The sequence below is a fragment of the Alnus glutinosa genome, chromosome 9 (assembly GCF_958979055.1).
Source record: "Alnus glutinosa chromosome 9, dhAlnGlut1.1, whole genome shotgun sequence".
Lineage (NCBI taxonomy): Eukaryota > Viridiplantae > Streptophyta > Magnoliopsida > Fagales > Betulaceae > Alnus > Alnus glutinosa.
Window position 1 is genome coordinate 28,382,443 of NC_084894.1, and position 60,948 is coordinate 28,443,390.

General features: G+C 36.5%; 6 protein-coding genes and 1 long non-coding RNA gene across 12 annotated transcripts; 4 read left to right on the forward strand and 3 right to left on the reverse strand.

Moving 5' to 3' along the window:
- Positions 1-7,771: 7,771 nt before the first annotated feature.
- On the forward strand, positions 7,772-14,206 carry LOC133876958 (uncharacterized). Its single transcript, XM_062315178.1, has 5 exons — positions 7,772-8,022; positions 8,116-8,271; positions 9,873-10,023; positions 12,824-13,266; positions 13,390-14,206. The coding sequence occupies exons 1-5, from the start codon at positions 7,772-7,774 to the stop codon at positions 14,204-14,206; spliced, it is 1,818 nt and encodes a 605-aa protein (XP_062171162.1).
- Positions 14,207-15,689: 1,483 nt separating this feature from the next.
- On the forward strand, positions 15,690-18,780 carry LOC133878674 (uncharacterized). 2 transcript variants are annotated; one of them, XR_009901951.1, is made up of 4 exons: positions 15,690-16,014; positions 16,127-16,195; positions 18,345-18,487; positions 18,657-18,780. It is a non-coding gene; the product is annotated as an uncharacterized LOC133878674 (long non-coding RNA). The 2 variants fall into 2 exon arrangements; XR_009901950.1 differs by having other exon boundaries at positions 18,348-18,487.
- A 1,786-nt stretch (positions 18,781-20,566) lies between these two features.
- Positions 20,567-23,729, reverse strand: LOC133878253 (EPIDERMAL PATTERNING FACTOR-like protein 6). The gene is made up of 3 exons (XM_062316783.1): positions 23,048-23,729; positions 22,788-22,831; positions 20,567-20,969 (listed from the first exon to the last, which is right to left on the reverse strand). The coding sequence occupies exons 1-3, from the start codon at positions 23,178-23,180 to the stop codon at positions 20,724-20,726; spliced, it is 423 nt and encodes a 140-aa protein (XP_062172767.1). The 5' UTR covers positions 23,181-23,729; the 3' UTR covers positions 20,567-20,723.
- A 9,835-nt stretch (positions 23,730-33,564) lies between these two features.
- On the forward strand, positions 33,565-36,655 carry LOC133878460 (protein GRAVITROPIC IN THE LIGHT 1). Of its 2 annotated transcripts, none has more exons than XM_062317018.1 (2): positions 33,565-36,000; positions 36,577-36,655. In XM_062317018.1, the coding sequence occupies exon 1, from the start codon at positions 34,610-34,612 to the stop codon at positions 35,963-35,965; it is 1,356 nt and encodes a 451-aa protein (XP_062173002.1). In that variant the 5' UTR covers positions 33,565-34,609; the 3' UTR covers positions 35,966-36,000; positions 36,577-36,655. The 2 variants fall into 2 exon arrangements, with proteins under 2 accessions (XP_062173002.1, XP_062173001.1); XM_062317017.1 differs by lacking the exon at positions 36,577-36,655 and having other exon boundaries at positions 33,565-34,047; positions 34,591-36,218.
- LOC133878461 (transcription repressor OFP17) lies at positions 36,523-37,261 on the reverse strand. The gene has a single exon (XM_062317019.1). The coding sequence runs from the start codon at positions 37,259-37,261 to the stop codon at positions 36,692-36,694; it is 570 nt and encodes a 189-aa protein (XP_062173003.1). The 3' UTR covers positions 36,523-36,691.
- A 7,572-nt stretch (positions 37,262-44,833) lies between these two features.
- Positions 44,834-46,040, forward strand: LOC133878206 (transcription repressor OFP4-like). Its single transcript, XM_062316732.1, has one exon. The coding sequence runs from the start codon at positions 44,931-44,933 to the stop codon at positions 45,984-45,986; it is 1,056 nt and encodes a 351-aa protein (XP_062172716.1). The 5' UTR covers positions 44,834-44,930; the 3' UTR covers positions 45,987-46,040.
- Positions 46,041-52,958: 6,918 nt separating this feature from the next.
- Positions 52,959-58,902, reverse strand: LOC133878087 (probable serine/threonine-protein kinase WNK4). 4 transcript variants are annotated; one of them, XM_062316580.1, is made up of 8 exons: positions 58,285-58,902; positions 58,006-58,143; positions 56,059-56,324; positions 55,347-55,570; positions 55,103-55,260; positions 54,719-55,025; positions 54,161-54,490; positions 52,959-53,764 (listed from the first exon to the last, which is right to left on the reverse strand). In XM_062316580.1, the coding sequence occupies exons 2-8, from the start codon at positions 58,129-58,131 to the stop codon at positions 53,235-53,237; spliced, it is 1,941 nt and encodes a 646-aa protein (XP_062172564.1). In that variant the 5' UTR covers positions 58,132-58,143; positions 58,285-58,902; the 3' UTR covers positions 52,959-53,234. The 4 variants fall into 4 exon arrangements, with proteins under 4 accessions (XP_062172564.1, XP_062172566.1, XP_062172565.1 ...); XM_062316582.1 differs by having other exon boundaries at positions 52,959-53,701; positions 58,006-58,902; XM_062316581.1 differs by having other exon boundaries at positions 52,959-53,746; positions 58,006-58,902.
- Positions 58,903-60,948: the final 2,046 nt, after the last annotated feature.

The following is a 60,948-nucleotide window of genomic DNA, read 5'->3' on the forward strand; positions in this document are numbered from 1 at the left end:
TAATGACTTGAAAATCTACAAATTTTTAATAAAGATTTTTTTTAATAAGAAAATATTCTTCATTATAATATGAGACTCAAAGGGCTAAAAGTTGTAATTACATAACTAAATCCTAACTTGGAGGGCAGCACCTTAGTAAAAGAGCACAGAAAAACACATATCTTTTACAATAAATTTCACTATAAGAAGATAAGAGAGTAATATATGATTTAAAAACTAGATTTAAAGTCTACCATATCAGACTTCAGAGATTAAATAACATAACACAATCTAAATAAGCCAAAAGCATAAACTAAATAACATTAGCCGGCATAGAGTGTAGAGAGTCGCCGGTAGATATGTATAAGGCTTATTCTAAACGGGGGGAAAAAAAAAAAAAAAAAACTTGCTTTGAAATAAGTTTATCCACGTACTGGAATAAAACCCCACCAATACCTATTCAAGAATAAGCCTATTCCAATGTTGAAATAGAAGTAACCCAATTGTATACCCAAACGTCAATCTTCTTCTTCATCAAAATGCTGCCCACGCACTGGAAAATAAATACCCCAGGTTGTGCAACCCATCATCATTCCTTCCTCCTCAAACGTTGCCGACGACCCCTGAAACGGTACAGAAATGTGTAGATCCAAGAGAGAAAACCTCTCTACATCCTCTACACTCCCTGCACCAGTCCAAGCCTTGCCAAAAACAGAAAACCAATATTTCCTCCTAACTTTGAACATTCCAACCGTAGAGTGAAACCCACCAACTCCAAATCCTCAAAAGGATTAGAGGAAAAACATCTTCACTTCTTAGGTTTGCAAAGAGCCATCTAGAGGGGAAAAAAACCCAACAGCCTGCGGCTCAGTATCGGGCCAAAAACAAAACTATAAACAGAAAGCAAGTAAGCAATGCGAAAAAAACAAAGAGTACAAGGTCGGGGGAACCAAGATTTGAAGAGAAACCCGGCAGCTAGGGTTTTCTATTTAGAGAGCAAAGATTTTGTTTAGTACAAACTTTTTAAAAAGTTAAACAACTCCAATCCACCTAAATATTTCAATCTTTCAAGTTTCAACATTACATTTTATTTTTACATTAAAAAAAGAAGTGGAAATCAATTATATATTTTGTAAATAAAATTATAAAAGGTTTTGAGAAGTGCAAAATATTCCTTTTCATATTGAACAAATATTTAGAAAAGAAATACTTATATGTAAATGTTCCTTGCAATTTTTTTTTTGATAAATCCGTTTTATAATACTTGTGCTCCAAAGTAAAACACATGCCTAAAGCATCTTTTCTTCTCATATCAACTCATTGCCAAAAAAAAAAAAAAAAAAAAAAAAGGGAAGGAAAAAGAACTTTGAGATCTGATCAAACTTCCCAATCAAAGTTAACTACAATTTTTATTTTTTAATTTTACAAAATAAAAATTGCTTATGGAACTTGTCTATTCGAGTAGTGGCGGGTTATCTGAAATCAGCTTAGACATGTAGATCACATATAAGCTCTTTTATATTTATTGCTTAAATTGCTAACAATATAAGAACGTTTCCGGCAAGAACAGCCAAAATAATTACTGAAAAGTACAAATTTCTATTTTAACTACTCATTTTTCTATACACACTCGAACAGATTCTTTATTCTACACTAGTACTCTTTATTTTTTTAAAATATTATTTTGTGTGATAAATAATGTGAAAGAAAGAGGGAAAGAGCGTGTTTGGAAGATGGAAAATGAGAAAGAGAAAAATAGTAAAAAACTAAATATAAAACTTTTTCGCCACGTCAGCATCCCCTGTTGGTGAACTAGCGCGGGAAAACTTGGATTTGCTTCTTATCGGCGCGTGTGGGCGCGTGTGGGCGGGAGAGTTGATCGGATTTGTGACTGGAGTTCGGGAAGGATGTCTACCCAGGTTTTTTCTCATCTGAATTCTCTTTTTGATTGAATTTGGTTGCTTCTTGTTTTGGTAGGGGGTGGGTGTGGGTATGGCGAAGAAAGCTTATCGGGGAAGAGGTAGAGGGAAGGGTAGTTTGGTTGTGACTCTGGGTAAAGGGAGTCCTCTGGGTAGTTCGGGACCAGGACATACTGTGAACCCAGAGGTCTTTTCTGATGTACCTTCTGTTCAAGGGGTTGTTTCGGGTGTGTATGATATTGGAGATGGTTCGGTTCCTGTACCTAATTTACAATCGATGGATTCTGTTCTAGCGATTGTACATTCGGTGGACGTTGTTCCGGCGATTGTGGATGAGGTTCAATCGGTGAACTCTATTCCGGTGATTGTGGATGCCAGCGTTGATGAGGTACAATCGGTGGATTCTTTTCCAGTGACTATGGGTGAAATTGCCGATGAGGATCATTTTGATGAATTGATGATACATGAGGATGATGTCTGTTAGAGCGAATCCTCTGATATTGGTCTAGTAAACATCGATGATCCAATTCTTGGGTCAGTTCCTCAGGAACCTATTCAGGAGGGTAAGAAAACATACTCCTAGCTCAAGAGCTAGTTTGTGATTATCATAAGAAGAAAGGCAACCCTAGGAGTACTTTGAAGGTGGATTTGATGAAGGCTTATGACTCGATAAGCTAGGATTTTATCTTGCACTGCCTTTCCTGTTTTGGTGCCCCTTTTCAATATGTGAATTGGATAAGGGAGTGTATTTCGAGCCCTTCCTATTCCATTTCTCTAAATGGATCTCTTGTTGGCTATTTCCATGGTAAAAAAGGTCTTAGGCAAGGAGACCCCATCTCTCCTTACTTATTTGTTTTAGCAATGGAAATTTTGTCTCTTCTTTTGGAGGAAAATACTTATGGGAATCCTAATTTTGATTTCCATCCGAAATGTGCTAATCTTAAGCTCAACCACCTTTGTTTTGCTGATGACCTTTTGATCTTTTTAGCTGCTACTAAGGCTGTAAGCGAGCCAATTGGGCTCGAGGTCCCGCTCGGTACCCGTCCGGTTTAACCCGATCCGAGCTCGAGCTCGGCACTGTTGAAACCCGCTCAATTAATTAGTGATACCTACCCGACTCACCCGACATAACTCGACGGGGGCTCATGAGCTTGACCCGTTCAGAGACCGAACCGCCCGGCTCGTATGAGGCCTCGAGAGCTCGGCTCGTTTAAGACCCGATCGGATCGACTCGCCTGCCCGACTCGTTTATGGCTTGAAATTTTCGACTTGAGTATCGCTTGACCCGACCCGACCCGCTTGCCAGACTCGTTTAGGGCTCGAAATTTCAAAAATTCGAATCAACAATTTAGATATAAAAATTTATTAATTATATGATATATCTTATATAGATCATATCCTTTTATTATTATTAGATTCATATGAATACAACTATAAGTTTATAATTATATAACTATATAGGCATATGATCCGTTCAACATAATTATATACATATTATCATTAGATATGTTACACATTATTACTAGATAAATTTATGTAATTCCAATTTAAGTTAATAGTATAAATGTATAATAGACTTAATAGTATTATAAATAACAATGTGTAATGTGTTTGTTTATAATTACAAATTAAATAATATCATAGATTCATAATTAAATTAACTTATATACTAATCCATTAATACTATTATACTAAGTTACTAACATTAGGTAATAGCCAATAGGTAATAACTACATTTACATTAAAACCCTAATCCTATAGATTTTAGTATTTAATTAACAAGGAATAAGTAAAAAGTAATAACTATACGGTCTATATGGTCTATACCAAAAAAAAACAAACTACATCATAGATTTAAATAAATGTACAATTGTATAAATGTATAATGTAGATAATATGGTATATCGATATTTAAAAAAATTAGTTAACAAAAAAAATACACGTATAACTCATCAATTATAACTTATCATATGAAAATGAATTTTTTTTTTTTTTTTAATATTATTAACTCATTAGACTAGCCTTTGTTAAGCACTTAAGTTGTTTCTTCTTTTGTTTTTACTTTTATTAATTTTAATAAAAAATAATTTATTAGACATTTAGACAATATATATATATTTTTAAAGTAACATTTAGAGTCTTAGACAAATTAGACTAGTCTCCTTAAAATAACTTATATATTAATACTACATCATATGTAGACTTGTACGTAGTAATGTACATAACATGGTATTTTAACAAAATTTATTAACAAAAAAAATACACTTATAAGTTATAACTTATCTTATGAAAATGAATATTTTTTTTAATATTATTAATTTATTAGAAATTTAGACTAGTCTTTTTTAAGTTTTTTTTTTTTTAAAAAAAATTAATTTTGGAAGACTTAGTTAAAAAAACGAAGAGAATTGTTTTTTTTTTTTTTAAAAAAAAAAAAAAAAAAGAGGAGAGGAAGAGTCTAGAACCCAAAAAAATGGAGAGGGAAATTTTTTTTTCCCCCAAAATCGAGTCGGCCAGCATGTTTCTCGAGAATTCAAAATGCAACGCCCGTAGCCGTCCGATTAAAAGTGGAATAAATTATAATCATTGGATTTGAAGATGGATGACAGCTAGTGCGTATGACTGAGGTGGTCCTAATTCGGTGTTTCGCATGTCCACATGAGTTGGGTTCTTAACTGACCATATTTGAGATTCAAAAAAATAATAATCGTAATCAACGGTCATAATGATTTTCGATGAAGAGATGACACCGGTTCTAGCCATACCACACCGTTGCGCACGCAGGGGATCATTTTTTTTTAACCTAGGGTTCGTCTCTGAAAAGCCTCTTGCTGACAGCCCCATTAAATTTTCTGCTCAATTTAGATCACCAAGGCTTGATCTAAGCCGTTCAAATGAATTGGTTTTACCCAAAAATAATCCAACGGTGAAAAATGGAGAAAACACCTTAAATGGGTATAAAAAAACCCTACCGTCACTCGATTCAATCGGCAAGCATTAATGGCAGATCAGAAGAAAATTGAATGCTCTCATTCAATTTTCTCAATGACCCTTTCATTATGTTTCTCTATTCGCCGTTGATGAACGATCAAGGAGAAAATCCAATGGCAAATCTGTCGTTCCAGTTTTCCATTTCGTTCCATTTCATTTTTGTTCTTCAATATCCTCGGGTTCAAACTAGAAAAGGGTACAAGGCGATGGTCCATCTGCCTTCCCATCCCATCCTCTCGATCCCGATCACTCCAAAGGCTAACAAGCCTCACCTCTCGCAGCCAGAATCCCTAATTGATCTTATGGATGTGCTACCACTACTAGACTCTCTGCCTTTGTGTGTTTTATATTATTTTTTGTTGTTTTTTATTTCTCTAATCCATCCATTTGATATATCTGCTTTTTGTGTCTTCATTTGGTTGTTCCTTCTTGCACCCTGGGTTTGCGTTTTGAGTTTGGACTCTTTCGAGTACTTGGAGGCTGAATCCGACTACATCTACGTCTACAAGTATATATCTTGGCCCTCTTGGCCTCTTGGGTATGTAATCCTGGTTTCAATGGAGTTTCTTTTTTACATTTTATTTTTTAGTTTTATTTACTTATCAAAACATTAGTTAATGTTTGGATTTGTTTCACATATCTTTGGCTTGTTTACTGTTGTGTTTTGTAGCCGTGTTAGGGTTTGTTTTTGTAGGCTTGTTATAGTCGTGCCATGTTTAGTTGTTAGTTAACAAAACATAATCTGCCATGTTCTTTCTTTTATCTATTATGCTTTGCTTTGTTGTATTATATAATCTTCATTGCCGTTTGAGGTTAGACTAGTTAGTTAACAGCCCTAGAATCTGCAATTCTCTTTGATAGTCCACATTCTATAATTTGTAATCTGTTATGCTGGCCTTTGTTTGAGTAACTGAGTTGTTTTAAAAATTATGCTCTGTAATCTGTTATGCTCTGCTTTGTTAGAAATCTATAATCTATTATGCTGGATTGTTCGGATTTGTATAACTGAGTTGTTTAAAACAATATGCTTTGCTTTGTTAGAAATCTGTAATCTGTAAAACAATATGCTATGCTTTGCTCTGTTATAACCTTAAAACATTAAATACTTAAACCATAGAACTCTCATACTTCATAATCTTAAACACTATACCCTAAATCACAAGCATAAGATGATTATCTCTAAAACTTAATCCCTAAAACTCTGAAACCCTAAATCCATAATCTCTAAAACTTAATCCCTAAAACTCTGAAACCCTAAATCCATAATCTCTAAAACTTAATCCCTAAAACTCTGAAACGATAAATCTCTAATCCTTAAAACTCTAAAACCATAATCCCTAATCCCTAAAACTCTAAAACCATAAATCCCTAATCCCTAGAACTCTAAAACCCTAAATGGCTAAATCCCTAAAACTTTAAAACCCTAAATCTGTAATCTATGTTAGAAATCTGAAATAACCTTTAGTTAACAGCCATAGTTTTGTTTTAAAACAGCACATGGAGGACAGAAGGCAGCCTATGGAAGTCAATGAAGTTGTATTAGTCAATGAAGTAAACTTAGGTGATGATACAACTACTCATTCTATTACCACTGGAGTTGGTGAAAGTGGAAATGCACCAGACCAACCAGTAACTGTTGATACTCCTCAATTGGATCCCCAAACTATATGTATTCCTGGTCCTACTGATTCTCAGCCTATGGGTAGTGCTCCTACTCCTGTTGAGATTAGTACCGGTACTAGTAGTAGTGCAAATGAGTGGAAACAGAGGCTAAAGACTTCTAAAGTTTGGGATGACTTCTCCCAAATTGAAGTGTTAGGTGTAAAAAAATCTCAGTGTAATTGGTGCAAGAGGTTGTTTGTTGTTTCCAAATCTAGTTCTACCTCAACACTTGGTAGGCATTTGGTAGTATGTGTGAAGTATGTGGCGTCCAACAGTAAGCAAAAGATTCTGACCTATGATCACAGTCAGCTAGGTGGGGGGCTACGTTGACAAATTTTTCTTGGAGTGAGAAGAAAGTTAGGGAACTTGCATCCCACATGGTGCTGTTCCACGAGTACCCTTTTAACATGATGGAACATGATCTTTTTAACAAGTTTATGAAGGCATGCACGCCCCATTGGAAAAAGATTAGTCGTGCAACTGTGAAAAGTGATTGCATGTCTACATACCTTAGTGAGAAGAAAAAGATTAAAGCAATGCTTGGTGGGGTTGAGAAGGTAAACATAACAACTGATATGTGGACATCTTCGCAAAGGGTGTCATATATGGTTGTTACTTGCCATTATGTAGATTCGGATTGGTTCCTCCAAAAGAGAATTTTAAACTTTTTTAACGTACCTCCTCCTCATAGTGGTGTTGTCATTGCTGATGCCCTTAGGAAGTGTTTTATAGAATGTGGCATTGAAGATAAGGTATTAACAATAACAGTTGATAATGCAAGAGCAAATGATTCTGCCATCAGAATCATTAAAGATGATTTTGAGTTGAGGAATGAGTTGGCTGTTGGGGGTCGGTTATTCCATGTGCGATGTTGTGCACATGTGACAAATTTGTTGGTACAAGCAAGGCTTTCTGAAATTGGAGACATTGTTAATTCTGTTAGGCAGAGAATAAAGTATGTGGTTGCTTCGGAGGGAAGGTTGAAAGAGTTTAGTGGAATAGCTCAACGTTTGCATTTGCCATCTAAGAAACTGGTTTTAGACGTACCCACACGTTGGAACAACACCTACTTGATGCTGGCCACTGCAGTAGGGTTCAAAGAAGTGTTCCCAAGATATCACCAAGTTGATCAAGCATTTCAGTGGGTTTTGAGTTCGGAATAGTGGGAGAAGGTGGAGAATGTAAACCAGGTTTTGTCGGTTTTTAATGAAGTTACAAACATGGTATCGGGAAGTGATTATCCTACCTCAAATCTGTTTCTACTTGAGGTATGGAGAATGAAGGAAATTCTGCAGTTGAACTGTGTTGATAGGCATGACTACATTAGATCAATGGCAGGAAAAATGACTCAGAAATTTGAGAAGTATTGGGGGGAATGCAATTTGTTGAAGTCCATAGCTGCTGTCTTGGATCCGAGATACAAGATGAAGTTGATCAATTTCTGTTTTCCTTTTATTTACCCTGATTTTGAGTATCCCCAACATATATAGAATGTGCTGGTCGTTCTGCATGAGTTGTTTGAAGTGTACGTCACTGCCCATAATTTTGCTATTTTGAAACACAGTGCTGCTGAGCAGGCTGCAGTTGTTTCACAAAGTGTTTCTACACCATGTGTCAGTAGAGTTTCCACAGCTCGATCAATGTATCAGGATCATGTTAGAACTATTGATGTCATTCGGCCTCTTAAATCAGATTTAGATATCTATCTTGAAGAGGATGTGTACGTAGGCAATAAGAATGACAGTTGATAAGCGCTGAATGTGCCCTTAACTTGCATATGTTAATTCCTTAGCATTGTTATTTGTTTGATTTTGTGTTGTTTTAATGTTTTCAGGTTTTAAATAAAGATGCAATTAATTCCATTAATTTTGGGCTTAAAGCACACTTTGAGAAGACCTAGAAGATATGTTTAAGCTTAACCAATCATAATAGAATACCTATATGATGTGGTTAAGTTTAATCAAATCAAGTGAATGATTAAATCGGAATTTCTCCACTAAGAGTCAAAATCGGATTGGATTCAAATTTGGATTCTGCATATGTCTCAGTGTTTAGATTATAACTTTTGCATCAGATATTGGATTGCAATGAAATTGGTGGCGTTGGAAAGCTAATAAAATATTCAACAAATATGTCAGAAATAGCTTTTCTCTAATTCGAACGTTTACTATACTAAAATTTCCTTGCAATAAAAGACCGCAATTCTTGCCGAATTTGGAATCCTTTTCCTACTTGGATTGAAGTTTCAATCTTCTACTTGGACAAGAAGACTCAATAGACGATTTTTTTAGAATTCCAAGGGCTTGTAGGACTTGTGTGCTCCCTATAAATAGACCCCTAAGCTTCAAGAGAAGGTGTGCTTGTGCTTGGGCTTGTACTTAAATTTAGACAGAAAATTCTTCTTGAAGGCCTAACAAGTTGAAGAAGAGAAGAACATGGCAGGAGGCCATCCCAACACTACGATGAGCTGCTAAATTCCTAATAGGGTGTTGATGTAGCCCTTTCCAAGTAACAATGGTTTAATTGTATTTTAGTTTGAGATTTTCTCTATGCATGATGGTTGTATAACTGTGAGATTTGATTTTAATGTTTATATTCAATCATTATGAATTTCTTATCTTGTCTTAGAAAGTCTTTTATATTGATTGAACTCAATCCTTCATATTTCTGTGATTATGTGACTGATTGTTATACAACGGTTTTAATTGATATATGATCAAGAGGATTAGATAGACCATGCTTAGGGAAGACGGATTGTACTACACCCTAGTTTAGTGTAATTTAGGTAGACAGTTCATGCCAACCGAAGATGGGTTATACTATTCCATTGATTATGTATATATCCTAGTAAAGACGTAGCTAGTCCATGCCTAGAGAAGACGAGTCGTACCGCATCTTAATGGTTAGGTGGACGGTCCGTACCAACCGAAGATGGATTATACTTATTCTTTAGAGGTAATTTCTTAACTACTCGAGTGAGACGAGCCCTATATCTTGCATAATATGAATTTTCATTTTTAATTTACGATTGATCATTGTTATACGGTGAGTGGTGAAATCAATTCCCTATTCTTTATCTCATCCCTACTATCTTTAAATTTATGTCTTTTACTTTTATGCATTTATTTTTAGAAAACAAAATCAAATCAAACATATTTTAAATTAAGTTATATTTAATCTTGAAAAGCTTGATAGCAATTCCTACGCAGTCTTTGAGGTTCGACACCCTCAATATAGCCCTATCCAACAAGGATTCGTACTATTGTGAGTGGTAATTTTATTATTGATATATTTTGGTAAACAAAACGACCACATCAACAGTGGTGAAGATATTGATAACGAATTCGATGCTTTTGGATGGTGGAAGCTCAATGCCTTGAAGTACCGAATTTTGTCTAAGATGGTAAAGGACATTCTAGCCATACCCATCACCACAGTTGCTTCTGAATCTTCATTCAGTGCAGGTGGTAGGGTAATTGATCCACAATGAGTATCCTTGAAAACTGAAACCGTTCAAATGCTATTGTGTGGATCCGATTGGGTGAGAGCACTCCATGGTCTCAAGAAAAAAACTTCTGAAACTGTAAGTGGCATTTTAAGCACATAAATTGCATGAAATTACATGTGTTTATCACTGATTATTGTTTAGGTATGAACTAACTTTATTACCTGTCTTTGTGCTTCTTTTTGTAGAAACTGATTGAAGTTGAATTGCCACCTTCTTCTTGGATTTGATTCAGATATTCGGAGGTTATTAACTTTATATATGTTTATTTTTTGTTAAGTAGGTAATATGAATTGTTGGCCATATATCTGTTTAAACTTGAACTGTTGGAAACTTGAACTACTTCCAGTTGGATAATCTGTTTAACCTGAGCTAATATACCCTTTGTCCCTTTTTGCTGGAAAAGTTGGCATGACTCAAGTCATGAGGTATGTCTTAACTCTTAATTGATATAATGATATGTATAGTCTGTCTAGACAAATCTTAAATGATAAATCTCCCTTTACATGTTTATCAAGGTAAACAAAACTTTGGTTAAATATGCAAGGGAGTAAAAATTGTTAACAATTCTTTTTGTCTTAGTGCAGTGTGGTCTTGTAAGCAGTGGCATTTGGCAAGTCACACGTGGCATTGTGAATTTGATCTCTTTGTATTTTGGCCATTTAGGAGAAGTGGTGAACATCACTCTTTGTTTGAGTAACTGAGTTATTTAAAAAATTATGATATGCTTTTCTTTGGTTTTTAATTAAGCTTTTCTTTGGTTTCTAAAGTTTTCTTTCATCTGTCATATCCCATATTCTGCCATATTTATTTTTGAGTTAATAGAACACAATCTGTCATATTATTTGTTATGCTTTGCTTAATTAGAAATCTGTAACTATGATGCTCCATATTCTGCTATGTTTATTTTTTAGTTAATAGAACAATCTGCCATGTTATTTGTGATGCTTTGCTTAGTTAGAAATCTGTAATCTATGATGCTCCATATTCTGCCATGTTTATTTTTTAGTTAATAGAACAATCTGCCATGTTCTTTGTGATGCTTAGCTTAGTTAGAAATCTGTAATCTATAATGCTCCATATTCTGCCATGTTTATTTTTTAGTTAATAAAACACAATCTGCCATGTTCTTTGTTATACTTTGCTTAGTTAAAAATCTGTAATCTATGATGCTTTGCTTGAGGTTAGATTGTTTAGTTAACAACCCTAGAATCTAGAATTCTCTTTAATAGTTGTAGTCCAAATTCTATGAATCTATAATCTTAATTCTTAAACACTAACCCTAATAGATTCTCATTTTCCTATAATCTTGAACTGTTACTTATAATTCTAAAGCCCTAAAACCTTAAAAACCTAAATACTTGAGCCATAGACCTTTGGTGATGGGATTTGTATGCCAAGAGATTCCCATTTGCCTCTTATGCGCGTAATTCAAGAGAATCACAAGCATAGGAGGCAAGTGGGAATCTTTTGTATGCAAGTCACATTACCAAGTGTCCTAAGATATGCACTAATAATAAGATTGAAATGTGGGAATCTGAAATCTGTTATGCAATTTATTTTATCCCAATAATGTCTTAGTGCAGTGTGGTTTTGTGGCATTTGGCAGTGGCAATTCAGATTATTTTTAACTTTTCATTTTTAAATTGTTAATATGTCTTAATTTAAGTTGTCTTTTAGTCTTTCACTCGAATGAGAATTACTCATCTTTCATGTAAACCTGATCTCTTTGTATTTGATACCCTTTATGTTGGAGAAGTTGCAGTTAGTATGTATAGTCTGTCTAGACAAATCTTAAATGATAAATCTCCCTTGACATGTTTATCAAGGTAAACAAAACTTTGATTAAATATGCAAGGGAGTAAAAATAGTTTAACAATTTTTTTTTTTTTTTTTTTTTTTTGTCTTAGTTCAGTGTGATCCTGTGACATTTGGCAAGTGGCAACTCAGATTGGTTTCAACATTTTGCAGGCTGCAGTTGTGCTGTAATTTCAGTTGTCTTGCAGAGTTGTAGACTTGTAATCTTTTTAATTTTAATCTCTTCGTATTTGGGTAAAATTTGATATCTTTCAGAGTCTCAGACTATGTAAATCTAATCTTTTTGTAGTTTGTATGTTGTAATTTGTAAACTTGTACTTTAAGTTGCAGGTAGATACAACTTGTTTCATTTTTTGATTTATAGCTTATTAACTTTAGCCTTTAGATGAATCTTTATTCAAGTTTGTAAATTGCAGACTTCAAATTTCAATTTTTTTTTCTCCAATTATTATTGATCTAAACGAGCCCTAATTGGGCCGAGCTACCCAATTAGGGCTCGACAGGCCGAGCCCTGAACCCGAAGCTCGGGCTCGGGCTCGGATCGAACCTAGAAAAACTTTTTGGGTTTGATCCGAGCTCGAGTCGAGTCGAGCGAGTCGAGCACTCGAATCGACTCGTGAGGACTGCCTTAATAGTCCCGAGCTCAGTCCCGAGTTAAGGTCTTACCCCAACGAGTCGATCCCAAACAAAGGTCCTTAAGCCCGGCTCGAGCTTGGGATCGACTCGTTTAAATTTTCCTTAAAACGATTCGGTTCGGGATTGCCAAAGCTCGACTCGGACCGGCTCATTTACAACCCTAGCTGCTACCCTTAATTCTGTTAGGGTTATTAAGGATGTATTGATTGAGTTTGAAAGCCTTTTGGGTCTAAGGGCTAATCCGGCTAAGAGTAATATTTTCTGTGCTAGAATTACTGATGCAGAAAAGGGGAAGTTGATGAATTTTCTGTAGATTAGTGAAGGTCATCTCCCGGTTAGATACTTGGGGGTTCCCCTCATCTTTAAGAGATTGTCTGCAGCTGACTGTGAAGTGATTGTTTCCAGAATTTCTGCTCGCATTGATTCATGGTTATCCAAGCATCTTACATTTGCAGGAAGACTTAAGCTTATCTCTTCTGTTCTTTGTAGCTTGCAGGTGTTCTGGACCCGGGTTTTTGTGCTGCCTAAAAAGATTATTCATCTTTTAGAGCAGAAGCTTAATAGATTTCTTTGGTGTGGCTCGGATGTTAAGGCTAAAGCAAAGGTTTCTTGGGATAAAATCTGTGTCCCTAAGAAGGAAGGGGGGCTGGGCATCAAGAGGCTTGAGGTTTGGAACAAAGCTTCTGTGATGATTCATATCTGGAATTTATTTGCTAGGGCTGGCTCTCTTTGGGTTGCTTGGGTGGAAGAAGTGTGGTTGAAAGGGAGAAGTTTTTGGCAGATTCCTATTCCCCACACTTGCTATTGGAGTTGGAAGAAGATATTGAATCTTAGGGGTGATGCTTAAGACTTTCTTAGTTTCAAAGTTGGGGATGGCAGGGAAATTTTCCTATGGTTTGATTCTTGGCATCCAGCAGGGTATCTTCTTGATCGGTATGGTTTCCGAACTGTTTATGATGCTGGTAGAGATATTGGTCCTAAGCTATCTTCCATTATTAGGAATGGTGAATGGTATTGGCCAAGTGCTCGTTCGGACAACCTTGTAGAGATTCAAAGCAGGCTGTCGGAGGTTGTTATTGGTGGAGATGATCTTCCTGTTTGGAAAAGCAGCAAAGGAGTCTACTCTTGTGCAGAAACTTGGGATCAACTTAGGGTAAAACTTCCTTCTATGGAGTGGCACAAAGTGGTGTGGTTTTCCCAAGCTATTCCTAGGCATGCTTTTATCCTATGGTTGGCTCTAAGGGATGCTCTAGTTATAAAGGAGAAGATGTGTTCTTGGGGTTTCTTTGGTCCTAGTGTGTGTATGTTTTGCTATGGCTGCAACGAAAGCTGGGGACATCTCTTCTTTGATTGTAATTTTAGTAGACAGATTTGGCGGGCATTGATGTCTATTTGTCTAATTCCAAACCCTTCTGTAGATTGGGAAGAGGTGATTCGGTGGTTTGTCAAAGATTTGCAAGGTACAAGCTTAAAAGCTACTGCTTGCAGGCTAAGCCTTGCAGCAGTTGTATATCACCTATGGTGGCAGAGAAATGCCCTTCTGCATGGCAACACTCCTAGAACAGAGGAAGATATAGTGAGCCAAGTCAAAAGGCAAGTTGGGTCTAGGCTCCTGGCAAAGGGATCAAAGCAAAGTGTTACAAAGAATCTTGCTCTTGCTTATAATTGGAATCTACAGGGACTCTTAGATTATTAGTTTTCTTGGGGTTGTTTCTTTGTTTGGTACAACAATTTGTCTTGCTGTTTTGCTGTTGTTTGAGGGGTTTTGTCCTTGATTTTGTGTGTTTTGTTGGTCTTAGTTAGGAGGTATGTTCCTAACTAGTTGACTTTTTCTTCCATAATTTTTTGGAGTGTACTTTTGGTGTGTTTGGTTTATAAATGTTTAGTTCATTAAAAAAAAAAAAAATAGTAAAAAACTATTTGAAATGTAAATAGTGAATAGACAGAAAAACTAATTTACTATTCACACTACAGTGCAAAATTATATTCTACATATTCTACTAGAGAATGAAAATTGCTCATAATAGTCAAATTCTTTGCCTTTTCTTTTATCATTTATCAGTTCTATCTAACTCGTAAAAAAGTAATATATGATAACCTCATTCAATCTGCAATTGCTCTTGCAGATCAGGTCAAAAGATTATCTCTTGAACACTTGAATGTTGTTAGAAACTGTAATAAACATGCCAGAATATTATAACATAATCAAAACAATAATTTCAGAGTTCAAGAATACCCCTATAGAAGCCATTGGGTGTATTGTAAAATAATCAAACAATCTAATTAAGCAGAAATAACATATATATATATATATATATATATATATATATATATATATATATATATATATATATATATATATATAAGTCCATGTGCATGGTGAATTGAGACCAATACTGCAATGATGATATCAAAATATACAACAATAGACAAGTCATCTTTTGGTAAATTTAGTACGGCAATCAACCATTAGAGGGGAGATTAATGGGTTATCAAAAAGATCATCGTTCTTTACTTCTTTTCCTCTTCAGGGGCCCAAAACATTTACACACATTTCAACCACCGCTGACCATCTCACAAGCGCATTCAAAAGCCCAATAAGGCCTACTTGGGTTTGGTTCCTTTTTTAAAACAGTAAGTCAATTTTTGTCCATTAATTTAATCGAATCTGTTTGATTGTTTCGTAAGATTCAATAAAAATACGAGACGTGTCGATTTTAATAAAAAAAAATATATAAATATATAAAACTTAAAAAATAGAAAAAAAGATTGGGGCCACCCCATCATCTTATTATTATTATTATTATTATTATAGTTTTATATATTGGAATTTTTATTATATTTAGTTTTTTTTATTATTAAAGATTAACATGTATTGCTCTTTTATTGAGTCTGTTAAGTTAGTAGACGAAAATTGACTTCAGGGAGTAAATTGTTATTTTCGCTTACGACAGAGATCTTTGAATTAATTTTTATATCATATGGAGCGATTTGTAAATTAAATTAACCACACGAACAAATTTTATATTTTTTCTTTATTTTTAGGATAAAGTACTTATACCCTTCAAATTACCATCCGATTATCTATGTGTTCTAAAATTACTAATTGTGTCGATGGTATTCTTAAAAGGAAAAAGAAAAAGTAAAACCCCCACCTCTCTATTTTCGGGCATCACTTGCCATTTTGTTTCGGAGAAAAACATGTATTTGGGACCATGTTCATGTATTTGCTAGTGCTGCACACGCATAACAAACACTGGGACGAGTCTATGAATTGTTTATATGGGATGTTAATAATAGTATGAATGTGAGAATAGGTACTTGTTGAGATGGTGAAGTTGGCCCAGAAACATGGAGTGAAGGGTACGAAAGGAGACTGGAAGGAGTTTTTGAATGTTCACGACAAAAAGCTCGGAGCTTGCTTGAGTGACCCAACAAGGAGGTCGATCAAATCATGCGTTGGCTGCTTTTCTCAAGACATTTGCTAAAGAGGATGATTTGAAGGTAATTCCACTGTTTGCGGAGAGTTTTCATTGGGGATATATATATTTTCTTTACCACTTGGGGACTTTTATATGTTTTTCCTTGTTCTCAGTTTTTTGCTAAAATGATGCAGTGCCATGTTAAGCGGGACATGGTGGAGCAATTTACAAAGAATTCCCCAGATGATGAAATCCCCGAGCAGGTATGGTTTGGGTATCACTTGAAGCATTTGCTGGGTTGGGGTTTTAGTTGCAATAGAGCACTTTGTCTGGTTCATATTATCATTAGTTTCTTCTTCAGTTATTTGTGTCTGACTACTCGTGTTTTGCTTATGGCTTGAGGGTTAGCTTTTCGCTTGATTTTGTCAACCAACCCTTAATTCAGTGTAATTTTATGATTCTGATACTGAATAAAATGGTTGTAACTATTATCTCCATTTCAAAGCATATTGAAAGTCGTTCCCTACTTAAACATAATAGTATCGGCATATTATCTGCTTGACTTGTGCCCTTGTGACTATTAACTAAGTTCTGTTGGTTTTAAGTTTGCTATTATGCCCTCATTATGTTGTTGACAGTGCGCTCTCGAATTTATTGAGTGTTAAGGCTTAATTTTTCATCAAATTGCTGGAATGCTAATTATTTCTTGCATTCTTTTCGTTTTGTTTTTTTCTTTGTATATATAAAAACCATATTTTTATATTCTGTATGGTATATCTTTATAACTTGTGACAATGGCATTGCAGAGGCTATTTCTATATGTACTTCTTGCTTGTTGCGTTGATTTAGCACATGTTCACTTTTCACAATGTTCAATATTTTTCAAGCTTATTGTAGGTTCATTAAATGATTGTTCAATCTAACACAACATAAGTCCTATTTTGTCATCTTTCTCTTTATAGATTTGTATATTTTGATGAACCGCCAAATCTTTTCCTAGTCTCAACACATTGAATCACATTATTATGACCTTTCTCTTATTGTCACACCTTTAAATTGAACTGAGCCACTCCTAGCTACTGTTGGTCAGTTTTGCTTTTAGACATCTTCCTCTCATCCTATCCTCACTTGGAAATACCTCATAGATTTCATTTTGTTTCTTGATTTTGCCCCAGAGTATACCCAACAGAATGGTTTGTAACATTTTTGTAGTTTAAGGTATTTATTTATATTTTATAGATATTCTTTGGCTAGACAACTCTCACAACCTAAGAAGTGTATCTGTGGGCTTTCTCTAGACATTGATTGTCATAACCTAAAGAAAGTGTTATGCATTTGCATAGGGGGCGGAACTAGCATTTGGGATTTGGGGGGGCAAAACTAAAAAAATAAAAAATTTAAGGGTAAATTTTTAATTTTTAATTTTTTTCTTAGGGAAAACATGGCCCCCCCTCCCCAAGCCACCATATAGCTCCGTCTCTGTGCGATATACTTCTAAAGAATTAGTCAAGTTACAATTGGAACTCCCTAGAATCATTTATAAAGTGCAATCTCACCTAATAAGAAATCAATTTGGGATTTGACACTCATGTACCATCATCACAATCCATCCACCCAATGTGAAACTTAACTTTTCAGGGTGTCACAATCTCCCCAATTCAAATCCCTGACATCTTCATTAAGGCCCACATCACACAGTAGTGCCCAAACACCATATGATGTTACAAGGTTTTTAATACAATTTGTTACAACTCAAAGAAAACGTTGTTCACATTTGCATTATTACTCTAAAAGGGCAAATCAAGTTACAATTGGAGCTTCTTCAAACCATTTATAAAGCCCAGACTCACCTAGTAAGGAACTAATGTGGGACTCGACACCCATGAAGCACCATCACAATCCACCTATCCAATGTGAAACTTAACTTTTCGGGGGTCTCACATCGATATTTGACTATTACCTTGTTTACATTGTCTCAGTTGCTAAATCTACTACTGGTACATTCCTTTTTGCTAAATGTAGGCAGCTTATTGTTTATTAGCTTAGGGAGCAAGTATGAACTAAATGATTGCTAATGTTTGTGCACTCTAGTGTAGAGTTAGCTATTGTGGTAATTGATTGTCAAGAAAAGGTAGTGTAAGCTCATATGACCAAAAGCCCCTTGTAGCATTTCTATTGAGTCCCTCAGAAGAGCTTTTGGTGTTTGACCCCTTGTGGCTGTATTAAATTTGGATTTGGTGGTAGTAATTAAATAAGGTGTTAGGTCTACCTCATTTGGATGAATACACAAACAAAATAAATTGTAACCCTTGGTGCTCATTTATATTAATAATTTCATGCGACGGGGGAAGAATGTTGCTGCCAATTTCATCTGTAAGCTTGGATTCCTGAACTTGGTGGGAAATGTTGAAGCAGGAATGGGTGGTTACAAAGCTCAGTAGAAAATCCAAGGTTATGAGCTCAAATGTGGCGCTTGCTGTGATAATGAGATGGTTCTCTGTGAAGATGGCACTGAAGCTTTGGTGAGAGTTTGTGTTTTGGATTGCAATTTACAGGTATTAATTAATTTGGTTTGTGTTTAATCTCTTTTTGCAATAGTAATCCCATGTGTACCTGTCTTTTTCCATGGAAAAAAAAGAAAAAGAGAAAGAAACTATTCTCTGTGTACCTTTTAAATTATCTATAGGTACCTGAATCTGAAATGGCAAAGCTACTTCTCCACAGAATACCAAACAATGTACCTACTGAAGAATTACATGAAGTCCTTCCTGGGATTTTACAATTGAACTAAAGGTTGAGTATATCCTGTTGGTGTCTTTTCTTTCTTTTATAAGATCTATATTGAGCTTATGATTCCAGGGAGATGTGTGTTTTATGTGTATGTTCGGAGGCATTATATGATAGATCCTGATGGAGATGGGATTACCTATTACCTACGTGTGAGCATGTTTGAGGCCATGGGATTACCTATTACCATCCATTTGAATTCTTTTGGCGTACTCACAAAAATCTATTTGATATTCCAAGCCATTGAACCATGCTGCTGGTTGGGATGTTAATGGATTGTTTAGCCTCAAATCAGTTGATCATGTTGTTTATGAATGATGGATGGGGACATGCTAATCTAAACACAAGCTGCTTAATCATATATTTTGTCAGTAGATTATGTAGAAAGCTGCCTCCATTTGATGGAATGACAAAAAAAGAAGAAAAATTCCACTGAGATTTGATGACCTGTTCCTGGCAAACGTGGAACTCTCTGGTTGCCATTTAGATTCAACCTGATTTACGTGCTTCTGCCAAATACTCATGCACAAGATAGTTAAGTTTCGCTTTTGAATACCATTTTCTCTCTTTGTTGGGAGGTGGGGGTGTTTGCAAGTATTTAAGTAGTATCTACCTTTGGCCCTTGTTTGAGCATCCGCCCCCCCTCCCTCGGCACCCCGTGGTGTAACTGATGTTCCAATCTAAGAAAGTGCAAGGAGGCAAATATTCTGCGTTTGCCATATTTCAGAATCCAATAGAGGCACATCAAGCATATGAAACTCTCACGGGCGGCCAAGAAAGGTGTGTTTGGTTGATATGATTCTTTCATCTTACTGTACTACCTGCCTGGCATCCGTATCGTCTGTTGGTTTTTACATTTTGAGAACTAGAGTTTCTGTACCAGTAACAGCTGATGTTTATTCCTGTTACATAAAATGATGAGATTATTGTCATGAAGGGGCAATTCATAGTGTATTGAGGCACTAGGGGTAGCATTAGTACTCTGCATTTATGCCAGAAACTCGTCAAACTTAAGCTCACCACAGGCTTAATTGCTAGTCTGTATGTCCGTAAAATGGCACATGATGATTCCCTTAGCCAAATATCATCCAAGAAGAGAGCTCTCCAAGCTGAAGAGACCTCAGGTGCATCCAGAAAGCTAGAGACCGATGAGAAACTTGAAGAGGATACCTCATCAAAGCAGTGCTGTGACCACTTGGAAGAGATTGGAAGATTAAAGCAAGAACTGAGCAAAGGGGAGATGGCAGATTTTCAAATCACCACCCTGGACAAGATGATAGCTGGTCTTTTAAAAAAAAAAGACTAAAAAGAATTCAAGCTATTTGACATCTTAAAAGAAAGCAAAATGATGCATGCTAAGATTCTTTTATAATAAAATATGATTCATCAAAAATAAAATATAAGGTTCTTCAAATAATGCCGAAGACTGTTACGTCAGTTTATAAGTCTATGCGGTACTTATCGTGCTAACCACATATTTAACAGCTGAATTTGATTGTGGCTGGACTGGTGCTAGGGATACTACAACTTTTATTACCAGATTCTTTACGAACTAGGGTGACAGTTTATAAATGCTGAAATAGTTACAATGACTAACTTGTCAACCATATAGTTTTAATTATTTCACTAATTATAAATTAAGATGTCAGTTCATAAATGATCATAAGCATTTTCCTTGTGGCTGGCATTAAGAACCAAAGCGCAAAAGCTAAAAGCAATTTTATTTTCCCCAAACAAGTGAAACAAGCATATCAGACACAAGAACAAAGAAAGGTGGAGAAAAATTACCCTCAAAATCAGTTGATGGTCCAAAATTACTTTATGTAAAGAGTGATTAACACATGAAATTTCATAGGCATGATCTCGATTAGTGTCGATATATAATATTCTTTACACAAATCGAAGTCCTCCATATATCTCTGTTCTCATTAGTAGTTTTCATTAAACTAGCTAATTGACATGAGTATTTCTCATTGCAACCACAATAAATTAAGCATATAAATATCATGGCATATACAGCTTGTTGCCACACTTGCATCTCCAGGCTTCGGGATAATACTCGGTGGTCACCGGGGTCCCAGGTGGCACCGGCACATGGACCGGGTTGCACGGCGTGCACTTGCCACACTTCGACGTACATCGTGGAGGTGACGAACCGGGCCCACTCAAAATCCTCATTGCCAAGCTCATTGAGGTTTCTTTCCTGCCTATGGACACCATGCTCTCTTCCTCCCTTCTCTTCTCAAATTCCTGTTCAAAACTTAATTAGACCCATTTATTATAATTAGAGCTAATAATCATACGCATATACAACTTCTGTAATACAATACTCTAACATGCGCACAATGACTCAATGCCACGTCTCCATTCCGTACAGCCATCACGCTAACGTGCGCCCCCCGAGCACACGTTAACAAGAATACAACTCAATATATATAATAAACACGGATTCCGGTTAAAGTGCTGAGAACAGCAGCCGCAAGTTACCGAGACTTCTGTGCAAAAAGCCAAAAACTACTACGGAGTTTCTTCTTCGCTAGTTCTAACGTGCACGATTTGTGATGAACGTTTAGCTGAACCTAATAGGTCTGTGACTTTTCTCAGGGTTGGGCCATGGTTAAAGGACCACCCCTCTTGGTGGCTACTTAATTATGGTGGGATAATTCCAAGGATCGGACAATTCAGGATGCAGCGTTTCTAGGCTTAGCTCTGCACCTATTTTGGTGCATTTTAGTACCATATATTTGTTTGGAGTAATAATGCAACTCTTTACACTAATTTTAGTGTCGGTTCATGTAACGCGTTTTAGGTAGGTTTCTTTTCAATTTTTTCAAGTTACTTAAAACACAATACATCTGTCGGTGTGAAATTAGTATTATAAAGAAACAAAATCCTATACATTTCAAATTAAATAGAAAAAATTTGTGTATATAACTGTGTATATGATGTTAATATTGACACATCTTGTAAAAAATTTAAATAATATAACATCATGTACATCGTTTACTGCACCAACTTTAAATCATGACTATAAAATAAATTGGGTTAAATATAATTTAGTCCCCTCAACTAACAACCATTTTTGATAAAGCACAATGAATTGACAAATGTCATGCTTTAACCCTTGAAACTACTAATTTGTTTCAAATTAGCCAAATCCGTCAGTCTTGATCGTTATGTTGGGTGAAAAATAAAATTTGACCAAAATGTTTCGAAAATACCCTTATTTTGACCATTGAAAAACCAAAATTAACCTTTGTTGGTTTTTTACTAATTAATAAATAAAAAAGGGTAATTTTGGGTTTTCAATGGTCAAAATAAAGGTGTTTTTGGAAACATTTTGGTCAAATTTTATTTTTCATCTAATATAACGGTCAAGACTAACAAAATAGGCTAAATAATAACAGATTAGCAGTTTGAAGGGCCAAATCATAACACTTGTCAGTTCATGGTACTTAATAAAAATGGATAATTGCACCATTGGTCCCTGAGATTAGTCTAAATTACAAATTACTCCTTGTGGTACAAAAAGTTTATGGAGGGTCTTTGTGGTAAATTATAATTACGAATTACTCTCTAAACTCGTTTTTCGTCCACCAAGTTAATAGAATCCGTTAGTTTTCCACGTCATATAAATAGTGAGACAACCTCTAAATATAATTTGTATTGTAATCTACTAACAAACTTTGTTTACTTGGTGGATGGAAAACGGGTTTAGGGAGTGATTTGTAATTATAGTACCACATGGACTGATTCGTAATTTAGGCCAACCCCAGAGACCATTGGTCTAATTATCCCTAATAAAAAATGGTGGAATGGAGAGAATTCTGTGGGGGTGAAGAGTAGTCTCTCTTTTCTGTTTTACTTGGGTTGGACTAAACAAGCAGCAAACTTGTACACTGTGGATTCAAGCTTTTTAGAAGACTAGACAGTCTAGGCTACTTTGATAGGACAAACTATATATAATGGTAATCAATGTACCGTGTTCTTGAAGGTCAGTTACATATATGATTCATGAAAATTTTTATAACCACTGGTTTTGGTACAAAACATAAAGGGCCAACTTACCTGAAAATGTACATCAGCCTTTGCAGACAAAGGACACGTGCTGCCTGCGTAGGAAAGTGAAAGATGATGATGATGAGGGTTAGCTAAAGATTTTGGTGAGAATTTAATAAATTTAGATGATTATAAATAATGGGTTTCTTATAAATTCATGGAAGATGCTTGATATACGGAATTAAGAGGTGGGGAGGAGGAACTTCATGAAAAATGAGAGAATGAATGAATATCATGAACCCAAAAGAGAAAATGAGTGAATTGGTTACCTTGGCATGTAGGTCTGCTGGAGCTGATGCTGCTGAACAGCGCACAAAATGAGAAGAAGAAGATGGAGAGACAGTAAAGAATAGGTGGGTATGGGTTGTTTATGGACCTTGGTCTTCTTCTCTGCCACTCCATGAACAAGAAGAACAGAGGCACTCTGTTTCTCTCTTCTGTGAGTCTTTGATATTGGATTTTACAAGCTATGGATGAGCAATAATTATGTTGGACTTGTATTTCCCACGTTCCATGCAGCTGTCATCCAAAAACCAATACCTATAACATCAAAGATTCACAGGCCTTGTGTCTCAGATCACTCTCTCTGTGTGTAGATCTCTGTGAATTTTTGGGATGTGTGAATGGTGGGGGTGGTTGTGGAGGTGGAGGTGGGAAAGAGTGGGTGGATGGTACGGCTACTTGAGATGAGTGTGGCAGAGAAAGTGTTGCAGAGAGAGAGAGATAGGGAGTAAAAAGAAGGTGAATCTATGCGGATCGTCGTCGTTTCTTAAGCTTTACCATGTTTGGGTCTTGGATTCTCTTGCAGGCTTTCTTCTCTCTGTCTTTCTACCATTCCCTGACTGAGAAATACAAAGATGACCCGAGTTCTGTTCTCTTCAGCCACCCCTTGCAGCCCACTTTTTCCTTCTTCTTCTTCTTTTGTTTTTAATCCTTCATCCTTAATTTTTGACTGTCTCTTCCTTGTTTGTTATTTTGTGGTTCAATTTTTGTATCTTTATTATTTATTTATTTATTTTTTTGTTGGTGAAATTTATCTACTACTGTTTCTATGATTAGGTTTAACTGTCACTTCCTGGTCTGTTATTTTGTGGTTCAATTTTCGCATCTTTGTGATTTGGGGTCACTCTCATTCTCTTTATAATTGTAAGTCTTGAGCTCCATGTTTGGTATAAGCATTTTTAATAATTGGGACAGAGTTTCACGAGAGATTGTCAAGTAAATGGTCTGACAGTTCAAAATTTATTTAGACAAGTGAGAAGGATCTCATATCGACTCTTTCACAATGTACTGCACAAATTATTAGCAATTTTTACTCCCGATGTTTGAGGTCAATATTCTTTTTATTATTATCTAGTCACTTTCTAAATTTTTTATTTCATTTTATTAAATTAATATTTGTCTTTAGGATTTGTGAGAATTAAAAATGTGTGAATATTGTGTTTGAAGAAGATCTTCCAACCTAATTTGGACGTAAAATTTGTGAAGAAATCTAACCCATACATTTAATTTCAGATTAGTTATAAGTTAATAATATAAACTGGTGCTTAATGCTTATGAGTTGGCAGTGTTGGAGTAATTTCATAGGAGAAATCTGCAGCATCGGACCTTGTCCCTGAGGCTGAGGGTATCGTGGTAATTTAAGGAGAGAGAACGAACCTATGAAGGTTACTAAAATAGCCCCCTGCAAAACACGTGTTAGCATCACATCGCAGTAGTACCCGTTGATCTCCGACACTTGTGGGAATAGGACGGAAACATTTAAGGGACCGATCAAATGGTTCTCTCTCCTGTCTCCTCCTGATCATCATCGAGTTATATATAGATTCCATAGGCAAGGAGGTGTGGACAAATATTGTCCCAACGCATGGCTGCATTCAGGCAGCCACGTTCAGCGGTGAATTGAAATTTTTTAAGGTAATTTTAGAAGATAATGCTTTTTAAATAGTGCAAGCACTGAAAAATAACAGGTCAAATAGAAGTAAATAAGGGGGTAATTACCTTTTTCTCATCAACTATCAGTCATTGTCAACATGTCTTCATAAACTGACACATCGACCAAAAGAGAGCATCCAACTACCAACTTTACATACTTTGCCCCCCTCCGTCAGGGAATCCCGTTAACTTGGACGGAATATTCTATTTTTGGGCGTTAATTTTGGTTTAAAGACCAAAATGTCCTCCAACAGTAATTAATAAAAAAAATATTAAAATTAATATGTTTAAAAAAGTTGAGGGCATTTATGTCATTTTTGAATTTGAGTTAGGGTATTTAAGTCTTTTTATGAATTAAACTGACGGAAGGGGGCAAAGTATGTAAAGTTGGTAGTTGAATGCTCTCTTTTGGTCGATGTGTCAGTTCATGGGGCCATGTTGATAATGACTGGTAGTTGATGGGGGAAAAAGGTAATTACCCCCAAATATAGTTATCTCATTCGGGACACTCAAAAAATACTCAATGGTCTGTACAAGTGACAGGTTCAGCATGTTAATCGTAAGTTAAATGGGGCGGCTCACATGCTTGCTAAAGAAGCACTATACCTTAGGGGGTAGCAATGTTGTTTTTTTGGAGAAAACTCCTCCTTATATTTCGGATATTATCTGTGTTGAGCGATGTGCTTAAATTGTTATTATATATATATATATATATATATATATATATATAAACTCAGCGAAAATTTACTCAAAATCCACATTTATCAATTTACTTTTTACGGGGTGAATTTCTTTGCTAAAGTTCCAAGAATAAGTCAAATGTTGGCCATCTCTATTTTGTTTTGATTTCAGTTCATTTCATTATCCGACCAAGCCAAAGTTACAGCAAATTGTGCAGGTTGCTAGTCTCTTGCTGTTGCAGCTTCCAAACAAACATGCTGGTAATTTGGGATAAGCATGATGATAATTGATATGCAACTGCTGCCATAGCACATGATGAAGCTCACGGACGGAATCAGGGCCCCGATTCTAATTTTTTTCTTATATATATATATATATTGAACATAAAATTAACGGTCTTAAATGTCGCATGTCAGATTTGAATCGTGTTAAGGTATGTATATAATACTATATATGTGAATTATAACTCAACTCGTTTAATTAAACGGGTCAGACTACTCAATTATGTTGACAACTAGTTGTGGGGTGAGAAAAGAGAGTTGGTATAGGTTAGCCTGTAGGATTGTGACCGATGGGGAGAGAGAAGGCGACATCTTCAGGCGAGGTTTTGAAAGATGAGATCGAGTGCACGTTTTATTCTCTTGCCATTTTGTGTTAACAGTAGCGAATGTGAATAAATTGTTGCGAGCGTGGGGGCTTTGGCGATGGAGACATCAGACATGGATGTGGATGTGGAGAAAAGGAAAGCTCTCTGGACAACCTTTGTTCCCATGCCTTTGTTCTCATTGAGAGGCCTTCAATGCCTTTTTACTTCTCTTCCAATTAACAACAAGAGTGCCCTTGCTGTCTCCCATGGTTCTTTAAAACAAATATATAGAAATATATGTTCCTGTTCCCAACATCAAATTGACCGTTGCCCCCACCATTACCAAGCTGGCTTATGGGAAATGTGAAGCCAACTAACTATCCTCTCTCTCTGACAGACCTCTTCTCAATTATTCAGCTTTGCATAAAGCTGGCTGTAGTCTATTTTTCTGAGTTTGACAGATGGGACTACTTTGGGTGGAATTTTATCTACAACGGTCGTAGAAAATGGTTGGAACTGGAAATTTTGCAGCCATGATAGGGGAAGCTCTCTTTAAATAGAGGAAATTGAAGGCTAATGGAAATGAATATGAAAGATAACGAGTAGAAAAAAAAATGTGAAACAAGTTGCACAACTCCCTTTCTAAATCTTCTCGGACTCATTTTGAATCAAGAGGGTCCATTATATTGTATTATGAAAAATGTTAATTAGCTAAATTACTTATTATTTTACTGCAAGGTCTTCACTAATTGAGGTGGCAATGCGATTGCCATGTCGGCCACTAAATTAAAGTAGTTGTTCATGTAGATCAAGGATGTCATGTAACCCTACAAAAAGAAAGCAAAAAAAAAAAAAAAATTGTAATTGAGGAGTGGCCGGGCAACCACTAACTCCCTACGACTTTCATGAGTAGCTAACCAACCTCTTGAGGGAAAACGGGAAGTTGGCCACCCTGATGAGCGAGATTTGGTGGTCACAACCAACTTGTTCTTCGATTTAGCACAAAGTACTTGATTAGTTTTGCAATAGATCTAGTGGTCACGACCATCCCCGCGTGGTGGTTGCCTGATGGTGGCGATCTACAAAAAGAGAGGGTTCGTGCATTATTAGTTGACATGACACTTCTATTACCGCGTAAGGTCAATACATTAATAATACAATGGGAATCACTTTTAAAAGTAAACGCCATGCATGCCCAAAACAAGTTTAGGGTTCTATCATATGCAAGCCAAATACAATTAGCCAATTGACCGGTGTTAATGTCCCAAATCATATCAATGATTCATTTCTCAATTTGATCATACTCTTGTATGGAGAAAGATTCTCATCTCAAAATATTGGACTTACAAAATGAAAGTATTTTGAGATGTTGGCAATATTTCGTAGAGTGATTTTTATTTCCAAAAAGAAAAACTTTCTTTCACAGACGATGAAAGAGATGAGAATCTTTCAACAATTAATGTACGTATATACTTAACATATCAACAATTACCAGCAAGTAACAAACAAGGTAGATGAACTTAATTAGGGCACAGGGGAGATGTTACTTGGTAGCAAAGTTTACATAAAGATGTCACTGTTATGTTATAACGTACGTTGAGGGATAGAATCTTGCCAGTAGACGCTGCAGTCAGGTGGGGGAGCATGCGCATTTGTGTGAATATTGCTGGCCTGGCTAACCCTAAACTGTAAATTTTATTCAAATTCAACAGAAAATTAACGATTAGGGTTAAAAAATTTGACCCGTTTAATTAAATAAGCTGAATTAATATTAGCCTATATATAATCTTATATATATGACTCGAAACGACACGTAACAATATTTAAGGCTTGCAATTTTGACACGACCTATAAACTTGTTAAAAAAATTTCACGTTATTTAAAAAATATAGCACCATATATACTGTTGAAGAAATTATTTGTTTAGTCTTGGATCACCCATGCACGGAATTTGATTTCTTGTAACCCAACAAGTAGATAAATTTTTCAAAACCTCTCCATGATTTAACCTACCTTTTGGATTTTGGAATATATCTTGTGGGCCTGTGGCACGTACGTACGTACATGTCGGATAATAATGTAGGGAATTTTACAATAATATTTTAGTTGAAATTTTAGATGAATGTCAAAATTTTTGAAAATTCCTTATCATGTTCTTGTTATTATATTTAGGGTTAAATATATATTTGCCTTCTGTGCTTTACGACTTTTATTTTTTGTCCCATCAGTTTCACTTTTTATCAAATTTGGTACCTGTGGTATACGAAAAGACGGAAATGGTACATCCGTTTGATTTTCCGTCCAAAACTAATGTTGACCTACGTCATTGGGTACCTAAAAATTTGAAGTCTAGAACCCAATTCTTTACACATCGTTTCCGACAACATCCAGATAACAACATGACAGAAAATGCAGTGGGTGGACGTTAGTTTTGGACGGGAAATTACACGGAGGTACTATTTCCGTCTTTTCATATACCACAGGTACCAAATTTGATAAAAATTGAAACTGAGGGAACAAAAAATAAAGGTCGTAAAGCACAGGGGGCAAATATGTATTTAATCCTTATATTTAATAGGATAGAGCTTTCCTCTTAACTCAGTTTGAGGAATTTCTTCAAACTCGATTTAAAAGTTATATTTGTTATTAGAGCATGTGATTTTCATATGCATTTTTAATAAACTGGATTAAAGCCTCAAATCTAATTTGAAGGAAAATTTTGTATTATTTTATATATTATATTTATCACTATGAATAACATGTGAGACTCCTAACATTATACATTCGTGGCATTTGGTTCAAAGAATCTAACATTCTTCCCGACATTCATATTCTCACAAGAGTGATGCTTGAGAATTTAGATTTCCAGAAATGTGACTAAACCCATATTTTGGAATGATTATGAATCTTTTGTGAATAATGAGATTGTCATTTAGTTTACTCCTGGGCATCCTCTAAGAATTATTTATTCTTTCATAAATATCATTATGTTTCTCTATTTAAGTGCATAAGGCTGTTTGATATAATATTGTTTAAAAATTAAGCAAAAAATGACAAGGAATTTTTTTTTTTTTTTATAGAAGCCACAGCTTTTCTTTCATTTCCGAATATATAAAATGTTTATCCTGTTCGGTTTATTTTCTTTTTTCCTTTTAGATTAATAAACTCTATATTGAACCAAACTTATCAAAAACACAATGTCACTCCAATGAAAACTGGATACAACTTTCAAAATAGGGAAGAAACACTCTGCAAATTAAACAGTAACTCTTTTTTTTTTTTTTTTGACATGTCCACACAAGAGGGGGATGGAAAATTTGAACTAGTGACTTTCGCTTCATAAGACGTGGTCTTCAGCCGATTGAGGTACCTCTTAGGGACAGCTAAACAGTAACTTACTGCACAAAGCAATAACCACAACAAACAAAGAAACTACACTACATTCTGAAACAGAATACAACAAAACAACACCCTAATTCCATATTACAAATTCAAATTCTGCAGCAACTTAGAGTCCTGCCTTGAACTAGAAACAACTCCTCTGGCTAAAATCTTCATTCAAACTTCCCATTTGACATGCGCCACAATCAGCTCCTCTGATGTAAGAGAATTTCCATGTAGCAAATCATTTATGTCTCCATAGATGATAGACAGTAGCTGCAAAGCTGAGTTTACACAAAAGAGCAACTAAACTTCTGCCCTTCAATTCAGAAGAGCAACAAGCGGAAACTTCCTCCCATTCCAATTTCAGATCAGTTATCAAACAAGCCTCCATTACAGCTCTCCATATCCGACAACTGAAGTTGCATTCAAAGAATAGGTGATCCTTGCATTCTTGTCTAGCATGGCAGAAAAGACATTCCATACTTCCAGGAACACCCCAACTACACAGCCTAAATAGCTAAATTAAACCAAACCACTTTCCACCAAGGAACATATCGATGACTGTTTAGTTCTTAATTTTTCCCATGAATCAGCACAATTGTAGATATCTTTCTTAGAATTCCAAATAGGGACATCAGCATCGCCCTCCATAACCACCTCAGAAAGTCGAAATTGAATGGCTGCAACACTATCCGATTGGGCTCCTGACCAGAACAACTCCCCGTTATGAATAATCGAAGAAACCTTGGCTTCCTTATTACTTGCAGCTTCATAGATTACCCTAGGACCATACTTATCAATTAAACACCGATCAGAATGCCAATTATCAAACCAAAGGAAAGTCTTCATCCCATCTCCAATTTTTAACTCGAATGAACTATTTTGCAATTTCTCTAAGATTAAGCAATTTTCTCCAATTTCACGGGCAGAGATTAGGAATGGCAACTTGCCAAAAGCTCCTGCCTTTAAGCCAATTAGTTTCCACCCAAGCTACCCATAGAGAACCTGCTTGCACAAACAGGTTCCAAATATGGTTTAGCATTGCTGCCTTGTTCCATATTTCCAGCCTCTTTAACCCCAACCCTCTCTCCTTCTTAGGAACACAAACTTTCTCTCAAGACACTTTAGCCTTAGCTCTAGAGTCTTGACACCCCCCAAAGAAATCTGTTCATCTTTTGCTCCAACAACCGGATGATCTTCTTAGGAAGTATAAACACCCGGGCCTAAAAACACTTGCAAACTAAACAAGACCGAAGAGATGAGTTGCAGCCTACTAGCAAAGGATAAATGCTTGACTAACCAAGAGTCAATTCGAGAGGCAGGTTTCCCCCCAATAATAATAAAAAGAAATCTAAAAAAAATAATAATAATAATAATAATTTTTACCCATATTTTTTTTAAATTTTTTTTTAGTTTTGACCTCCCCAAATTATTTTTTTTTTCAATTTGACCCCCCCAAAGCCTAAAAGCTCGCTCCGCCCCTATCGAGAGGAAATCTTATCCACAAGATCTTGGCAATCAACTGAGCTAAGCCTCTTTGTAATAAGTGGAACACCCAGGAAATAATTAACGAACAGGGAGAACACATCCTTAACCTGTAGAATATCCAACAACTCAGTCTTGTCCCCATCAAAAATCCCAGCACAAAATAAGGAACTTTTGGCAGGATTAGCTCTCAATCTTGAAATCTCTTCAAACTCTAAAAGAACACCCTGAATAGCTTTAAGAGAGTTCATGTTTGCTGCTGAAAAGATTAACAAATTACCAGCAAAACACAAATATTGGTTGAGATTTAGTGAGCTGCATCTAGGATGACACTTGAGATTAGGATTTGCCAAGGCCAGATCCTCAAGCAACCGAGATAAAATCTCCATAGCAAGGACAAATAAGTAGGGGGAAATAAGGTCCCTTTGTCTCAAACCCTTCTTTCCTTGAAATTATCTCACCAAAGACCCATTGAGAGAGACGGAGAAACTAGGACTTGAAATACAAACCCTTGTCCAATTCACAAATTTTCGATGAGCTCCAAAACAAATAAGGCAATGGAGGATGAAATCCCAACTCACCGAGTCATATGCCTAAATAAGATCCACTTTAAGTGTACATCGAAGAGAGCCTTGAGCCTTGTGATAGTCATTGACTAAAGCTTGAGCTAGCATGATGTTTTCAGCAATGCTCTTCATAAGTATAAAAGTCCCCTCATTTATTTTCTTTATTTTTCACCTATAATCAAATAAAACTTGTTCATTTTCATGTTTATTTATTTATGTGGAATAAAGTAGTTTTCCATTTTATATAAAGATTTAACATATCCTCATGAATACAGTGCATGTTAGCAGAATTAATATGCAGTGGAGGGAAGTCAAGAAAGGAAAGCAATTTAGGTATGTATTCCCCCGGCTGACCACGTTATTGGTTGGGCTTCCACCGGGATACGCGCCGTCTGCAGCAACAAAGGAGGCAAACCCATCTGCTAAATCTCCAATCTGGACCATCTCTAGCTGCATAACACTTTTCGTTTTCTTTCCGTCCATTTTCTCTTTCATGGAATGGGCAACCTCAACCTAACTTCTCAACCAAACAGGCCGTTAAACCACCTCTTATGCGTGGAGAAACGAGAGTAATTCTACAATTATTTTTTTTATTCCTCAAATAATGACGTGAATTTTAAAATTATAATTTGATAAAATTTTAATAATGACGTGAAATTTATTCGGCATAGATTTAAAAACACATTTTTACAAACTTCTTTTCAGCTTTTTTGTTGCTGAGTTTTTCTGTTCGGCTTGAACAAATATAACTGAAGATAATTCTCTATATATATATATATATATATATATTGCTACGTTATTCTAGCATATTGTTATTTGATGTGCTATCAATATCATCTTAATTTCAAAATTTAAATTTCTTGGATTTGGTCAGCTATATTGTATTAAATCATTGGATAATTGCACCATTGGTCCATGTGGTATGTCATAATTATTTTTTACTTTTTATGGTTCAAAAAGTTCATGGAAGGTCATTATGGTAAGCAATAATTACAAATCGATTCCTGGAGTCAAATTCCGTTAAATTTTTTGACAGATTCTGTTAAATGCCATGCCAGCGCCACGTCAAACCAATAAGAAAACGACGCGTATCCATTTTAATAAAAAAAATATAAATTTATTAAAAAATAAATAAATAATCATATTTTTTTAAAAAAACAAAAAGAAAAAAGGAAAAAGAAAAAAGGGAAGGGCAAAGGGGTGGCCCAAAAGGCCATTAGGGGCGGCTGCGTGCCACCCCTTGCTTTTTTTTTTTTTTTTTTTTTGAATTTTTTTTTTTAAAAAGTAAGTTTATTTATTTATTTTTTAATAAATTTATATTTTTTTTTATTAAGATAGACACTTGTCGCCATCTTATTGATTTGACGTGGCGCTTCCATGGCATTTAACAGAATCTATCAAAAGTTTTAACGGAATTTGACTCCAGTGATCGATTTGTAATTATTGTTTACCACAAAGACCTCCTATGAACTTTTTGAACTATAGAGAGTGAAAAATAATTATGTTATACCATAGAGACGAATGGTGCAATTATCTTTTAAATCATTCATTCTACGCCACTGGCTTGTTTTAAATTATGGTTCGTAAAAAAAAAAAAAAAAATCATAAAAATTGCAACTTGGATATGAACAATTTGGAAAATGAAAAAGTTTTCTTTTAGATTTATTTTTTTAAAATTAATTATTAAATTAACATATATAGAATACGTGATTCTAACATGCTCTAAAAATAATACTAATTTATATTAAAAATACATATGAGAAAAAGATGCTCTAAAGACATGTATGTTTAATATATTGGATTAAAAAATTTCCTTTCTAACTTTTTTTTTTTTATATACTTATTAGAACATGCTATAATTAAATATGAGATTTTTTTAATCACCCTCATTCAAAAGGCATATTTTCAACCGTTGAGATCCAATCTAGAACTCTGAGGACAAGAAAGAGCCAAAAAAAAAAATAAAAAAAAAAGTCAGTCTGGTATTGGGATGCGTGAGAAGGCTGACATAGAAGGGTAAAGAAACCCGCGTGCGGTTACTAATGAATCTACAGCGACGTTTACCGTTCATGGTAATTTGCGTGCGGCTCTTTCTTTAACAACTCCGAGAACGAATTCAAATTCAGCCAAACCTCTGAAACAGTACAGATTCCCGGCTCTGAGTTCCTCTGCCCAAAAAAAACAAGAAAATAAATATATATATATTTATAAATTCCCGGCCAGGGCCGGCCTCTCGTTTTCACACACCCAAGTCCCAAAAAGTCTCTTTACTGTGTCACTCTCACATTCAAATGAGTTTCAAGCAGAAAATGCCAACTTGGGTTTTGCGCCACAGAGTAAAAGACTTAAACTTTTGAGAACCTTTGAGAACATCATGGCTTTCATCGGAGGTAATACTTGCTGAAAGCTGAAACGTCGTCGTTGGAGTAAGGGGGGTTTTGCTCTATATCTGCAACATGTGTGTTTAGCTTGAACTGTTTGTGGATCCGAAAGTCCAAGGTTGACTCGCTGTCTCTCACTCCCTCTGGGGTTTGCTTTGTATTGTGTTTGTTTGTGCTCAAACGTGATAGTGTGTTTCTTGGGTGAGAAGCTTACACTCACTGTTTCATAGTATGCAATCGTGGGTTTTAAGGTACCTTCTTGTTTCTGTACTGAACCTTGATGCTTAAGCCACTTGGTGCCCAAAGGTTTAATCTTTGGCTAATTTCCTTCTTTTCGGCTATATTGTGTTGGTATAAACTATAAAGGCGTGTGCTTTAATTAGTTTCATATCATCTTGCTACTATTTTCGAACCTCTTGAAGCTGAAGTTTGACCATGGGCAGCCTTTGATTCTGTAGTTATCAAAGGGGTTTAAGCATAAAGCCAAGGGCTTTAGTTAGTTTGAATTTATGTTCCTTCTTTTGAGCTAGAGCTGTTATTCTCTGAAGTTGTTTAATTAATCCTAATAAAGCTAAAAACTCTAGTTTCATTTCTTTGGTATAGTGTGTTCCCTGCCACTACCACAAGATATTTAAGGCACATTACCGGGAATCCCGGTTCTTCTTGGGGCAATTTCTGGGTACTATTAAGATTTTGTACCTCACTTTCTTTATATATTAATTTTAATTTAGATTTTGGAATCTACACCTTGTGGAACTTAGAAGCGCATTAAATTAGATCTCTATCAATTTTAGGGTGTTTGATCTTTAAGCAATGGAACATGCCGCCACTAAACCCTCTAAACCCTCCTCAAACATATCAGAAATTGTCTCCAAATTCGCGAAAGTTTGTAAGTTGAGATCCATTGGTGTCTTCCCCTCTGAAAACACTAATCATCACCACCGCCACCGTCACCATCATTCTTACCGTGACCCCAATGACAATACTCCCCCATTGGGTGAGGATAGCAGCGATGCAACTGAGGAGACAGAGTGTGACAATGAGAAAATTCATCCTCAGCCCGTTGAAGTTTTGAGCAGAAGCAATGTGTATGGTGACAGGGAGATTATGAAGTTATTTGACGTAGTTTCGGCACTGAAATTGGCTTATGTTCAGCTTCAGGAAGCTCATATTCCCTACAACCCAGATAAGATTATAGCTGCTGATGAACTTGTTGTGGCTCGGCTTGAAGCACTCTGCAAGATCAAGCGTGCATGTAAGGAGAGGCAATTCACAAACAAGGCAAAGTTTGATTCCTCTGCAAGCAGTCACTTGCGAAAGGAAATTCAATTTAGTGGGATGTTGTTGGAAGAATTGAAGTCCCAAGTCAAATCTAAAAACTCTGAGATTCTTCGTCTGCGACAAGAGCTTCAGGATTTGGAGTTGGGGAACATGGGAATGGTCGAGAAGATGAGGCAGCTAAGTCTGGAGAAGAAGAATGCAAGTGTTTTGGGCATTACTACACTCGAAGACGCTTTCGAAGCTGCTTCGAGGTCCATCCATGATTTTGCAAAGCCATTAATTAGCTTGATGAAAGCTTCAGGTTGGGATTTAGATCTGGCAGCAAAATCGATTGAAGATGTAGTTGTTTATTCCAAAAGGCCCCACAAGAAGTATGTGTTTGAGGCCTACATAGCGAGGAGAATGTTTTATGGGTTTGCATCTAAATGCTATAATGTGGAAGTTGTTATGAGGTTTGATGATCCAATTGATGCTCTGGCAGAATATCCAAATTCAGATTTTGCCAAATTTTGTGCAGAAAAGTATCTATTAGTTGTTCATCCAATGCTGGAAGCATCATTCTTTGGGAATCTTGATCACAGGACATTTGTGCTGAGTGGCAAGCATCCCCGGACACCGTTCTACCAAATATTTGCAAAGATGGCAAAGTGGATCTGGGTTTTACAAGGCATTGCAGCCTCAATAGATCCCAAAGCAAAAGCATTTACTGTCCACAGAGGTAGCAAATTCTCTGATACTTATATGGAATCTGTCGAGGAGCCTATGGAACGTGCAGCTGTGGATGAAGAACAAGCTACACTTAAAGTCGAGCTTATGGTCATGCCTGGATTCAAAATTGGAGAGACATTGTTGAAGTCTCGGGTGTATCTCTCAGGTCTGAAATCATGACTTGGTACTTGTGATCGAGGTTCTTGTACTAACTGGTAATTTGACAGAACCTAATGACCTCTTGGTTTGAAAATGTTGATAATTAGCTTAAGGTAGTGGAGAAATGTTTACTGAAGTTTTTGAACCGTAGCTGGTAGCATATGGTGTGATTGGATTCACAAGCTGAGAGTTTGTAACTTCCAGCTACTAGTTTTTGGTAAATCTAAGTTGTAGACAGCAAGAACCTTGTTAATTACTTTTTGAGCTGTAAATAGATATCTTCTTAATGATGCCATCATATTACTTTTTAATTTTTTGCTGGGTGAAACCATCAGATTTAATTCATTTATCTAGCACCTACTGAACAACTTTATTCAACTTGAATGCCTGATAATGTGATCTTATGTAACGTCTCATTTAATTAAGTGGGTTAGATCTCTAAACGACTAAACCATTACCCGCAAATTTCGTGTTGGGTTTGTAGATAATATAGTTTGTGATAGAGAAGTTATGCTCATGCACTGATTTCTGTTGGAAGATTTCGCTCCTAAACTAGGATTAAAGAATCTTGATAGATGTGATATGACTTTTCAGTAAATTCTCTTATTAAAATTTTTTTTTTTTAAAAAAAGGAACCCATGACAGAGAAAGACAGGGAGGAGGAAAATCCGAAGAGACAAAGAAAAAAGAAAAGAAAAGAAAGAAAAAGAAAAAGAAAAAGAAGAAGAGAGTACGATTACAGAAACGCTATGGACTATCAACTTCATCATCGTTAGTGGAAAACAAGTCCTTGCATAGTTCTCCATAAAATCTACAAACCAAATCCACGAAAACTGGGCTCTTCAGATTCTTCCAGCAATAGAGAAGCTCCTCCACGTCCGTCAAATCCCTCACTTTCCCTTCTTGAACAATCATCTTCACCAAATAGTTCTCAAAACTCCGGCAAGCATCTTCCACTTCATCATCACCTGAGGCTTCGACCCTTTTGCCAGCCCTGCTAGCTCTCACGTAAGCCGGTGTGATAGGTGATGGAAAGAGCTTTTTGTCAGGCCCTCCACTAGATAAACTTACAAGCTCCCTTACTCTGTCCATCTCTTTCGACTTCCTCCTACTCGAACGGTAACCTGGTAGTAATGCAGTTATTCGATTCTTTGGAGGACTTCTTTCATCAACTCCGGTTGTAGTACTACGGCGAGGACGAAATCGAAGAGCTCTTATAAAGACTGGTTTTTTGAGCCTGAATTTGAAGAGTTGGAGGAATTTTCTGCATGGGTTTAGAAGCTTGGATCTTAAGGCAGCTAATGCTTTCACTTTCATCTCTAATGATTTGAAGGCTGAGTGCGGTTGAAGGTTTGATTTCTTTGTTGGGATGACGGTTGGGGGTACCAGGACCACACAGAGACAGGGACAGACAGTCTGCGAAGTGGATGTTTGTCAGGGAGTGATCATATTGTTGTTAAGAGGATGTTGGTAAAGGTTGTTTGGTGCTTCTCATTCCTGAACGAGGCCCAACTGGTGCTGGTGGGTTTCACGTCTAGGTAGAGTGGGATGCCTCATTGCAAGTCAACATGGACAATGTATCAGAAGATTTGGAGGCACGTCATGGACCCTTGCTAGCTTGTTACTAAAGTATGCTGCTTTAATATTATAAAGGATTGAGATTCCTAAGGTTCGGATAGTTAGTAATTTGGATACTACCTGTGATAAGGCTCCATAGGAGGCTCACTTGTCCAAGCAGGTCTTGAGCAGCTTGTCTTATAAAATCTCTCACACATTTGCTGTCCAAATTACTAACAATGGACAGCAAATTGCCAGGGATTCGGATCCTTAACCTTTCTGTCATATATTATTTTATTGTTAGGTTTATATATATATATATATAAATGTGTTACGAATGCTATTAGAGGTGCTGCAACTTTTACTATAAGTTTCTTACAAATTCACATTATAATCTACGTGACATTTATTACGTCAATCACTAAACACTAAAATTTGATTGTAGTTGACGTGGTCGTGTCAATGTAATGTCAATTTGTAAGTACACGTGGTGTTTACCACGTCAACTACTAAACAATTAAATTTTATTTTATTTGACGTGGTAGTGTTATATAGACAGTCACGTTAGTTTGTAAGAAAATTATAGTAAAAACTCTAGTACTCTAAAACATTTTTCATGTTTTGTTGCATATTGTTCTTAAATGGATTGAATGTGTTGGCTGCTTTAGAAATTCCAAGTAATCCTTGTTGGCTGCTAATAATCTATTATCTTAAATTGCCAGGTCATCATTTTAATTTCTGCTCGTGACACGTCATACCCCCACGTTTCATTAACATAACTATATATTAAAAAGTTTGATGGTAAAAATGCAACGTATAATCCAATTAAGAAAAAGAAAAGAGCATACTATATATATATATATAATTGAAAAAAATTTCATTAATGAAAAAAACCGAATCTGGGCCATATTTATTGGGAAGGTAGATGTGATTTGAAACGAATTAGGATCCCTTTCACTTAGGGCCGAGTTGCGGGGCCCATTAATTCCAGTTAGGTGGGCCTTGCAACCCGAATTGCCTGAAATAGGTAAGTCCTACAACAACTTTTTTCTTTATGGAACTGTCCAATTCGGGCACCCTAAGTCCATTTGGATCCCAATCCATTTAATGGGCTTTTGAATTTTGAGGTCCACCAACATGACCGACGCCACTATCCATATATATGTCACATGAAAAGAGAAAAATAAATAATTTTCTCCAATGCGATTAATCATACCATATGATTATTTATTTATTTAATTTTATTTTTATTTTTAAATCATATCATATGGTTAGACAGTAGAAATAAAAACATTTACAACTTCTACATTCACAATGCGGCAAAATGAGCTGCTTTCGATCATTTTCAAAGAATCATTCTCATCTCCCAAGTAAATTCTCTTTGTTCTTTTACTTATAAAATAATAATAAAATAAAATAAAAAATTAATAATGGTATCAAGCGTGTCTATGAAGGGTATGATTTGGATTGGTTCATTATTCTTATAAATGATGTTTTATGTCACACTTTGTGACATCCCAATCTTTCCATGTCGTAATTTGGTACTAACCAGTAGATCGCTAATGCATTTACTCTCCACGCGGAGTCAATATCAAGTTGTTTATAAAAGTCCAAATATATATATATATATATGTTGGTCATAAAGTGACTAAATTTGGATGTTCCTGTTAGGGTATTATCCACCTATATCTGCTATTTACATATGTGAATGCGAATAGCGGATTTAGAGTGTGCGGGTGCAATTATTAACCGCATCTGCATTCTCTTTATATATAATCTATATCATATATAATTTAATTAATCTATTAAAACGAAGTCGTTTTGAATTTGGTAAGTTTAGGACTTTTAGGTTAAGTTTTTTTCACTATGATTTCAAAGTCATATCTTACTACATTTTTTTTTTTCTTTGTCTTTAGGTAATTCAAATCCTTATTAGTTTATAAGACAATGACCCATTATGGTTAATAATCGTGAATTGTGTAACAAGTGAAATCTTACTTTATTTAAGATTGTATATAGTAATAGCCGCATTAATTACTCTTGCATATAGATTTAGATAGTAATCCAAAATGCTCATTACCTTGTATGCGGATAGTAAATAATAACCACAATAACCGCGCGGATGCGGATAATAACTTACATTAGGCGAATGCATATATTACTAATAACCGTATCCGCATTTTCACTCCAAATATACTGATGGGACCCATAATATGGTTCCTACTTTCCAAATTTATATTGAATCGTAATGTGTTTAAGGAAAACGTTAACCATGTCTACATTATAAGTTTTATCTAATAAAGAACTGGACTTAGCTCCTATAAACATATTTATAATCCACTCATTAAATGTGAGCAATCTATCTTTTCAGTGTGGGACTAACTTAACTTTACAAAGTGTTATAGTAATTCTATGCTAAAATCACTTTACTCACAATCTTCCATATTTATAGATTTTCTGAATTCTTTTTCAAAGTTATTCTTTAGAAAATTGCCACAAGAGTAGTAATTTTTTTTTTTTTTTTTTGGATGAATAATTTTTATTCGAATCAACTAAAGTGAAAACTAGAACAGATTGGAATCAATGAATTGCAGCTAGCCTGACCCTGCATGAGAGAGGACCCCGATGAGGCCAACTTTCCTAGACAGGTGTTCAGACAGGCCGAGACTTGCTCGGGTACATGGATTTGATCGAGGCCATCTCTCACTTGTATGTTCGAATTGGTTGCAATTTGGACAATTACGCTTTTGCAGGCCACTCTACCTCTAACATAAGCCAGAATGAGCTTGTGAACAGTTTCTTCTTCTCAAAGTAGTAAAATATTCGAAGATTCATGCGCAGGTTTTCCCTCACTTTACAGAAAACTTGACAGCAAATCATACCTGGTTCTGGAGCAGGGTAGCTTCTAGTTTAAGGCTCCAAGTATCCTAGTTATCTTGTAATATTCCGTTTACAGCCACTCAAACCGTGTATGTTACAAGAACTCAAAACATGCTAATACTTTGACATGATTGGAAACCTCAGCTCTCTGCTTATCAGCAAGCGTTTGGCTGGGACCACTGAATGAATGTCCAGCTCCAGGCAGGTCACATGTGGGGCTCCTTGACAATAAGCATTCGAAAAAAGGCATTGAAGATTATTTCTAATGGTGCATGAATATCTGGGAAAAACAGAGCACTTAGTAGACAAATGGGTGTTTCAAATCATCATTGACTTTTTCTTTTGGACATTTAGAATCATCATTGCTGCTCCTAATACAACTTTAAATAAACAAAAAAGAAAAAGAAAAAGAAAAAGGAAAAACATAATCCAGATAAGAAGTTGAGACTCCTTGAAATGGCAACAACCTATTGGTAATCACAATAATGCATAAAAAGCACCAGCTGTGCACATGAAGCTCAAATTTGGTATAACCAATGTCTTCCAACTATTTTTTTTTTTTTTTTTTTTTTAAATAGAATTTTGTTATTATCTTGATGAGAACCAATTTGGGGTAGCGTTAGATTGGGTCAGTCTAATATGAGATTGGTTTAACCGTTTAAGGGTCTTAACTCTTTACGTTCCATCAGCTCTGAAGCTTTTGGTGTATTGGTTAGTGTTACGATCCTAAGTGTTGGAGATAAATCCCACTCAATCCGATTCAAGGAGGAGATAGACATTCAACTACTTCAGATAAATCAAAGAATTGGGATATGACTCATGGTCCAATCAGATAAGAAGAATTATCAGATCAGAAGTCTAAGAAGATATCCAATTAGAAGTCTAATAAAGGATCAAAGTCCAATTAGAACTCTGACACCAGTTCTAGATCAACAAGGAGCATGAATCCTAATTCAGGCCTGACTCCACATCTTTACCTATAAATAGGCCCATTCCCCAGGTATAAACTAAGACTCAATTTTATGCATAGAGCATTATTTTCTCACAGAAGCTAACTTAGGCATCGGAGCAGGATCCTCGGAAGGGTCCCTAGTTTTGTTGTTTTGCAGAATTATTGAGAAGCGTGAAGAACATCAAAGAACGTGCAGATTCACACCATACCGGAAACTGTACAAACATTTTGGCGCCGTCTGTGGAAACGATTATTCGTTCCTCATAAAAGAAAAAGAAGATCCAGCATGGTGATGAACACACGTTCCGGAAGCCTGACCAACCGAGAGCCTATAGTCCGAATGGAGCCAGTTCTTCAGAATAATCCGCAGCCTCCACCGAACCCTCCCCCGGGGGGTGGAGATCAAGATCGCATAGCAGCGTTGGAAGCCCAGATTGAATCCTTAACACAGTGGAATGCCGAGTTGCTGCGCAGGAGGCTGGAACAGCCCAATCCCGAGATGAACAAGGATGAGCATGAGGAAGAAGATCACAACAGCAACACTAATCCTCGGAGGGAGGATGACTGCCAAGGAGATCTGAGCAGAGTTATTGCCAAGCTGGAGAAAAGGTGCACGTACATGGAGATGGAAAGAAAAGACAAAAGCAGATCCGTAGTGGTGGACAAGCTCCTAATGGTTACATACTCACCCTTCACCAGACGAGTAGCAGACTATCGGCTACCCGAGAAGTTTAAGGTACCCCAAATTCTAAGTTATGCAGGAGACGGAGATCCCCTAGATCACCTAGAGAATTTCCGAGCTCATCTAGACCTTCACGGGACACTCGATGAAGTAGCATGTCGGGCCTTCCCTCTTACTCTTTCGGGGAATGCTCGGGACTGGTTCAGGAAGCTGCCCCCGAATTTTGTTGATTAGTTCAAGGAGTTGTCCAAAATATTCCTAACAGAATTTCTAGCTTTCCGAACAAGGAAGAAGCCTTTGGGATATTTGCTATCATTGCACCAGCAAAGCAACGAAAGTCTTAAGGAGTTCATGGCTCGGTTTAACCGAGAGAAGGTAACAGTCGAAGATCCGACCGAGGATATGGTCTTTGCTGCCATTTATCAAGGAATTTCACCCGAGGAGCCTTTGATGAAGAAGTTGGTCCGGAAGCAACCAAGTACCTTGCAGGGCCTAATGGATAGAGTAGAAGAATACATCAATCAGGAAGAGACGCTGAAGTCTATGGCCAGTTCTAGGTTACCCCGAGAGACAGCCCCAGAAAAGAAAAGGAAAGAATTCAGAAAAGCTGATGGGGAAGAGCAGAGGCAGGTAAAGAAGTTCAAAGATTACAACTTTACACCTCTCAATGCCAAGATATCAGAAGTCCTTATGGAGATCAAAAGAGATCCGGCGTTTTGGGAACCACAAAAGATACTAGGTAATCCTCCTTACAGGAATGCAGGTAAGTATTGTGATTTTCATAAACAAGCATGTCATTACACCGAGGGGTGCGTAACGCTAAGGTTGTTAATAGAAGAATGGCAAGCTGGTTTGGTTCTTGGGAGAGCAACGGAACCAGCCAGGAAATAACAGGCCTTGGAATCATCAGGACTATCAGCCCCGAGATCAGCAGCCACAGGATTACTATCCCCGAGACCGTCCTCAGCTAAAGGAGAGGCATCAGGAGAATGATCCCCGAGGTGACGTGGAAAGAAGAGAGGACCGAGGAAGCAGAAGCCCATGGCATAGAGAGCCGAGGCAACAACAGAATCTGCCTGTGATCCCATAGAAAGGACTCTCGGGAATTTCAGGCTAGACTTTTATTTTTAGCATTTATGTTTGCAAAGAACTAGACTTTTATTTTTAACACAGACTAGTTATAATAAAAGACAGAAAATTTCCCAGATTTTGGGAATAAGTATTTTCAGAATAAAAGAATAGAGCTGACTTAAGCATCGAAGTGTTCCCGGTCTAGGGATCGGGAACCCGTTGATGTCGCTTCTTTTGCAAGCAAAAACTCTCGGATCAGTCCTAGCCGAGAGCAAGTAGCAAAGCCTCTCGGATCAATCCTAACCGAGAGCTAGAAGAAAACTATCGGATCAGTCCTAGCCGAGAATAAGAAGAAAGCCTCTCGGATCAGTCCTAGCCGAGAGCAAGAAGAAAACTCTCGGATCAGTCCTAGCCGAGAGCAAGAAGAAAACTCTCAGATTAGTCCTAACCGAGAATAAGAAGAAAACTCTCGGATCAGTCCTAACCGAGAACAAGAAGAAAACTCTCGGATTAGTCCTAGCTGAGAGTCTCGGATCAGTCCTAGCAGATAACAAGAAGAAAACTCTCGGATCAGTCCTAGCCGAGAGAAAGAAGAAAACTCTCGAATCAGTCCTAACCGAGAGCAAGAAGGAAGCCTCTCGGATCAGTCCTAGCCGAAAGCAAGAATGAAGCATCTCGGGTCAATCCTTGCCGAGAGAAAGAAAGAAAGAGAGCCAGGGGGTCGGATTGAAACCTCAGGTTTTGCAGGTTTTCAGGAGTTAGCCATTCCAAGAGACAGGGAGAAAGCCCTAAGGAAAAACAAGAAGGTAATGGGGGGTAAGATTTAACCCTCAGGTTTTGCAGGTTAGCAGGTTTTTAGAAGGAGACAAAGTTCGGGTTGGAGATAAATCCAACTCAACCCGATTCAAGGAGGAGATAGACATTCAACTACTTCAGATAAATCAAAGAATTGGGATAGGACTCATGGTCCAATCAGATAAGAAGAAATATCATATCAGAAGTCTAAGAAGATATCCAATTAGAAGTCTAATAAATGATCAAAGTCCAATTAGAACTCTGACACCAGTTCTAGATCAACAAGGAGCATGAATCTTAATTCAGGTCTGACTCTACCTTTTTACCTATAAATATGCCTATTCCCCAGGTATAAACTAAGATTCAATTTTATGCATAGAGCATTATTTTCTCACAGAAGCTAACTTAGGCATCGGAGCGGAATCCCCGGAAGGGTCCTTAGTTTTTGTTGTTTTGCAGAATTATTGAGAAGCGTGAAGAACATCAAAGAACGTGCAGATTCACACCATACTGGAAACTGTACCAACACTAAGTGTTCCATATAATTTAAGTACAATCTTAACCATGTGTATATAAATTTTTGGGCACCCTCTCCTTGCAAGCCAGTTTTAAAATGATGAGTTTTATCCAAGATTTGTATAATTTAGTATCAAAGCTAGTCACAACGTTGAGTATAAGATCGAACACAGCTCATCAAATATGGAATCGAATAGATTTATGGTCGACTCACGGAGGAGGCAACCCATGCATAAATCAACCCCAAATATGTTCATGTCAAACAAAACAAAAACTGTGTTATGCAATTGTGCTTGTGGTAATGATGAAAGAAAATCATTTTAATTGACATTCATGCTCCCTCGCTTTCATGTCAAACTTTTTTAGTGGACCCCTGTTATTTCTCTGACCTTTTATAAACCAAGCTTTATAGCTCTTTATTTCTTCTGCAATCTTATTCCTTTTATATCCAAAACTCAGGTATCACAGAGAGGGAAACGCATACCAACTCTGAGAGAAGGCTGTCCCAGTGACAGAGAGAGATTTCATCTTTGATGGGTAATCACAGGTTTAGATTGTCAGATATGATGCCAAATGCCTGGTTTTATAAGCTCAAGGACATGGGCAGAAGAACCAGGAAACAGAACTCCTCTCACCCCATCAAGAAAAAATCACCCTCAACGACAACCACAACATCACAGGAAACCCACCTCTCTCAGCCAAGATACACTTACTACTTCACAGAATCCACCGGAGCTAAGAAATTCTACAACTCATCCAAACACTCAAAAGCCTCAGAAACCCATTTCCCTGATTCACCAAGGAGATCATCCAAGAGAAGAGCCAACAGAAAAACCATTTACAAGCCTTCTCCTAGACTTGTCACCTCCTCTGTTTCTGCCGGTTGTAGCTGTCACGCCACGCTTGATTCCGTTCAGTCTCCAACTTTTGTCTCTCCTAATGATAGTTCCACCGGCTCTGATATCCATGACTCTCTTCTATCCGATTCAGAGTCCGATAACTTTGCTGCTCCTGATTCATTTGAGCTACCCTCCTGTTCGGGCTCTTGTAATTGTAGAGTCAGTTCTTCAACTACTGATATTATCATTGACGTGAATAACGAAACCTTCACAAGGGAAGGGAAGAAGCTAGATGGATTTGATACGATTTTGCAGCTCGACCTTCCTCCAATTCTGACAAAGCCAGTGAAATCTGATTATAAGACCATTGAAGCCACCAAGTTTAGAAGTTCATCGTCAAAAGCCAGTCCTCTTGTTCGAAGGCCCTCTGCTAATTCTACAGGTGTAAGACTCAGAGCAAATTCTCCAAGACTTTCTAGCAGGAAGATTCAGGCTCATGCCAGAAAGAGAGTGTCCTCAAGAAATAAAAGTTTTTCAGGGAGTTTTGCAGTTGTTAAGTCCTCAATGGATCCACAGACAGACTTCAGGGATTCAATGGTGGAGATGATTGTAGAAAACAACATCCGGGCATCAAAGGATTTGGAAGATCTTCTTGCTTGTTACCTTTCACTGAATTCTAATGAGTACCATGATCTCATTGTAAAGGCGTTTGAGCAAATATGGTTTGATATGGCTGACCTCCGATTGTAAAGATCTAAGATCATGAAATGAGAATAATCTAGTATGTCTCACTACTTTCAAACACGCTTTCTTGCTTCTCTTCTCTGAATTTCCTTGCCTCCCAAGTTAAATATTCTTAGATAATCTTGAACAATTCATTTTCAATCTTTTTGGGTTCTCTGAATTTGGCAATAATCCCCCAGCTTATGATCAACTCAAGCTGGTAGCAATAAAAAGTTATATTCAAGCAGCATAATCCTAGAAAGAATCTGCAACTGTCTTAAGATTTGAGTGTTCTGTATTTTTTTCGCAAGCTCTCTGCATTAGGTTCAATCATAGCTGAATAACTCTTTGGATGTTTAATTGTAGAGCAAAACACAAACATATAATATTAGGGAATAACATCCCAAAAAAATTTGGATAAGCCATCCGTGAAATGTTTGAACACAACTGGCCATACCATATCAGAGAAGTACATATATTCCGGTTTGTGTCTTGGAACCTGGTTTGCTTCTAGGAATCATAAACAGAGAAACAGTTTATTCTCCCTGATTGACAGGTTTGTCTCCGGAAACAAATCCAAAACTACGTAGTTGTGATAAAGAGCTTCTTGCCAATAACAAGCTGACAAATTTCTACCAGAATTTCCCAAAGGGAGATAACCCTTTTTAAGTTTCAACTAAAAAATCATATAGAATTATATGGTTATCTTTCTCACTAGCTAGAAGCCTAGAATTGACAAGTTTGGAGGGGATAAAATCAACTCCGAGGACACGTGGATCCTGACCTTGAGTCACCTCGGTGTTATATATCGGACATTCATCATGACTCTGTAAAGAAAGATTGTCTTGGTATGATAACACCTCGGACCTACCGAACTCAGCAACTGTACGAAATATCCCGAGATCTCCTTGAATGATCGGAGCGAACATATCTCGGATATTTACACCTCGGCGAAATATCCCGAGATCTCCTTGTATGATCGAAGCGAACATGTCTCGAATATTTATGTCTCGGAGGATTGTCGAAGCACACTACAACCGTCTTAGAGGTATCTTCTTAAACTCGACTAATAAGTGATTAAATGTTAACAGAGCACTGGCAGGAGTCCATCCCTGAAGCTAGAACGCTGCGCAATAGGACAAGGCCCATATCCCGAAAGCCTAGAGGCTAATCTTTATCCCATAATTAGTGGGATAAGGCCATAATGGTATAGAACAAGGATTGAAGGAGCAGAGCGCTATCCAATCCGGACTCTACTGTTTATTCAAATCTCCTAAAGATAAGGTCGAGATTCAAGCCCGTTGGGACTCAAACTCCTAGTCCAATTGGGTTTCAATAGTCCCAATAGGTCTGTAGCGTAACCATAAGCCTATAAATAAGACTGTTACGCCAGGTATAAAAAGGGACAGATTCTCTGAACTTTTGAGATTACAGATACTCTCAAGAAAATTGATTTGAACTGACTTAGGCATCAGAGTGGACGTAGACGCATAGTCGGCACCCTCGACTAGTCGTTTGTTATTTTGCAGGTTTCGTGATAATCCAACATAGGGAGGCAACGAATCACTAAGCGACACGTCACCGTACCAAAAACTGTACCACCAAGCTTCATACCCCATTTAACAGATTCCATATTACAATGCTATTTCCAAGTCACTAAAACCTTTCAAAAGGAAAAGGTAAAAGGACAGGTGAAAAAAAAGGAGTTATTACCAAAAATAGTCAAGTTAAAACGTAAGTGTCAAGGCTATTTTGATTTGTCAGCGGTGATACAATAAATAACTAAAACCTTTCATGAGGAAAAGGTAAAAGGACAGGTGAAAAAAAAGAGGAGTTATTACCAAAAATGGTCAAGTTAAAACATAAGTGTCTAGCTATTTTAATTTGTCAAGGTCATACAATAAATAATCATAAAAAGGGCCCGGTACACATTTTCAAGTATGAAGATTCCTTCTCTCTCTTTAGCCAATTTTATCTAAAAGAACTATTTACTGACTTAAGCATCGGAAGTTATTTTAGTTTTTTGAAACTGACGGTTTTTTATGACTTTTTTCTTGTTTTGTAGGTGATCTATCGCCGGTCCGACTGTCTAAAAATATGCTTCCACGGTCAGAAAAGCTTATTGGCACTCTACTTTGGTTCATTTTTGTGAACTATTGACTGGTGGGGCTTGTAATTAAAGCAGTAGTTCAACCCTTTAAGGATGTTAAAGAGTTGAATGCAAAGCTAATGGGAGTGGATCAGGATCCTCTCAATGGGAGTAGGGGGGAATACGATGAAGCACCCAATTGGTTTTTATCTTTTTGTAATAATCAAGGTTAAAATCTCTCAATAATAGTAGTAGCTCAAGCTCAACTTGTTTGCAGGTCCCAAGTAAATATTAATTGCATGCCAGCCCGCATCTAACATGATTAAGCTGCATAAGCCAACCTCTTTGTAAATGGGCTGCGTTTGTTGAGCCTACCCACCACTCTGCGCAAATAGCTTAGCTTACACTTTTATAGTTCGGCGTGAATTTAACCCGACCTAATCCAATGAGTTGCCAGCTCTACTTTTTTCTTTTTTCTTTTTTAAATACAGAAAAATGGTTACATAGGAACAAAAAAAATTAAAAAGGAGTGAGTTTCTCAACAATATACTCAAATGAAAATACAATGCCAAAATTAAAAACAATAAATAAGAAATGGGTTCATAAATGACTCCAAATGGACCACCCTTTCATCTATTTCTTAGGCAAAAAGCCAATAAATGAGCCGCATAAAGCGGTAAATGAAGCAAACCAAAAATCGGACTCGCTTGGAAGCTGCAACAACCATCGAAAATAAGTTGTCGAGAGAGAGGCTAAAATTCCAAGAAATATGGGGGAAAAATAAAGGGGGGGTTCTCACAAATTTAATAGTGAAAATTGTAGAAAATGTTGCTTGCCCTAATTGTCAAGAGTAAAGCAACTTTTAGTTACTAATTTATTCTAAAGTAAGATGATAGATAATTTGTGTTCTCGGGTCGGGTTTGAATCGTACCGTAATATGAGTATAAAATTATATAAGGCAATTTCGACCCAGCTTATAAAATTAAACAGATAAAACTCTTCAACTTTAAACCGCTAATCAATGACCTAACAAATTTTATTTTTTTTTTCACTGGAATTGATAATAGGTTTAAACCTCAATCTTTATTAAAAATGAACGATCTAGATTTGAGGCATTAATTTAGGGCATACAAAACCCTAAGTATAGCAGAGTATCTCCATCCAGAACAGATAATGTAGCTGTCAGCCATTTGATAAAACAATCATCCTACGTACACAAGTTTAGGTTGAAAAAAAAAATCATGTGGCATAGAGTCAGACAACCTCAATGGCCTAACCGAGGATAGTACAATTGTGATCAAATTCAGATCAAATTAACGTTGTAATACACTGAAGTAAATTTTAATAGTGGAGGCTAGGACCACCGACACTTACAACAATTATCATAAATCGTAGCAGGCATATATCTATAGCTAGGTTGTTCTACTTGTTCTCATTTCAACTTAAATAGAGGGCCACCAGCTTTGTCTAATCGTAAGAATTATTGCAAATCTAAACAAGTGGGCTAGTGTCTTAGCCACCTTTTTTTTTTGGTAGTAGACGTTTGATGTGGGCTTGTATTTGTATAGCATTTGCACCGACAATTTGTTAACCCAATTGCAGCCTATTCAATCTCTGCACGAGAAAAATGAACTCCATCGAAGCCTTCTCTAAATTGGCCGCCTGAATTATCCACAATCAAGACAGTCATTATTTGCGGGAAATGCTGGTCCAAAATTTTAAAGGGAGAATATAACCATAAAACTAGGGGCGGCAATTAGTGTGTACATGTCGAATTTGGGTCATATTGAGGCATGGATATAAGACCATTTAGGTCATCCATAGCCCGACTTCATTAATTAAACGTGTCAAATTTTTTAACTCTAACCTTTTACTTTCGTATTAAATTTATATCAAGTTTGTGAGTCGTATAAAAAATTGACAGCCCTACATAAAACCTATGTAGTAGTACTACAACCACAAATCTCCATATGATCCATTTGATAATTGGAAGGACAAAAATGAAAATAAAAGAAAGGTTGTTAAGCTGATGACCAAAGCCGCAGCACATTTATTTGCAAGAAAGTTATGTACTGCAAAATGGCATCTATCACATAGACCATATGGTAATAATTTTTTTATGGGGAATCCAAGCTACGAATTTCCCTCTTTAATAGGTTGGCATAAAGTTGAGGGCGCTTTAATCATTCAGCAATGGATGCAAAAAGACACAGCTAGTGTACTGGGTTTTGGTATGCCTTCTCAAGCTTCTATTTGTTCTGTTAAAGGATATATGGATCATGGAATAGGAAGACCTCTTTTCACAACAAGGCTGAAAAAGAAGGAAAAAAAAAAAAAAAAAGAGAAAAAGATTCCAGGATTATTTGCCTCTAATCAGTATTATATATAGCAGATTCGATCAGTTGAATAATATGGTACTACAGAAATACAAACACATGCAGTACATGATGTAATACTGATATCTAGAACTAATAATAGTCTAACAGGTGTGAAAATGGATAAAAATGACTCGATCATAATTTTCTACTGAGCCAAACAAGTTTTTACTTCATTGGAAAACATTGCAGAAGAGAGAGAGAGAGAGAGAGAGAGAGAGTATGGAAACTCTGTACAGGATGATGACAAGCTAGTAATCTTCACATGGAAAGAAATCCATTTAGCTGATCATTAGCTCGTTGCAAGGACCACCTCCACACCGGCCACCATATCTAGCGATAAATGGAGGACCACGTAGAAGTATCCAGTTAGGCAAGTGGCTATTGTGTTGTTTGGGAACCTTACCCATGATTGCATACTTGATGAGTCTCTTTCCATACAGAAATAAATACACCTCCAGGCTCCAGACTCGTTATTTTCAAAATCTGCTGGTGAGTTACATGTCCCGGCTAGCCTATCTTTCCCATATCTCAGCTTGTCCCCCTCCTATCCCATGGATCAAACTTTAAGCATTAAAGCAAAGCGGAAAGCACATTGGTGTCAACCCAACTTGCCCTCAACAAAACTAACCTTTTTCTCTGTGTCATAAAGGGAAACTTCCCACCTCTAAAAAAAGGTCCGACATCATGATCATTCTTGTAAGATCCACTATGAAGTTTTATTGACAGACAATGGAGCACTGTAAATGGCCCAACACAACTCTTCCGAGTTAGTCTCTCAATTATGGCATTCAATAATACAAATCTTGGGCCGAACTCACCCTTAAAAACCGGTTTACAAGAGGACGGTGTCCAAAGAACTTATATACACATAGTTAATATTACCCTTAAGACATAAAACACTTAGGATCATAACATATCATTACGTTCCGCAGTCGACGTCCACTCTATCTACATTAACCCGATGAAAGCCTTTTTTTTTTTTTCTTTTTTTTTTTGCGGCCCCACTAATCTATTATTACTTAACAATATGGTCATATATAGTATCAAAACATTTTAATCCAGCCTATAAGCCACCCCCTTCGTGGCTCGATCACAAAGCAGCAACTCATTCAATCTCATGTTCAACGTGGTAGCTGGCTCTGTTTGGTTATAAACTCCGAGTAGAACTTAAAAACTGGCTTATACGTACAAGGAGGGAGTCCAATAACTTATATAGACATGATTAAGATTGCACTTAACCCATATGAAACACTTGAGATCGTAACAATCAACCATCCAGCGGGCAACATAGCATTAATTATCTAACATCAGGTTTACATCTCTAAAGTTAGTCTCTCAATTATGGCTATCAGCCATCACAGCGTGCTGCATGCCATTACTTATAATTACTCTTATTATCGAATGTATATATTGTAAATCACTTAAATAACTCACACATAATGGTCCACGATTATATATTGCAAGAAGCTAAGCAATGTTTAAACATGTAGTCCAGATCACAAAATGGTCGAAATTTGGATACCTTCTATACGGCTGCACAGTCTAGAATATATGGTACGTACTAGTAAATTAATAAAGAATGGAAACAGCGAAAGCTCCACCGTAAATCTAGTAGATCCTGACATGATCAATCTATCCATGAAATGACTTAATTTAAACGAACCTGACGCACGGGCTTCCCAGAATACCTGGCCTATAGCACTTTTTGGATGTTGTGATATCAAGTATATCTTCGCATGCCCAGAAATCGCTGCATATTTTATCCAGAAACTTTCCTGAAAAAGCTACTTTAACCAATACATTATTAATAATTGAAAGATATGAAGAAAATGAGATGTGACTTTGCAACCCATTAAACCAGCTCTAGATATGCATGCTATGTTCCCTATGATAAGTTGTGGCTGGTGACCTTGATCACTGCTATGCTAGCAGTAAAAATCACATTGTTACTATTCTAAATGTTCCACGTCAGTTAAATATAATCTTAACTATGCATAAATAAATTTTTGGCCAATTTTTAAGGGTGAATTCTATTTGAGACTTGTTACATTTGATATCAGAGTAATCACCGTGTCAAATATGAAATCAAACACAGCTTGTTGAGCATGGGATTAAATAAGTTGTAACTTTATGGCTGAGTCATGGAGGAGGCGACCTAGTAAGGACTATTATATACCTGAAGTTTGTTACACACATCTTGCCATCTTGGAGGGAAATAGGAGGGGGGGGGGGGGGGGGGGATCGCGGAGGGGAAGAGAGAAGATAATTAAAATACAATTACTTCCATATAGGAGTTTATCTGCAGAGAGTAAAATAGCTGCCATATAGGAGTAGTCTCACAACAGAGACCAATTAGTTATATTTATCTTGGATGTTCATATATTATGGGATTCCCAAACTAAGGGGCATGGAATTCTCAGTTTTCATTTTATTCCAGAGGAAACGTGCATATTGGTCCTGGTTATTCAAAAAACATACAGTTTCGCCTTTCTTTTTTTATTTTTTTCCCTTTTTTTCTTCCATAGAAGGCAGTAAAGATAATGCCAATCAAGCAATAAGAACCTTGGCTTCAAATAGGCATTATTCTCAAGACAAAGTAGCATGCACACATATGTACATATATATAGTTCTATCTAGAATTTTACTACGCAGATGACCTTGAGCCACCCAATTCTCGTACTAGCTGACATGAATGCCCATCCTAATCCATATTTGCCACATATGGGGACCAATCCAGTCACTAAATTAAGCATTTTGCCCGTGCCTCCGTCTTTAAACATATTTATTGTTCTTCTCATTGAAGCATTTTCAAATCCTTCCACGTTGATGTCCTTGCTTCTTGCCAGTTTTTGTATTTCCCAAAGAACCACCAGCAGCATATGGCCGTGACACCTTTTTAGAAACCTCACATGGTGCTTGAAACCCAATATTTTCCACAGCTCCAACTGTCTTAAACAACCGTCGCTTGTTCACCTCCTCCACCAATGACCTGTGCAGTAATTGGCTGCGTACATCTACTAGTGAACTGTTTCTTGTTAATCTACGGTTGTCCATCAGCCCCTTAACTTTAGAAGTAGAAGCTCCATGCGATCCCTGTAAAACCTTGCACTGCCTGCAGCAATTACTAGCCAAGGACTGCCCTGCGCCATGGACTTCCCCAGGACAGAACCTTGTACACTTGTGACTTTTTGTGATGGTATGTTGATCTCCTCTTGTGGGACTTGTACTGGGCTCATACTCATTGCCAGAGAAGTAGTTTACATTGGAATATGTTCCTGAGTGTGAAGAGCTTTGAGAGCTGGCATCATCAAACAAATTATCTGCAGCAGCAATTGCTCCTAATTGACATTGAGATTTCAAATTGCTAATACTGAGACTTTCCCCACTCCTGTAGGGTTTTGCTAGGAAAATGTAGCTCAACTTACTAGAAAATAGGCTTTCTACATATCATATCTATCGTGTACCATAGCATCACATGCCATCATTTGTTTACTTTTTGTCATTTTTGAAAGTAAATTAAGCCCATGCAATTGGTCATGGCTGATTTCTGAAGATGCCCTGTTGCCATTTTCATAATAAAGTCCATGACAACTAGGCATCATAGCAATTCCCCCTTAAGCCCTGGCTAAGTGATAGCCAAAGGAGCTTCCTATATTTATAATTCTAGTAATAATTTGGATATTAAGGACATGCACAATAATACACCAAATTCAAAAGAACTAAAGACCATATACCTTGGAGCCAATCACAGCAGTCTGCCATTTCATCAATCCTAATCAAGCTCGATGCCGATGCTTCAGATGATGAACATGACAAAGAGTGAAAAGGATGATGAGGCCCATCATCATCATCATCTTGATAGTTAAATGTATGGTGGGTTTCAGGATGAGTCAGGTCCCCCTTTTTCCAATGTGGTACTAGATCAGATATCTCTCCTTCAATCATATCTGCAATTTCAAATGGTTCCCGGTCGGTGATCTCCAACTCCTTCACCATCTCCGTTGCAACATCAATTGGAGTGTCAGTTAAATTGTCAAAAGGAAAATATATGTTCCTAGTAGAACCTGCAACAAAATACAGCAAAAAAGTTCACTACTTGGGCTTGGACATTATGTGCAGCCAGTGGGAAAAGCTCACAGTAGGTCTAGAAACTTCCGGCCAACTTTTAGATCCTTAGGTTTCATAGAATATGGGTTCAACTTAATTAAGAATATGCTTGGATGTGTTCCAAAACAAACTTTCCATAGAAATGATTAGATGAGAACATTGCATTTCAAGAGCAAAACTAGTACCATCCTTATTGGCAATCTGCACTTTGAGAAAGATGGAATCATCAGGATTGAGCTTCCCCGTAATTGTCATGTTGGTCTTGTGTGGATCATGGCTCGATTGTGGTTTCTCCATTTCCCATTGATTTAAAAATGGCTTCTGACTTCCAAGCTTTATCGTAGGCAGCTGTTCATCTTCATCAGATGCAAGGAAAGGGTCAAGCAATAATTCTTTTGCTGATAATCTCTTTGAAGCAGTTACTAAACATTTTCCAATGAATCGCTGTGCTTCCAAGTCTTGAATCTGGTAGAATGCTCTTGGTAACTTCCCCTGAACAACAAAAGTGGCATGTGGCTAAGATTCTAGTTTCACCGACATCTAAAACTTGACATCTAAACTGACCTTACCGATGTCACTTTCTTGTAGATTTGTGCAGGGTTGTCACATTCGCTGTATGGGTATTCAGATGTAAACATCTCCAAAACACACATGCCAAATGAGTATACATCAACGAGTTCATCATAATCTTCTTCATACATTTCTGGTGCCATGAACTCTGGGGTGCCTAACCCATTGGAAAACCGTTTAAATAATAATTAGAGGAGATGAGTACCTGCAAGATTCATGTGCTAATGGTAGGGAAATAAGTACCTATAACACTGTGGGCTGTTCGGGAACCATGAAGAATTGCTGCAAGTCCTAGATCACCAATCTTGACTTGTCCAAGATGGCCATTGACAAATATGTTGTCACACTTAAGGTCTCTATGAATTACTGGAGGGTCATGGCCATGCAGGTAAACAAGGCCCCGTAAGATTTGGCGGGCCCAGCTCTTAATGGCCCGGATATTAACTTTCTTATACTTTTTCCTGTATCTGCATCACACCAGGATGCTGTATGTCATTCCATTATGCATATAATGAGACAAATTAGACAATCATATTTAATACTAAAGAACAGTTACACAAAGAAGTGTGGTTCCCTAATTAACATAAATATCCACAGACCTTGCCTTGATCATGTTCTTCTACCATACTATAGGGAGACTGCCCTTTCTACGGTGAAATGATGTTGGAGAGTTTTCAATTACAAACATTTTTTCTGTCACAGTAAGTTTTTTTATGAAGATGGTCATCAAGATGTAAAATTTACAAGTTGGCAACATTAGATCAGTTGACCACAGCACAAAATTCCACATGTCTGTCTTCTAAATTCTTCGACGTATCATATAATAAAAAATTATGATTGGACCCTGGTAAAGAGGATGGGTATTCACATGTGGTCTGTAACAAGTTTGCCTAGTTCTGAGGGTGCATATCACGGGATAAGAGCAGTTGGCAAAATTAGTTGTAAAAGAAATTACTCTCTGAGTGTCCCCGAAGTAAACATTTCGGTAATGAAGTTGAAGGTCTTGTGATCAACATTAATCCAGGATGTGTAGAATCGAATGATGGAGTCATGATTAAAGGTGCTGAGGAGGTGAACCTCTGAATACAGCCGCTGCAAATCATCTGGTGAGCGAAGTACGTTGTTCAGTTTTACTTGGTTCCATGCCACCTCAATCCCAAGGATCTCGTCAATTGCCTTGTAAACTTTTTTCATTGCTCCTTTTCCAAGAACTTCATCAAACTGCTCATCACAAAGACAATAATATTATCACATCAAAATCAATATAATAGTTATTTCCAGTTTCAGCACTGATCAAGTAATCAACGAACAAGCTTAGAACTTTTTTGTTTCCTTTTTTTTTTTTTTTAGAGAAAAATAAGGTAGCAATAGAATAGCAAACTTCTTCTTGACCTTGCTAAGCAAAATAAATTAAGCAGGGATAACAAAATCAATAACTCTGTGCATAAGTAAGCAAGAAAAATGATATATAATCATTGTCATCAACATCATTAAGTTTTAGCTCAAGTCTTTCCTTGTTTGAACCTTGCGCCATTAACTCATGTTTCGTGACATTCAAGTTGTTGGGCTAGTTACTAATTTCAACCATTCCTGACTACATTGTCTGTCTTATGTTTGACATTCAAAAGCATCTGTAGGCACATATACATAGCTTCTCATTTAGTGTATGCTTTTGACAATACTCCTCTACAGTCTATTCCATCTATATATGTTTATTTCAAGTCCAAATAACCTGAAACAAGAAACTGTTTAAATCAAGTTTCCTAATTGATATATATGCTCAGCCCTGAACATTAATTATAGGGTGGTCCTCTGAGAAGAGGAAAGCTTGTGCTCCAAACTATCATGCTTTACAGAACTCCCACCGAAGAAAAATCACATGAGCCAACATAGTCCATCAATTCACTAGTACTAAAACTAATCAGTGATGATTTAGAGCACCAAAGAATCATGGTCACACTTCACCAAGTGAAAATCACTGACCAAAACTTGTGTGTATGTAAACAAACAATTACATCAACGTTTGCATATATGCAGAAAATCTCTTCTTTTTTGACACAAATCGGTCCATCATTAAAGGTCACCCATTCACTGGCAAGACAACAAACTAGTATCTACTGTCAATGAAACTTAATTACTCTTGCTCAGGACAGGCACCTACTCCGTAATTAACTTCCGTATAAGACAAGCATGAAGCATGATATATGCATAGAAATTTTATATTGTAGAATCCTCTGCGATTACGTTGAATGCTTCAAATTAATAATACATAAGTGATCGTGCCTACGTATTAAAGACTGTCAACGATAATATATAATAATTGTGAAGCAATAGGCCATGTAAAACGAAAAGGTTTTAAGATGCTCACAATTAAAGACTTGAAGAACATTTAGATAAACGAGAAGAAACAAAAACAGAGAAGTCAAGAAAGCAAAAGCAATTTTTATCAGTATTTTATTACAACTGGGACCTTGTTCCTAAAAGCTAAACAAAAAAAAAAAAATTATTGGATTCGACAAATTAAGTAAAGATAGCCGATTTGATAACAAGTTGCGTGCGTGGTTTTAATCGGTATAAAATTATGGTAGACTTTCTGCAAGTGCATGGCATATATAGGGGTAGATATGATTTGAGTTTATGCACCTTATTGATATGAGTATATATTAAGATATTTTCTCAATTCAACAAACACAGATATGAGTATATATTAAGATATTTTCTCAATTCAACAAACACAGATATGAACAATTCGGAGAAAAGCTAGCTGTTCTATTTATTCATCCAAAAATATAACAAGAAAGAAAAAAGAAATCAACAATTTGAATGAATAATCATACACACACATATACATATATGTATTATATAATCCAGAGACAAAAAATGGGTTGTAAGCTAAGCTTACTCTGCCGTATCGACCAGTGGGATCGGTTTCCACGCTTCCATTTTCGAATTTGGCTTCACTGGTGCGCTCTCCAGTATGCTTCCGGAACATGTTTGGTCCACGAACCTCGTTGTCCAAGAACTGCATTCGTCTAAAAATCTGAACTTTGGTGAAGAAAGATGGTGGGAATTGAAATTCCCAGGCGTTGATGAGGGAACTAATTCAGATTCTCACGTAGCTTTAAAAAAAAAAAAAAAACAAAACAAAAATTTGAAAGTACGATGAAAGTGAGTAACGTGCTCTAAATCCGCGGCTTTCCCTCGTGGTTTTCGTAGGAGAAGACACCAAAGAGGAGCCAGAAGAGCCTGGAGTAGTCAATCCTTAGCATGATCCATGCCATTTCCACTACCGCACGTGAGAAGTCGTACTTGTTATCAAACATTAGGAAATGTCTCTGATTTTCTGTTCTTTCTTATCCCTTTATGAGAAAAACAAGAAAATGAAAGGCAAGCAGATACGGGCCGGGAAGTAGGACAAAGGAATGTCACTGAAACGTTGGTGGCAATTGGCAAAGGTTGTAGTGGGAGGATTGGATAAGAACAAAAGATATTCGTACTTTTGGAGAAGTGGGATTCTTAAGGCTTTCTCCTAGGAATGTTTAGGTTGAGGGTGATCAGAAAGTGTAGAGAGCGTTGAATTGAGAGAGTGATGGGGCAGCACGGAACTTGAAGAATCTGTGGCCACGCGTGTCTGGAAGCATTTTGTGGATAGCAATTGATTAAAGGAACCCCCAAAAGATGAAAAACAGTAGAGAGGGAAGATCCAAAGCAAATGGGAGTTGGGAGAGATACACAACAACAACACAAGCGAAAATATGGATCAAAAGGTTGGTTGGGAATGGTGGTGATCAGGGTTTTGGTTTTGGTTTGTGTTTATAAATAGGAGAAGGAGACGGAACTGTATAACTATGGTGGAATAGCGGACCCCACGATGATGGAGATGGCGGCAAGTTGGCGCGCAACTGAGGTATCATGATTGTCTCACATGACGTTTAATGTTGTTGGAGGTTGATTTAAAAAAAACTATTCCCGTTTCGTGTGCCACCTTTCTACTTATGTCAGTCTTTACTGTAAATCTGTAATTGAGTGAATCAGCATTACCCATGGCTGGCTCGACTCAGCTATGCCACGCTCAGGTTCTTACGTCCTTCCTTCACCCCGGGTTGTATTCGTAATCCTTATCTTATTCTTTACATTTATTTGTTTATTATTTATTTATTATTTTATATTGTGCAATGTGATGTATTTTAAATAGTTTATCTTTTTTATATAATTTAAAGATGATGTATTTAACCATGTATGTGATGATAAATTATTTAAACTTTTTAAAAGAGTGCTAACATTGACATTATGTACATTGTTAAATACAAAAACTTTAAATCATAACCATTAAATGAATACGATTCATTTTTTATTTGAAATGGACAGGATCTTATTCATTTTTTAAGTGGTTGACATAAGAAGTTACCTAAAACACGTCACGTCAGCCGGTATGAAATTGGTGTTAAGAGTAGCATTACTTGAGTTTTATTTAAGATTTTTTTTTTTTTTTTTTCAGAATGGATTGTAGGATTTTTTTAAAAAATAAAAATAAAAATAAAAATAAAAATTAGAGTATGTTTGGCCCTAAAATTTTTCTAGCAAAAAAAGTGATTTTAAACAAGATGGTAGAAAATTTATCATTTGAAAGCGCATTTTAAAAAAAAAAAAGTGATTTAAAAACACATATTTTCTACGTTTTCAAATTACAAACAAGAGGGTGAATTTGCTTTTAAAAATTCTATTTTAAAATCACTATTTTTTAAATTACATGTTCTGAAACCACAAATTCAAATGAATCCTTAGTTTTTTTTTTTAACGAAAAATCAGAATATTTCATTGATCAAAAATCACAAGTGTAAAGCTATTACATCACAAAAAATAAAATTTTACAAAATCATAGTTACATGCTATGAAATTACATAGTCATAAATACAAACAAAATTCTTACAATAAAGTGTTAGTTATGACTTTCATATTCCGCTAACCCATGTACAAAAATAGTTAAAAAGTAGATTTGTTCCGAGCGTACTAGTTCTAATACAATAGTAGCCAAATATTTTAAAAATATAATTAAATCAATTGTGAGAGACTAAACAGCAGCGGTCAGGAAGGAGATGAACGACACAGAACAGGGGTAGATGGACGATGCAATAGCGGAGATGCCAAAATTGCTAATCTGATTGGAGAACACTTACAAACAAAAGAAAAAATCAAAATGAGAGCGGAGGGTAGGAGCGGAGCGGAGAATAGAAAATAAAATGGAGATGAGAATGGAACAGATCTGCTCCCTTCTCATCTCAAATCTGTTTTTTAAATAGTAAAATTTAGGGCCAACTTCTTCCCAAAAAAAAATTGGCAAAGAATTAAAACATTAGAGCTTACCCAATATTACTTTTTGCTAGCTAGAACCTTTGAAGTCAAATCATATCATGAATTCTTAGTCTATTAAATTGAATACATTTCAATTAAGTTCAAAAGGAAACTCTTAGCTTTGGATTTTTACTTTAAGTGCTTTAAACTTTTATGAACGAATGATAGTGGGCAGATGGTGGACGATTTGGATTGTTCATTAAGAATTAAATATTCTCTAGGAAATATGATTCACGTGCTAAGTAAATGTTTTTTAAATCACACATTATGAAACTAAAAATTCAAATTAACCTTTAGTCTCTTAATAGATTAGATTAAAAAAAAATTCATTCCAGTACAAAATAAAACTTTGTGCTTTATTTTTACTTCAGTGATTTATATTTTTATAAACAAATGATAGTGGCCGGGTCGTAGTTGGTGGACGATTTGGATTCTTGATTAAGAATATGATTCACGTACGTGTCAAGTAATAACAACTTTGTTTTTGTTTTTA

What these genes read in the sequence shown, in the direction of transcription:
- LOC133876958 (XM_062315178.1), top strand. Translation starts at nt 7,772, where the DNA reads ATGGTATCGGGAAGTGATTATCCTACCTCAAATCTGTTTCTACTTGAG. An exon ending in TTTATTTACCCTGATTTTGA is followed by an intron (nt 8,023 to 8,115) that starts GTATCCCCAACA and finishes TTTGAAACACAG; the next exon opens with TGCTGCTGAGCAGGCTGCAG. An exon ending in GCTTGGGTGGAAGAAGTGTG is followed by an intron (nt 13,267 to 13,389) that starts GTTGAAAGGGAG and finishes TGGGGATGGCAG; the next exon opens with GGAAATTTTCCTATGGTTTG.
- LOC133878253 (XM_062316783.1), bottom strand. Translation starts at nt 23,180, where the DNA reads ATGGAGTGGCAGAGAAGAAGACCAAGGTCCATAAACAACCCATACCCA. An exon ending in CAGCAGACCTACATGCCAAG is followed by an intron (nt 22,832 to 23,047) that starts GTAACCAATTCA and finishes TTTCCTACGCAG; the next exon opens with GCAGCACGTGTCCTTTGTCT. An exon ending in AGGCTGATGTACATTTTCAG is followed by an intron (nt 20,970 to 22,787) that starts GTAAGTTGGCCC and finishes AGTTTTGAACAG; the next exon opens with GAATTTGAGAAGAGAAGGGA.
- LOC133878460 (XM_062317018.1), top strand. Translation starts at nt 34,610, where the DNA reads ATGGAACATGCCGCCACTAAACCCTCTAAACCCTCCTCAAACATATCA.
- LOC133878461 (XM_062317019.1), bottom strand. Translation starts at nt 37,261, where the DNA reads ATGAAAGTGAAAGCATTAGCTGCCTTAAGATCCAAGCTTCTAAACCCA.
- LOC133878206 (XM_062316732.1), top strand. Translation starts at nt 44,931, where the DNA reads ATGGGTAATCACAGGTTTAGATTGTCAGATATGATGCCAAATGCCTGG.
- LOC133878087 (XM_062316580.1), bottom strand. Translation starts at nt 58,131, where the DNA reads ATGCAGTTCTTGGACAACGAGGTTCGTGGACCAAACATGTTCCGGAAG. An exon ending in CCACTGGTCGATACGGCAGA is followed by an intron (nt 56,325 to 58,005) that starts GTAAGCTTAGCT and finishes TGTGATGAGCAG; the next exon opens with TTTGATGAAGTTCTTGGAAA. An exon ending in TCTACAAGAAAGTGACATCG is followed by an intron (nt 55,026 to 55,102) that starts GTAAGGTCAGTT and finishes TTTGTTGTTCAG; the next exon opens with GGGAAGTTACCAAGAGCATT.